The following is a 71864-nucleotide window of genomic DNA, read 5'->3' on the forward strand; positions in this document are numbered from 1 at the left end:
TGATTACAAGGATGATTACATTCTTTTATTTAGTGTCCATTATTTTTTATAAAGAATGTAATTCGTATTATTATAAAATGATAAAAATATCATGCGATCTCTACCAATGGTCGTCGCACATCTGCCGGAGCTTGCGGCAACCAACTGTCGTCGTCGTTGGCCTCCTCCGTCGGCACTCGCCACCGACAACAAGTGACGGCGACGATCGTCGGCGGCGGGCGACGATCGTCGGCGGCGGCCGACGGTGGTCGCCGGCGATGATTGCCGATGGCGGCGGCGGTCGACGGGCAACGACCGGCGGTGGTCGTTGATGGCGGCGGCGGGCGGTTGTCGTCGGCGGTGGTGGTCGGCGGCCGACGATGGCCGCCGCGATGGGCGGTCGGCGACGATCGCTGCCGGCTGCCGACGACGATCGCCGCCGGCTGCCGGCGACGGACAGGTGGGGCCGACGGCGGTGGGCAGCGGCAGCCGACGACAGTGGATGGTGACCACGATAGACTAGGGATATATTCGACATTTAAATTTTGGTTAAACGATGATCTCATAATGTAAACTGATTACATAGTATTTAATTTGTAATCTAGATTAGAAAACTTCATTACCTTTTGTAATTCAGATTACATTATAAGTTTAAAATTAAATTAAATAAAATAATTAACCTTGTAATGTAATCCTGATTATATTATAAGATAGATTACATCCTATCAAATGTAGTTTTATAATAGAAGGTGATTGGATAAAGTTGATTCAATTGTCCTATGTTATGATGTGTTTAATCATAAATTTTGGAATTTAATGGCGACTGAGACGAGAAATTCGGATTCCAAATGACCTTTATATTTCTTTCATTCGGTGATGATGGAAATTGTTTTTGCATTTTGAATCTTCTATTTTTCAAAAAAAGAAAAATGTCACATTTGATCATTAAAATATAGCAATTTTTTCCATCTGTAATTTTTCTCCATCTACATGCAGCAATTACTACTTATTTTACTCTTTTTTTTTTTTTTTTCAATTTTCCAATTTTTTAAAAATCACCAAAAAATTTTGAAGCTTTTATCCCTAACTAATTTTCCATTTATGAATATAATTTTTATATCATTACCTAATAAATTAATCCTACTTTGGACAGATTAAAAAATCTTGTTATTTTTTAAAAATAATATCTTTGTTTTCTTCACTACTTCATCGAATTGTATCCAAAAGATATTTCAGTTCTAACCACTGAGCGTATTCATTAAATAATGAAATTTAATCACTAAGCTTGGTTTTAAGTTTGTCGAAATCATTAGTTAATTTTTTTATCCAAAAAATCTTTTTGATAAAAAATTTAACCATAAAGTTAACATCGATCGTCTCATATTTTAAAAATCAAATTGCAATCAGAAAGTATAAATAAATACGGGTAAAAATTGAAATGATGTTTATCATTTTCATCTATTCATCTCATTTTTAATTAAAATTAAATGTGTATCGAATTGGTCAACATACTATTTTTAATTAACATATTTATATAGACTCCTTTATATCACTCGACTATGTAAAAATTATAATAAATATAGAAGCTAGTTGTTAGTTTTTATATTATATAAAATTAAGTTTATAGATTTTCTCAGTATAAAAATTAGTTGTTAGTTTCTACCGGTATTCATTTGACTTTAATTAAAAATGAAATGTCATACGATTAAAAATGATGGAAGCTCGTATAATTTTTCCTTAATAAATAATATAGTCTTCGATTTGATAAAAAAAATATTAATATTAAAAATTTTAGTTTGTTAATATTCGGTCATTATTAAGTTGGGTTAAATTTAACTCTAAAAAGTTATTTTTAATAAAAAAATTATAGATATTTATATATTTTATTATTTTAAATTATTTGTAATAATATTAAAATAAAAATATATATAATTCAATAAAAAAATTTAAACAGGAGGAAAAAGACCGCTGACTGGTAGAAATCAAGTGAAAGCCACCTTCCTCGTCGTCTCCCCCGCTAAAGTAGAGGCCAGAAACCTCTAATTCTACGTTCAAACCTCGTTCCATCTCGAAGAGACGCCATTGACGACTATTCTCCTCCATGTAAACCCTCCTCCATCTCTTCTCTTCACTCTCCATTTATCCACTACATCTTCGCCTCCTGCCGGTTCTCTTTGATCAATTCCTCTAGAACGCTGTATCCCTTTCTTGTTTGCGAGATTGAGAGAGAGGGAGAGATCCGGAGGCGGTCAACTTCTCCGGTGGTGGAAATATGGTGAGGTTGCCCTACTCGACCGCACTCACGACGCTGTTCAGCTATGGCCTCCTCTTCGCGTTCGGGCAGCTCAGGGATTTGTTCCGGAAGATAATCGATTGGTTCAAATCCAGCTCCGAGGACCTCAAGGTCGCTCCTTTGTGCTTTATTAGTGATTCGTCTGCTTCCATCGATCGTGCTTTTTAGAATTATTTTGGGGATTTTTGGAATCGGATCTTGAGAGGAATTCCTTGATACTGTATGGAACAGGGGTATGCGCCGATCTGCTTAGGGCTGGAAGACTTCTATACCCGGCGCCTCTATCTGCGCATTCAGGTGTTGTTTCTCAAATCCTTATCGATTTCTTCTTGAAAATTCTTTGTAGTTTCTAATTAGTGTTCTCCTTAATTATTCATGCCTTTTACCTTTTCCAATAAATCAAATATCTCCTTGTTGAGGTTAATTACAAAAATGGTCCTACAAAAGTTTGTTCTAGATAATATAGTCGGGGTATGAAATCTTTAAAAAAAAAAACTTTTCATTACTTCTGGTGGAGGATTGTAAGAGGCTTCTCATTCTTGATATATATACGTAGACAGCTTTCTTTTTTTTTTCCTTCTAGACAAACGCTTCCTTGACCATTTCCATTTAATGCATGTTGTCTGAAAGTTTGTCGATCAAATAGAAAATCTGAAATTAACTATTTGATGAAAGTGTTTCCCAAGCCACTTAAGTTTCAAAAACTCAATTCAACCAGTTTCCAATTTTCTATGACTTAATAGCCTTTTCCATCTATGTCCAGATTTCGGTGTTAGCACTTTTACCCATTCCCTCCCAAAGGCTTCTTTCATGGCTTCATTGGTGCAATAGACTGGTGGATAGTTCATCATACTATGCAATAAATGTACCACAAGATAAACAAATTCTTGTAGATGAGTTTTGAAATATGAAAGATTAGTCAGATTTTATCTAAGGACAAAAACTAAGAGGGATAAGAAAGGGGAATAAAGTAAATAAGGAAACACTTGGCATTTGTTCCACTTCGTTATATGTGATATGTCATTTAAAAGTTCTTTCTTATGCTTCATTTTGTCTAGGTAAATACTTCCAAATCCAAAGAGTTTTTTTGCATCTGTAGGTTAAGAATTGTTTATAAAGAGCAAAACATAAAATGAAATAATATTCTTGTTATTGAAGGTTGAAGTACATTGATTGTGTGATATGAACATGTCCTATCGGCTTTTAATAAAACTAAATGATCGTCTTATATCGACTCTGGAATATTTTAATATATCATACAACCGGCCTAACTTAAACTTGGGTTTAAAGTAAGAAGTATGCAATACCCGTTTGAGTTTGTTTCAGAGGATTAACTGATATATATGACATCAGACTAAGTTCGATTCTATCATAATGTGAATGATTCACTAATGATTTAAACTCATCTAAATCATCTTGAGCATAAGCAGTCTGTTCCTTAAATGAATTGGTTATCTTGCAAAAACAATTTACTCGATGTGCAGGATTGCTTTTGTCGACCAATTGCAAGTGCACCAGATGCTTGGTTTGATGTGGTGGAACGGTACTCCGAGGACAGTAACAAGACCTTACAGTAAGTATATTGATTTTCATCAGATACTTGGTAGTTATTTAATATTACCAAAATTTCAACTTTGCCCATGTATTTGAGCTTTATAAGATGTAGTCAAGTCATACGTCTATATGATGTAATCCAATAGTGATATCTATCAAATGATGTGGAGTGCTATTTAAGATTACTGCACTCCTTTAGAACTTCTTGACGATTTTAACTTTTTCTTATGATTGTGCAGTCGGACCTCGAAGACTTCCAAGTGCCTTAATCTGGGATCATACAACTACCTTGGTTTTGCAGCGGCTGATGAATACTGCACACCTCGTGTAATTGAATCTTTAAAGAAGTATTCTCCCAGCACCTGCAGTATCCGTGTTGATGGAGGTATGTCTTCGATCTTTCTAGGTTGCAAACAAGAGTCTTGAATAAATGTGGCATCAATTTAAGTTTTCTTTGAGTGGAGCAGGAACAACTGACTTGCATACTGAGCTGGAGGAGCTAGTTGCAAGGTTTGTTGGAAAACCAGCTGCTGTAACTTTCGGCATGGGTTATGCTACAAACTCTTCCATTATTCCTGCTTTGATTGGGAAGGTTTGTATAATTTTTTTATGGTAACTCTGAGATTAAGGATGGAATTCAGTGTTATTTTGTTCGTTTATCAACAATCTGATGTTATATAGGGAGGACTCATCATTAGTGATTCTTTGAATCATAACTCAATTGTAAATGGTGCTCGAGGATCAGGTGCAGCAATACGTGTTTTCCAACACAATAGTAAGTTCCTAATCTTCCAAGGGCATTTTAAACTAGCTCCAGATTGGCTGTCCTCAATGTTTGTTCTCGTCTATTTGTAGATGTGGCGCACTTGGAAAAGGTCCTGAGAGAACAGATAGCTGAGGGACAACCTCGAACTCACAGGCCATGGAAGAAGATTATCATCATTGTCGAAGGCATATACAGCATGGAAGGAGAACTTTGCCCGCTTGCTGAGGTTATAGCTGTTTGCAAGAAATATAAGGTTTGATCACAATTGCATAATTCTCTGTTGGTATTTTACTGTGATTCCTCTTTTTATGACTATAAAATGAACAATTAGACTTGGTATTTTATGGAAACAGGCATACATCTACTTGGACGAGGCTCATAGCATTGGTGCTGTTGGGAAATCTGGCAAAGGAGTCTGTGAGCTCCTAGGAGTGGATCCAGCTGATGTTGACATCATGATGGGCACATTTACAAAATCATTTGGATCCTGTGGAGGATACATTGCAGCATCCAAGGTTCTCTTGGCAAAAAACAAAGTTAAATTTGCCATTGTTTAGGGTGAATTACTAAATATCTAAAAATTCTTGTTTAGGAAGTTGTCCAATACCTAAAGGACACTTGTCCAGCACATGTTTATGCAACTTCCATGTCTCCACCTGCTGTGCAGCAAGTTATATCATCACTTAAAGTCATTCTCGGAGAAGATGGATCAAGTAGAGGTAAATTAGGATGACCTTGCTTAATCCTCAATCTATACTGTTGCTGAATTCTTGTCTTTCTGCTAGTAGTTGGTATGTCTCTTATTTGGTCAGACTATACCAGGGTCCCAGAAACTTGCACAGATTCGTGAAAATAGTAATTTCTTCCGATGTGAACTTAAGAAGATGGGATTTGAAGTCCTCGGTGACAATGACTCTCCGATTATGCCAATAATGCTTTATAACCCAGCAAAGATTCCAGCCTTTTCTAGGGAATGTCTCAAGCAAAATGTACGTTATAATCCTTCCTGAAACATATGTTGCATGTTTGTGAGTCGAATATTACTTGAGATTTGAGAGCTCTTACTCTCTCTTTACATAAACAATAAGTTACACTCATGGACATGTAGGCTGTTTTCAGTGACATAACTCTGCAGCAGCTCATTCAATCTTAGGCCATTTACAAACTAGTCATTTTAACAGGAAGACTAGATGTTGTAAATGATGGATCTTTCCACTGCATTAACTTATTGCAGGTTGCTGTTGTCATGGTTGCATTTCCTGCCTCACCTCTTCTTCTTGCTAGGACTCGAATTTGTATATCAGCTGCACACTCTAGGGAAGATCTGCTTAAAGGGCTGGAGGTAAGTTCATGCCTTGGAGACTAAACTCGATTAGCTTCATCTCGAATGATCCTGCCTATTTTATGCTTCTCCAGGTTATCAGCAAAGTTGGTGATCTAGTGGGGATCAAGTACTTCCCCACCGAACCACCAAAGCATGAGACCAAGGTATACAAGGTGGAGTAGAAAACCATTTAGTGTGGATTGATCGACCGAAAAATCACCTTACTAGAAGCAAATTCAACCAATCTATCCATATCATAAATTTCCTTTGTACAGTGAACTAAGTTATGATAACCAAAGATGGATTTGTGTTTTTGTATACCCTACCCTCTCAATTCTAGTGTAGAATCAAAGACAGTTTAATTTGGTTTCTTGTTTAATTTCCTCTCAGGCTGTGTAGTATGTATTTCTTGTGTAAGAATGTGTTTTGCTAATGAAACTTGAACATGCTTTTCCTTGTCAACCAAATGTTTCAGTTTTAATTCATGACAGGGTGGTCGGTCAAGTCAATCCATTTACCAACGAGGCAGATGCAAATTAAAGATTTTGACCCCAGACATTGAAGCCGTTTATGATCCATTAACTCAAATTGACAATGTTCAATGTGATTGTGGAATCTCAATTCCACACTAAATCAAATGTATAGTCTCTGCTAAGGAAACAAAGTCATGATGCAACTCACATTCTCATTGATGTATTGAAAAAATTGCGGTAGGAATTAAATTAAATGTTTCGCAAAATTATTTTGCCACTGAAAAGCATCAACGAACCATCAGCCTTTCGGTGTACCTACAAGTCGAGGAGTAGCCTTCGTGGATCTTCAACCACATCTTTAATGCGCCGCACGAAGAAGACAGCTTCTCTTCCGTCAATTAGTCGGTGATCATAGGTCAACGCAATATACATCATTGGCCTCGAGACAATGCTACCGTCAACCACCATCGGTCGGGGCACTATGGAGTGCATGCCTAATATGGCAGACTGAGAAGCATACAATTGGATTAGTTTATCCCACAAGAACTCATGAGTACATATTCAAAGCTTTGAAGACATTAAAGTTCATTACTTGTGGGGGGTTGATGATTGGGGTACTCAGGAGACTTCCATATACACCACCGTTTGAGATGGTGAATGTGCCTCCAGCCATCTCGTCTATTGAAATGGTTCCATTGTTCGCCTTCTTAGCAAGGGTGTTAATCTCCTTCTCTATTTCCGCAAAATTCATTCTATCGGCATTACGGATAACTGGAACCACAAGGCCCTGTGAGATTAGGGACGAATTCAGAATTGAACTCCTGAAATCATTCCAGGGTAGAACACCATCCATAATGTAATATCAAATAAAATGCTTAACATTGGTTGACTTCTACAAACCTTAGGTGTACCAACAGCTATACTGATATCAATATAATCCCGGTATATGATGTCATCGCCGTCAATGACAGCATTGATGACTGGCTGGTTTTGGAGTCCAGAAACAGCAGCCTAACATCCATGAAAAATAACTACGATTAAACAAATCATTCCAGGGTAGAACACCATCCATAATGTAATATCAAATAAAATGCTTAACATTGGTTGACTTCTACAAACCTTAGGTGTACCAACAGCTATACTGATATCAATATAATCCCGGTATATGATGTCATCGCCGTCAATGACAGCATTGATGACTGGCTGGTTTTGGAGTCCAGAAACAGCAGCCTAACATCCATGAAAAATAACTACGATTAAACGGGCAAATAAAAGGAGAACCTGATGTCGTAGTGCAGATTTACCTTTATAAAACCGGACATGAGTCCCAACTTCACACCATGCTTTTCTAGAAAGGCATCTTTGTATTCAGATCGGAGCTTCATCAGATTAGTCCTACAATGTGCAAACACCAAAGGTTTAAACAGGAAGTAAATAAGAAAAAAAAACATTATCTTTTCTTCATATTTCATTAAAAAAAATCCAATAAGAAAAAATTATTTGTGATGGAAAGGCAAGCTACAGATTCCTAAGCACGAAAAATTATTTTGTGTGCACCATCACTCATACACTGTCACAACCTACAGTGCATCATTCCAGTCAATGGAACAATTTCCTACTTTTAAGTTATTTTTTTAGATTATTCAAAAGTCATATTTGTTTAGAATTGAGAATTGATACGTACAACTTGTTAATGTTAATCAATTTTATTCTAGCATTCTACATGGCATCTTTGATTTTAATAATTAGATGCTCTTCATTTGTATTTCATGAATGAACAAATTAAGCATCATCCCTAATGGAAAATGCTTATTTCATGGGAAAAAAACAATTTAACACATACAAAAATTTATAAGGTTGAAAAAAATTGACGATGTAGAATAGATATAATTGATGTTTAAAGAGTTCATCACTTGGAAAAGAAGTGGTTAAGACTTTAACACTTGCACTTAAGTGAAATTGTCATTCACCTTCATTAACCTATGAATCATCCTCTCTATTATTAACATGTGGCAAAAGACGATTCGCTCGCCCCCAGCACCCTGCCAACCCATCCCTAGGCAAACACGGAGAAGGTAAATCACGGGTAGCTACTAACTATTATTAGTGCAAGTGGTCAAGGCATGAGGGTCTCTCTATTATTAACATGACACTAGATGGAGTGAGTATCTCGTAATGCTAGGAAAAATAAATGTAAACAACTACTTCCTTTTGTTTAGGCAACCAAGCTGACTCCATGTAGCATAGGAAAAATAATCATATCTCTGGTGCCTTTTTATAATAATAAATGTGTACTCAATAAGATAAATTGAAGATAAAAAAAGTAGCATGTTAGACAATTGTCTCAAAAGGAGCAGAATGAAATAAGAATGTAGATGCTTACATGTCCACTTCATTAAACGTGGTCAATAATGCAAATGTATTTTGTGAATCCTTCAACCGTGTAGCAACTCTTTTCCTTAGTCTCGGCATAGGAACCTGTAATTGTAATTGATTTTATATTATGGATATCATTTATTCATGCAACAATAGACCTTATGTCAAACGAGACTTACACGTCTTTCCCTTTCCTTGGGAGGAAGTTGAGGTTCTGAAGGTGAGATTTTAGGGGATGGAGGAGAGGGTACTTTTGGCTTCTCTTTAATGGGAGCTTCCACTTTTGGCACTTGTGCATCAATGTTCTTCTCAACAGGAACGGCAGGTGAAGTATCCTTACCAGCTATCTCATCTGATGGAGCTACATGAGTGTCGGTAGGAGCAGACTTAGAGATAACAGCAACTTTGGTCCCAGGAGTCACTGTATCGCCTTCTTTGGCAATGAACTATCAATCATATAAAAACTGAATGGTATTAAGTTCCATGATAAAAATGTGAAAATATAAACAAAGCATAAAGAAAAACACAGAAAAATAGATCCTCTGACCTTCTGAATAACTCCAGCTTCAGGACTAGCAACATCAATAGTTACCTGAAACATATATAAATAGTATTACAAGAGTTGACTAACGGATTATGGATAAAAACTTAATTAAGTAAAAAAAATGTCTTAAATAAGATAGAAATAGCACTTGAAACCTTGTCAGTTTCAATCTGGGCAATAGGTTCATCAACTTCAACTCTATCACCAGGTTCTGTTTCCAATACCAACAAAATAAGACCCAGATTTGACTAAGTTTCACAAAATAATCCGCACTCACTAATTGTGTAGGTATAAATAAGATGAGAATAAATTGGATCAAGTATGAGAAAATAAAATTAACAGTATCTAGTGTCAAATAAATTGGATCAAGTACGATAGTCTTAAGAGGGAAAAGGAGGTAGAGCAAAATTAATGGCAATCAAGCACATCCTAAATATCTTTGTTAATACCAAGAATAAGGCCTTACACAATGTGATTGCATGAAATGATCAATGTTGTTGATCCCAAGTATGGTCATTCTTTTTGCTGAATTAGCTTAACAAAGAGTAGAGATAGAATGAAGCCATGAAGATTTAATTATCTAGCTAATATTAATGTTGCTGCATTCATTGCCATACAAAGTTTAATGGTAAGAAAAGATCAATGTTACTGACACCTTGTTTTAGTCATATCATAATCCAGAATTTGATAGTCAAAAGTGATCTCCAGATTATACAGTGCCCGAAAGCAAAACAAAATATGGCAGTACTTTATCATGATAGAAGGAAAACCTATTCTTGTGTGAGAGTATGCATCATTTGCTATTCAGACAATAACAAAAATATGGTTGAATCTTTATTCCTTGTGACAAACAAACATTCAACTCAAGTTCAAGATGTAACATCTAATTAAAACATAGTTGTACACCGTATACAACAAAGAGCGACACTGTTTCAGTGATTCGATGAATACTAAGGGGGTTTCAAACACTTGTAACCTTGTCCATACAATGAACAAGAGAAGTTTTTGCTCATAATAGCAAATTTCACTGACTCACTATTTATGTCATAAAACTGATGTCCACCTTTTACATTTCTCCATTTAGAATGCTTTTTCTGTTGATCTAGACCAACCAGTAACGACCATTCATGTTATGTTCAAATGCATAGAATGCACACATACATGTGAATACAAGTGTATGTACACATATATACACATACTGAAAAAGAGTTAGAGAAAGATGACTGCATACTCTTTAGAAAAGTTGCTAAAGTCCCATCGGTTATAGATTCACCCATGAATGGGACAACAGCATCAACTAGATCACCTTTAACATAAAAAAAGGTGCAAGTAAGAACTCAATTACAGAAGAAAAAAAAAAATAGAAACCTAACAAAGCTATCAAGAAATGTAAAGGAATCTCACCATTTTCAGAAGAAAAGAACCTACTCCACAGATTGTAGGATGTTGACCTTGGGAAGAACTCCATAACTTCCCTACACACTCAAAGAAAAATGCATAAAACAAATCCAACTTCCAGAAGATCAAATGAAGCTAGTAAGTAAACTGATGTGGATACAAGAATACAAATCAACTACACAAAAGAAATAACAATTATTTGAGGAAAAAAAATATAGGATGCTTACCTCATAGGCTTTGTACAAACAGGGCCACCTGAAAGCAAAACTAATGTGAATACTAGCATTGTATTACCTTTATAAATGAAATTTAGTCAAAGAAAAACTGATCACCAGGGAGAATGTAATGGCTGATCTGTCGGGCATGACCATAACTTCTCATGAGAAATAAGGCCTGAAATAAAATGATGCAGATAAGGATAATTAGTGCTTCAAGGTACCCATTATAAAGTAGATATACATAAGTGAGACAGAGTAAATTAACCATAATCTACTATCAAGTTTACAAGCATTGCAAATCATTGCAAGCCATAATCAGCAAAAACCTAAAAAAAGTTCCAAATCCAAATAATATGCTAACGTATAGAATTTGTATGTTTAAGGAATAATCATATATTGCAATTCAAAAATGCTCATTGAAAGTTAAAAATTGAAATTGAGGCACATTCGCATCTCTGTGAACTTTTTCACTTTGGTAGTGTGTTCACTACAAGATTAAGAAGGCTGCAGGTTCATTTGATGATAATTATAAAAAAAAACATTATTTGTTTTCTATTTCAAGGGAACAACGAGCAAAACACAAACACAAACACACACACACACAAAAATTGTTTTGGAGAAGTTGCCCATAGATTTCAACACCATATAGCGTCAGAGAACAAAACCCTAACAAGGATCTCGACCGTGGGAAATTCAGCAAGTCCTTATTCGGCACTCTTTTTTTTTTTTTTAATTTCTTCTCCCAATTCGGCCTAGCTCGCCTCAATCCAGATCTACATCTCGCCTTGCTGGAAGTCACCACATCCCTCCCCGAAGAAAAAATTCCTCTCGAACAGAAGAAGATTAAAAAAAAAAATACAACTCCTCTTCGCTCGACTTTAAGAACTCGCAAGGTCACAAAAGCCCGATCCAATAAACGATAAGATGATCACAGAAAAACAAGAAAATGTAAAAGCCGCCGTCTTCACCACAGAACACTCTCTACCATCCAATTGCACCATCTTTTTGGCACTTAGCGCGCCCCAGCTAGAGAAAAGACGAAATCAATTTTTTCCAGATCTCAAATTATTGGCGGGCAATTGAAAGGAGAAGAGAACCCTTACTGCAACGGGGCGACGAACCAGACGACGAGCGAGATGGGAAGCCATCGCCGATCGAGCAGCCACCAGCACCTACGAAACCGCGGAACTCTGGAGCAAGCGAGTACTGCAGGTAAAACCTATTCCTTGTTTTGTCGTTGTTGTTGTTTTTATTGATCGATTATTCTTTTCGACCAGGTACGTTTGTTATAATTACGTGTCTGCCACTTTGTGCTTACTTTGCGGGAGAAAGAATTAGAAGGAATTAAAGCCTTGTGTGTTTGGGCAGAAGTGGAGAGAAGTAATTTTCCGCCCTCCATTTATCTAAACTAAGAATAAATATTTCTTGAGAACGATTTATAAATATACATAAGTTAGTTATGTTCCAAATCTATTCGGTAGATGAATCAGATGTTCACATCTACCTATTATAAAGAAAAACATGTTTGAAATTCTATATTAACTCTAAAATATATTAGGGACGCTAGCACAATTCCTTTTTACCAACATATTTTAAATTCTATAAATATTTTAGAAATTAACCTGTATAAATTATCCTGAATTTATCTAATAATAGAATTATAGTTAGTCGGGTTGAACTAAATACCTGAATTATCATTAAAAAAAACTAAAAATTTGATGTAGTAGAGTTATTCTTTGTGAAGCTACAATGAAAGATCGTCATTTTGGTAAAAACCATGGATATACCCTCTTTATGAACTCGTTTCAATTTCTTAATTTACCTTTCTATTGATAATCATAGAATTGATCGTGTGAAATGTCCAAGATCAACATATGACATTTTACCGTAATGAAAGATCATCATTTCATTCTACTGTCTTTGGGAGATCTGTGAGGTCAAAGTAGTTATAGATAGAATGATGAAGAACAGTGTGTGTTTTTTTTTAAATACTAATTCAGGTATTCAATTTTTATGATCCAATTAATTTTAAGAGTGATTATTTGAACTCATAAAAATTTTTCATTATCATCAGAATAAATGAGAAAATGTAAATCAGTCACGACGAACTATTAGCATTATAAACTTTTTAACTCTCCAGATGTAATGTGTTGTTACAGGTGAGGTTTGAATTCGCATTCCTTAGAGAATCTGGCTCACCTTTAATTTTACCTTCGCATTATTACACCAAGGCAGCGGTGTGTACACATATGAACCGAGATGATGTGGATGGCTATTAGTGAGCAAAGGAGATTTGCAATTTCATTAGAATTAGTGAGATCAATGAGATCGACAGACACCATTGTGGATGAGATTTGAATTTGCTTGATCTTTCTTTTCATTTTTGCGATTCAATTTTTTGATTTGATTGGAACTCTATACTCATCCACGTGCATTTTAAAACCTTTTATAACTCTAAAAATAATTAAATTAAATAAGGGGTTTATTCAACTTTAGCCGAATGCTCTTCTTAGACATATGAAATAATCTAAAGTAGTATTTATACTTGTCAAAAATTGAACCATATCTTTTTGATGATAAACCCTGTCCAAGTACTAATTCTGCTAAACTCGCAAGTACAACTAATTTATATCATCGTTCATTAGGTAGTATTTCATCCTACATTTTCAATTGGGATAATTTGCGCCGAAGAAAATAGGGAGAATGTGTTCATTTAACTTCTACAAAAGGTTAGATTACAATAACAATGAAACAACAAAACACAAATACGAAAACAAGATCAAATTACGTGTTCAGAATCCTTGAATCCAACTTTGAAAAAAAAAAGTGTTGTGCCAAAAAACTAACATAATTCATACATTAGGCATAGAAAATTTAAAATATAGTTTAGCAATGAGAGTTTAAGGGTTCGTTAACTTATTAGCATGGTTGGGATTGCAAATGAATTAAAAGTTTATGAACAAACTTGATGTTTAACTAAATAAGAGATACGTGTTGGTAGTGGGGGATGTGGAAGAAATCAAGAAAATCACTCATTGGATTGCTCAGGATCAGACTTCCAGAGCCAATACATAGTTGACTGTTCAATCGACTGAATAATCACCAGTTGACCAGTCCTGCGGATTAGTTGATTGGAGCTCCACAAATCGAGAAAATTTATTTTTCTTAATTAATTATGTGTTCTATGTGTTGATTCTATGCATATTTTGAATTAGAATGAGTCAGTTTTTTTTTACTGATTTTGTCGGTTCTATACTGACTTTATAATTTCAATTCAGATGGCATAAATGATATACACTATGACTCGTGGTAATGTGTTATGAAATAAGCTAAGGGAGGCTATCCAAGAGATAGAGTATGATCTTGCTTATGGAGTCAAAGGACATATTTGGAGACTTGATAGATTATTCTGAAGACTCAAACAACAGGATTTTCTTATCTTGGACAACTATCGAATTTTGGCCATAATATGATCACTATCGACAAGTTTCAGTAAAGTAGCACATCATGTGTGGGGGTGCTATGAATGACACGTCACATATGTAGAGTTGCATATAGAGCTACTTCACCATGTGGATTAGGAAATACCACCTAAGAGGAGGATCCAAAAGCGGTCCTATAAAGAGTTCCTATACCAGGCTATCTCATATCAATGTTGCCCCAATTGAGAATAGAAAGATAGGATTTGGTTGATTACTACCGCATTGATGTCTTCCTAGTGGGAGTAGCAATGACCTATCTACTACAACCCTAGAGTCAACCCTAATAAGAGTAGTGTTATGTTTGAAATGTGTCCTAAGACAATCGTCTTATGGTTTGTACTATTTATTTTGATAAATAAAAATTTACTATTTAAGTGCACATTGTCTATGTGTTTAAATGGTCTCAAACTCACATACTAAATGCCCGCAATATGATTCATATCATAAGAGGATTTGTAATTAAATTACAACTAGTGAGCGTCCTATATATGTAATTATGAAAGTATTGGAATATTTTTTAGTCAATGAATTGATGTATCTGGACATTATCAATTATGTGAAATTAACATGAGTTATATTCTTTGGTCTGACCAAGCAGTTGTTACTCACTAGTTGAAGACATTGAGATGTCGAGAGTAAAACGTGGATGCTAGTTATGGTAGCTAGTTCATTAGAGTGGCATGCAGTAAGACTTCATATGGTTCTCTATATATATGGATATGTCTGTGAAGTTCTTACTGCAATCCGAGTGTAAGTTTCCTTCGACTTGAGGTATTCAAGTCACCTTGATTATGGAGACTCATACTTTGACATCTTAAGTAATGCATCTCCTTAGAGATGTGGACCCGAGATAATTGGGTATAAGTCGAAGTGTCCGAAAGTGTTTAGATAGCCCATAAAAGATTGACTGTTCCCTACAAGGAGATGTAATCCTATGAGCACTTATCAGGGGTTGTTACTGAAAGCCTTTATAAAATATCACATGTTAAAAGTATGAGACTCTTAGACACATGATTGGAGTAATTTGAATTCACAAGACAAGTAAATATTACTTGGATCAACACAGTGGAGACAAACACATAGACAATATCCTGAACTAAGTGTGTATTGTAATAAATTAAGAATTTATTATATTTTTATTTGTTCGTTGCACACGTTTTGTGAAAACGTCTAAAATACACATCCACATCATACTCATAACATCAACAGTGGTATCAAAGTTTGACCGTGCTTCAGTATAATCGTAAAAAATATTTTATAAGTCATAGTTGATCATAATTTTTTTTTAGAATTTTTATTATGAATTTTTATTTTTGGGAAGTTTCCTAATTTATTAGAAAATTCTATCTTTGGAAATTTATTAAAAAATTTTGAAAATTTCTATTTTCAAAATATTCTGTAAAAGTAAACTTAGTCATAATTTATTTTCTAAAATTTTTCTAATTTTTATTATGATTTTTTATTTGTTTTTTTGAAAACTTTCCTAATTTATTAGAAAATTTTATTTTTGAAAATTTTCGTTTCTAGAAATATTCTGTAAAATAAATTTAGAAAATTTAAATTTTGGAAAGATTCTAAATTTATTTTAAAAAACTTCTACTTTTAGAAAGTTAACTAATTATTAGGAAATTTCTAATTTTGAAAAAAAAAATTAAAATAAATTTAGAAAATTTTAAATTTGAAAGTTTTTGAATTAATAAAGGAATTCTAATTATATATTCCCTAATTTTTTAGGAAATTTAAATTTAGGAAATTATTTCCTAATTAATTATATTTTCTTAATAGAGAATTACTTTCTAAATAAAATATGTAGTTAAATTTTAGAAATTTATTTGCTAATTTAATTAAAGAAATCTTGATTTGTGAAATTAGCTTTTAAGACATATTTTAGATGCATATTATCATTTTGTCATTTGTGTGATTTGTCATGTCCTTTATGTTATGCATGTGATGTGTTATATCATTGTAAAATGATATGCTCAAGGAATACGGAGCGAAATGCTCAAGGAATGACTCAGCATTTCCTATGTGAAAAAAAAAAGAAAATAAAAAAGGAGAAATGAAATGAACAACGAAGCTTTTGCCCTAAAATCCCTGCGGCTTCTCCTTCTCCTCCACCCGCAACACGACTTCTCCCTTCTCCTCCACCCACATCCGCAGCTGCGAGCTGGCAGCGGTGGCTCCAACCTGGCAATGGTGGCTCCAGCTTGGCAGTAGTGGCTGCGAGATAGCACCGGCGAAGGGCAACATGGGGTGGACGGTGAGGGCGACGACATAGGGGAGGAGAAGCAGCGGTGGAAATAGGGGGATATGGAATGAGAGAGATGAAGGATGTGGAGAATGAAAATTAGGTATTTCTAAATAGGTTTCCTCAAAGTCATTTATCCCCTTAAATATTTAATACAAATTCGATTTAAATACTGAAAATTTTCTAAATTTCTTTTTAAAAAAAAATCTATAATGTTATTTCTTAATTAACTTTTATTATTTTATTATTATTTAACATGAAATCCACATTGGCATAGTAGGGATGGGTGTAGAACTTCTAGCCTTCTTTAGCCTTTTAAGAGAACCATTTTAATATCTGTATCACATATATGCTTCCATGTAGTACCCTGATGAACACAGTCATATTTAAGATAAATTTCTTAGTGTTTGTTATTTGGAAATAATATTGTGCTAATTAGTAATTGGAATTAAGATAATTTTCTATTTGAAATGGTAATGTGCTATATAATTTCACTATCTTTCTTGTTTTTGATATGGTAAGCTATAATTTCACTTTGAGACATTGCATGTTCTATTTTAAGTGCTTCACTCCTAAAATAGCTAGGTTTCAAATGATTCTATGAGCAACAATTTCTTGGAGAATTTCAAGGGTGCTTTCCCCTCACCTCTCTACCTGTGTTTTCAATGAATTAAGTAGTTCACCATATCATGTTTTGCTCCTGTAGGAAGAGAAGCATAAGGCAATGGTCATTGAAATGGTTGAGAAACTTTCAAGTGAATGTTGGGACAAATGCATCACTGGTAGGCCTGGCAGCGAGTTCAACTCAAGCAAATCGACATGCCTTACAAATTGTGCTCAGTGATATTTGGACATGTGAGCATGCTCACCAGAAGAAATTCTAGTCAATGCAACAATACAAACAGTAACATTTGTTGGACATATGTGAATGGAGAAAAGGTGGAAGAGATAAGAAGCTCCATTATGAATGAGACTTTAGACCCACATTAGAAGTTTCAAGACATGTTTGTTGGTTATATTGATTCACATGCATTAATGATATGAATAAATGCATTGGGAGAGATTTTCTTTCATGCATGAGGGTGCAAATCTAGGGTCTAGCTAGATTGCACAGAACTAAGTTGACTTGTAGTCAAGCACGACTTGCGCGTGCCGAATGTGTCCACTTGCTTGATTGTTCTACCTGGCCGTCTCTTGGTCCGCTTTGTCGTTCACGATGCCTTGCACACTAATTCCCAAATTATTTTGTCCAATAAGATTTTTGTATTGGATGAAATGGATGATGTTGGAGCTGAACCTTTTGTTCTTTCACCACTAGGCCTATTGTTATTCGCGGGGACTAGACCTACATCCTATGCTTGGGATGCCAAGTTGGACATTACAATTATAGGACGGACCACAATGACTAAAAGCCATGAAGTTTGAGATTAGCTTCACCTACTTTTTTGCAGGCTGAACTTTTTAAGCTAGTCAGTCCTTTAAACATTTGCATTCAGTTATCTGTTGCTCTTTGCCGCCCAACTTTCATTTAATCCTTTGACATTGTAAACGAGTTTTTATTTGGAGCCGGAGAAACTGATGAAGTTAATATGGATTAATCCTTTCGTTTAATCCTTTGCCCGTCTCTCGGTCCACTTTGTCGTTCAGGCCACCCTGCACACTAATTCCCAAATTATTTTGTCCAATAATATTTCTAATAAGATTATGTATTGGATGAAATGGATGATGTTGGAGCTGAATCTTTTGTTCTTTCACCACTAGGCCTATTGTTATTCGCGGGGACTAGACCTACATCCTATGCTTGGGATGCCAAGTTGGACATTACAATTATAGGACGGACCACAATGCATTCAGTTATCTGTTGCTCTTTGCCGCCCAACTTTCGTTTAATCCTTTGACATTGTAAACGAGTTTTTATTTGGAGCCGGAGAAACTGATGAAGTTAATATGGATTAATCCTTTCGTTTAATCATTTGCCCGTCTCTCGGTCCACTTTGTCGTTCAGGCCACCCTGCACACTAATTCCCAAATTATTTTGTCCAATAATATTTCTAATAAGATTATGTATTGGATGAAATGGATGATGTTGGAGCTGAACCTTTTGTTCTTTCACCATTGGGCCTATTATTATTAGTGGGGACTAGACCTACATCATATGCTTGGGATGCCAAGTTAGACATTACAATTATAGGACGGACAACAATGGCTAAAAGCCATGTAGTTTGAGATTAGCTTCACCTACTTTTTTGCAGGCTGAACTTTTTAAGTTAGTCAGCTCTTTAAACATTTGCATTCGGTTATCTGTTACTCTTTGCCGTCCAACTTTCATTTAATCCTTTGACATTGTAAATGAGTTTTTATTTAGAGCCGGAGAAACTGATGAAGTTAGTATGGATTAATCCTTTCGTTTAATCCTTTGCCTGTCTCTCGGTCCGCTTTGTCGTTCAGGTCGCCCTGCACACTAATTCCCAAATTATTTTGTCCAATAATATTTCTAATAAGATTATGTATTGGATGAAATTGATGATGTTGGAATTGAACCTTTTGTTCTTTCACCATTGGGCCTATTGTTATTCGCAGGGACTAGACCTGTATCATATGCTTGGGATGCCAAGTTGGACATTACAATTATAGGATGGACCACAATGACTAAAAGCCATGAAGTTTGAGATTAGCTTCACCTACTTTTTTACAAGCTGAACTTTTGAAGTTAGTCAGTCCTTTAAATATTTGCATTTGGCTATCTGTTGTTCTTTGCCACCCAACTTTCGTTTAATCATTTGACATTGTAAACAAGTTTTATTTGGAGCCAAAGAAACTGATGAAGTTAGTATGGATTGTTTTTTTCTCTAATAGAAACTTGGTAAGTTTTTGTTTATCCTTTTGTTATTATTTTGGTCTTGATTCCACAAGTAGTCAAGCATTCCACCCTTCATTGATTTTCTTCCAACATGCTTTATATTTTTTAAAAAATATATATTTTTTAAATTTATTAATTTGTAAAAAATATTTTAAAATAATTAAAAATAGTTATATAACAATTATACTAAAACGGCTAAATAAACCCTTTTCTACTCGTTTAACTTAGTCAACTACTTATAACAATTTTTTATTGAATATGCATGTAGACTATAGTTCCAGATTTACCTAGCCAGCGAACTAAAAAAAACCATCCATCTTCAAGATTAATGAAACACTTATACTATTTTGTACGGTATCCACCAATTCTATCAAACTGTTGCAATTGTCTGATTGTGGTCTATTAGTTTTCTTCATTGTCCTGTGGAAAATTTTATGAAAGAAAATCAAAATATATTGGGACTTTGAGCCACAAAAAGTAGAGCAAAGGGATGATACACATTCCCTTAAGTAATGATATATTGTACTTTTTTCTTAATTTTCTATACCAATATGCATCCAATTATCTACAGCCATTTTTCTCTTCACTTCTCTTTGAATTGTTTTTGCCTTTCCAACAAAGCCATAGAAAATCAGAGAAGGAAACAATACTCAGCTTCAACTCTAGTGAGGGGATTTGAGCAAGTTATCTATCTATCTATCCAATTGCATTTGCAACATCAAAACCTCAATGAGCATTGGCCTTAGCTTGTGTCTTGTCTCGCCAATTCTGCCCCCACATTTTCGCCTCTGCTAATGCTTGTTCTCGGTCGAAGTTACGCCTCAAAGTCGAAGCTGTATTGTTTCGGTTGTCAGAATTGTGATGTTGCATTTGCACAGGCTCTCTATCATCGTTGTTAGTCGGCATTCTTCCACTCTCATTTGAGCTCCTGTCCCTTTCAACACAAGGTATATTGCTACTTGTGGGAGCTGCATCAGGGTAATAATATGTTTGCATCTTCTCCCGCCAGTTTGCGCCCCACTGCTTTGCCTCTGCCAAAGCTCGCTCTCGATCGACATTGTGCCTCAACATCAGCGTTGCCTCCTTCGGAAGGTCTTCATAATTCATTTGCTGCATTTGGCCAGGCTCTCCGTTGTCGATGATGGTCAGTATTGTTCCACCTTCCTCATGTGCATTTCTCCTTTCACCACTAGGCCTTTTGTTATTTGTGGGGGCTGCACCTGGATCATATGCTTGGGATGCCAGGTAGGAAATAGCGGTGACAACATCGGCAATTATAGGACGGGCGGCAGCATCTTCTTGGATACACATGGATGCCACGGCAAGAGCTTGATAAAGGCCACGCATGGGAAACCGACCCCTTAGCTTTGGATCAGCCAGACTTGGAAGTCTTTTTCTATCTTTGAATATAGGACGAACCTGCAACCAGCATTCAATGTTTTGGTACCATCAATGGCCATGAAAAATTCAATCCAACTCTATTCTTGCTTTCAGACGCTTCATATCGTAGGGCATGAAAATCAGTTAAATCATAGAAAAGTAAAGAAAGCTTACCCATGAAATAAGATTTTGCTCAGCATGTGGCCTGGTACCATCAATGGCCTTCCTTCCAGTGATCAGCTCCAAGAGAACAACTCCAAAGCTATACACATCAGATTTGATTGTCAATTGTCCAGTCAAAGCATATTCAGGAGCACAATATCCATAGGTTCCCATTACTCTTGTTGATACATGAGATTTATCGCCAACTGGACCGAGCTTTGCAAGTCCGAAGTCAGAGAGTTTGGGGTGGAAGCCCTTATCTAGTAGTATATTAGGGGTTTTTAGGTCCCTATAGATAACTGGTGGACTAGCTTGGTCATGAAGGTACTCCAATCCCTTAGCTGCACCTGCTGCAATTTTCATCCTTGTAATCCAGTCGAGTGGCTCCTTCTCAGGTGGAAGGTCTGGAAATATAAGCGGTTATTATTAGCAAGAACTATTACCTACATAGAAAATTATATATTTCAAGATTCCATAATATCAAGTGATCACACAACATACTAATAGCCTATCTGATCAACTGACATTGAATAAATTCCTACTTGTTTATGAACCACTGAGCTTGCAAGTTAACGAGTTCCCCAGTGACAGCAGTAAAATTTATAGAAGATGAAATCATATCACATTTCTCAGCACAAAAATAAACAAACGTTGCTTAACTAGTCAGAGATAGATCATTTAATTTCACTATGAGAAGCTCTGACTACTCAAACAAACATGGCAGATGGCAGATAGCGCAGATTTAGAACAAAATGTATGATAATGAAATAAAGATCCATATGCACACAACATCTAGGTTTCTCCATGGAGGAAATAACAGTGAGGCACTTAAGAAACTTGTGCACTTTTCCCATATAATTTCATCATTTGACAATACATTAAATTTTCACAGGTATAATTATTTCCACCAAGACCAACTCATTTTTGTTTCCTAGTTGAATTCTTCTTCATTACGACAAATTACTTTCTGTCATATAAATCAGCACGTAATAGCATTTATGATAAGACATGAGAATAATCTTTTAATTTCAAAAACCACCCAATTTTTCAAATTAACTTAGTTGTCCACTACAAAATATTATTTTCCCATCATGGAAAGTCAGTGAGGAATCCAAACTTAGTACTGGAGAACCTAGAAAAAAGTATGAAAAAAGAACAATATAATTTGTTAGTTGGTAACTAAGTATTGTTCTATGTCCGAATTTTGATCTACAATTGGCAATTTGAAATGGCACAGTTTGGGCATAGTGTCATGCTGACATTTGGCATGCTTAAGTGTGTTGAGATTGACTCAAATGAGCTCTAATCCTAAAGACTCCCTTCCACTTAGCATGTTTGTCTATAATCATATGGCAAAAGGCGATTCGCTCGCCCCCAGTGCCCCCGTCAACCCGTCCTTAAGCTAACATGGAGGAGGTAAATCACGGGTGGCTACTAGCCATTAGTGCAAGTGGCAAGGCATAGGGGTGTCTATGACTATAATCATGAGCTTATAGCAAGTAGAAAATTGATAGAATTACAATTTGACGTTACAAGTTACAAAATATAGCAAGCACATTGACTATTGATTTACTTTATTAATATAAAATGAGTGTTTTACACTAAATGAGAGCATCAATTTTTCTAGCATCAAAATAAGTTCATCCCTTAATTTTCCAAAACTTTAGTATTGGAACTAATTCTCAATGTGTTCATCAATATATTTGCATAACCACTAAGTGTTGGAACTAAACTAAAATACTAGAAGTTGAATGACACAAGTACAAGATCTGGGTATATTTCAACTCTCCAACTTTTGCATCACTCCTCTTTGTTGTTGTTGTTGTTCTAGTTGGTGTTTTTCCTGTCCGAATGTATGCTGCCTCTACTCAATGTTTATCCCAAGGCACAAAGTTGAAACTAAAAGAAGAAACAACATTGTCTAAAGCTACAACTATGAATGTTAAAAATGTGAAAATGTTAGTAGTATTTCCGCATATTGGATACTCGAAAGTCTCATGACCAATAAAAATGTGAATGTTCCAATGCTTAGCTAGGTTGTAGACACATATATGTGCAAATCTAAAGGATTGAATTTCATACTTCTAGTCATAGATTGTATAAGTCCTAATGGTTGAACTCTTCATAAAAGGTAAGCCGGCAAGAAAATAGCTATACAAGAACCAATATACGCCAGTAACATATATATTTTAAATCCCAGCTCAACACCAGGATTTAGACGTGGAATTCAGATAATGCTGAAGAAATCAACAAAGAAAGAACATGGGTGTACTATAAGTACGACGAATTTCTTCCAAACAAAGTAAAGTGCTTGCAACAAACAAAGGAGAGACTGTATCGGGTTCTCTCAAGTCTACTGTGTAAATCATACCATGCAAATGGTCTTCCAATGATCCCAAAGGCATATACTCATACACGAGGAGGCGTTGATCTCCATCAGCACAATAACCAATCAGATTCACAAGGTTGGAATGGTGCAATAAGCTAAGCATGAGTACTTCCACTAGAAACTCCCTGTTTCCTTGCAGCCCATTCCTGTCAAGCTGTTTCACAGCCACTACCTGTAAGCAGAAGAGATTGATACCCATTACATAAAAAAAATAAAAATTAAAGGAAGATAGTAAAAATTAAAGGACAACTGTAGTAAAATCTTTTTTAAAAGTCACTTCTATTCTCTTTTTTCACAAGAATTTCAATTTCTAACTTGGTGAAAGCAGTGTGCCGTTATATAAGTTGATAAGTCCTCAAGCACAGAAGAGACCAAACTCCCATAACCACAAACGAACAATTCCCTTATTCATCATTGAATTACCTGACCAGTACTCTCCAGACGCCCTCGGTAGACCCGTCCAAATCCTCCTTCTCCAAGGAAACAATCGGATCTAAAGTTCCCAGTCGCATTGGCAAGCTCTCGGAGGGTGAAAGTCTGTGCCGGGTTAGCAAATAGCGGCTCCTTTTTTGCATCCAGTGATTCCTTCTCCGTACTCAAATTGCTTCTGATCCTTGTCTTATCATCCCCTGCAAATTCATGAAGCAAGTCCCAGTTAAATCAAAAGATTTTGGGGGTGTCCAGTGGGATCTTACATGCAGACCCTCTGATCCAATGGAACTCAAGTAAGCTCAAAATGGATGAGATATAAATCAGCAAAGATCTACACTTCTTCTATACTCTAGAAGAGCATCTAAGATTTTGATAAGACAGAAAAGGGCGGCTTGGCGAATAATTCCAGTTTAAAAAATCTTAGAGAGATGAAACTAAGTGTCAAATTCCTGTCTTTGTAGCTAAGAACCGAACATGCGTGGTACTTCCAGTGCTTTCTGTAACTTTTAAGCTAATCGATGGCAGAAAAATGTTCACCAGGACAACGACATCAAGGATGACAGAATCAATCAAGCCGCCCTCAAACTCACCGATGGGCAACTTCTCCACCTGAGACGCCACCATGGGCAGCTCCTCCCTCTTACGATCGCTCGCGTTAGCCCTGCTGAGCGGCTCCCGATCCCTCGATTCGAAGCAAGGGAAGCAACCCATCTCGCAGGAGACCCGAAACCCAATCAATTACCACTGCCGAAACATGGAAATCTTCACGGAAATCGACCAGTTACGGCTCCTTCTCGAAGCAATCGCCGCTGCAGCAACTTCCAAGGAATCAAAACGCGCTGGAAAATCTCCGCCGCCGGGATTCGACGGGCGAGATCGGAAGCCAAGAGACGAAGATGACAGGAACAAGCGCGTATTTTAGGCGTGGAACGAGTAGCGGACTCGAGTGGGAAGGTTGACGACTCAACCGAATACTTTAGCTTCGTATATAATATAGATACGTACTTTTTTAAATTTTTTTATAAAATAATAAACTTTTCTAAAATAATTCGAATTTTTCTAATAAAATTTAATAGATTTTTTTTTTAAAAAAAATATTTTATCAAAAAATCAACTAATTATAAAAATTAAAGAATTAAATAACTCTTAATAAATCTAATTATTAATTGTGTTACTTATATTTGTATAATAATTTTGATCAAAATTATCATACTAATCTAAATTATTTAAAATTATTAAATGAAGATGTAAAACCACTTAATAGAGTAAAAAAAAAAAAAAAATCAAGTAGTCTAATATCATTGACATATACAAGCAAGTAAAGACCTTCTAAATCCTCAGTCACCTATTCCACCTTTTGCCAAAGTAAAGACCTTCTAAATGGATAGATATTTTTCTTCATGGAGAATAAATCTCACAAAAATTAATTCCTCGCCCAACGTGACAAACCACCACTCAAGTACCAACTACACTATACCTATGGGGTCAGATGTAAAACCACTCAATATCTTCTATGAAATACAACAAATGTTCATCTATTAAATTTGAATACTTTGATTCATGTAGCACTGATTAAATTGTAAAGAATGATGAAATAAAGGTTTAGAACAATCCAATGAGATCTAAGGAAAACAACAACAACAACAATAACAACAAAAATAGGGATTCATTTGTTATATTTGTATATTTTGAATTTATGTAGGATTTTTATCGAATTATTATACAGACCTTAACTATCTAAAAATTTCAAATGAAGGACTAAAACAACTTAAAAGATCCCAATCAGCGCAATAAATAATTCATTTGTTGAATTTGAGTAGTTTAAGTCAACGTAGTAGTTTTAACTAAAATCGCTACATGAATTTACACCATCTAAAATTGTCAAGTGAAGGTATAAAATGGTTTAACATATAATAAGGAATATAGGGTTCATCAATGAAATTTAGGCAATGCTATAGTTTTGGTCGACTAAAGTCTATCATGGTGCCCATTTACAAGCTAGAATTTAAATTTAGTCACCCAAAGATAGGTGTGGACCGTGTGGTTGTCTACAAATTTCATCTTGGGCCAACTACAAAGAAGAAACCCTAGTTAACCTATCTTAGTGCAAAACCAAATAAAAAGTTAAATTCGAGTGAGTAATCACAAGCCTAATCACACAGAACTTAAAACACCCAACTGGGCATCTCTAAGGCTCCTAACAAATTTAGTCCACTAATGCTTCACAGACTATTTGTTTAAATCCAAATATAACAAATCATTCTTTACAAATCTAGTTCTAACTACATTTGTTGAACGCCCATGTGGCCTTTGGCATAATTATTAGTTCAACTAACAAAAAGAAAGTTTATCATTCTTTGAAAACAAATATAAAAAGTTTAGTAGGTATTTTACCAAATCAATTTTCTTAAACACTATTCTTATCAATTTGCCCTTCCTCTAACTTTAATCTTGCCCATACCTTAATTTCGTTCATCTAAATACTTTATTAAATATTAATTAATTCATAAATTAAAGAGGTGGCGTAAGGTGGAAGTGGTGGTTCATCCACCGACTCCCGGCCGCCGTTGAATTTGTGCAACTATAAAGTAGGACCTAACCAAGCGGCTCGCACGTGCACACGCGTGCCGATATGCGTGTAAAGTTGCACCTTTGACGTGTCTTCAAGGGAAAAATAATCCACCAAAAAAAAGATATTCTTTTCTTTACAAAAGCAAACGTTCTTATTTATTTTGTTCTTCTCTAAAGAGGGATAAATAAATCACATTTAGCTAACACAAATCTATTCTACAGTTTCCTCCCCCCCTTGTCAATGATTCCCCAAAAATTGGATGAGTCAGAGCCTTTGAAGGCTCGATCTGAAAGAATTGGTGTGGTCGTGGTTGACCAGAAAGGGCTTAGCAGTCCTGCAAGAGCTAACTAAACCACGTAAACATCGCATGACTTCAGTACCTGGGATCTTCCGAAATGGCGTCGACAGCCCGCATTGAGATCGAACCATGATCCGTTTCTTTAGAGACATGAGGTTCATAGGAAATACTTCATCCTATCATCTCTCTTCATGGCGTTGTATACGGCTTGCACCTGAGAATTGCAAATTAAAGCACAAATCTTAAACCATGGAGGGAAACAGCAATCAGTGTTCTTCCGGTCGTAACAAAAAAAAATAAAACAAATCAACACAAGATCGATAAGATATGCATTACATTTGGGAAACTGAAGCTTACCTGTTCACTAGAGACGACACGAATAGGTCCGATATTTACCGATACGTATTTGCCCCTTGATGACACTTTCTGACTCACCCTACCCTGTTGAGCAAAAATAATTAACCAAATCTACTATGTTCAGTTGGAAACTGGAAAAAGGAGAGCAAGTCCATTCGATAAGGTCAATTTTTTTTTTAAAAAAAAAAATAGCAGCTATGGAAAAGTAAACGTCAACAATGACAAACGACCTAAAAAGGTCTAAATCTAATGTATGGGCAAATCCCATAATAAAAGGGTCAAATAAATATGCATTTAAACTATAACACGTAAATCTCAGCGTGTCAGAAAGACAAAGGTAGTTTAACTTTTGTGCCAAATTATAAATTGATGAAAGTCGTATTGATCTAAATCAAACACCAAGTCTGGAAAAAGCTTGAAGCAACTACTATAAGCAGCAGGACGATAGTTAAGCAAGTAATGCAATTGTTTATTAGCATTTAAAGTATTGGCTCATACAGCCACCTTTAGGTGCCACACAGATCCTTTAGTAAAGAATCACGCCATATGCAAGAAGCACACTGATTATGTATGCTATTTTGTTCTTCAAAAGCACATACCTAAGGTAAAAACGAGCAAACTCATCTGCTATGTGCAGTCCTCACTTTCGCAGCACATCCATCTACTATAATTTCTGGTAATTCATTGGAGAGCAGGACCAGAAACAAGTTTCAACAGAAAAAATAAATCTGTCTTTGATATTTTCCCAACCTCTAGTTTTTCCCAGCCTATTTGACTCAAAGCTAATGTGATGCAGAAGGAACTCTCTGGATACGACATTCGAATTATAATTCGTAAACAAAGAGGAGCCGCCTCTAGGTTTAAACGAAAATAATTTGTTTATTCAAATCAAAACCAAACTTCAACAATAACCACATTCTTTTTACAAGAGTCCTGACTCTTGTTTAAATAACCTAAAAAATAAGAAAAAGCCGCAACAGAAAAGTGACAACAGAAGAAAAAGAAAAATAAAAAGAAAAGGAAAAAAAATTAATCTTTTAAAAAAAGAAAATTAATCCTAAAAATGGAAAGAGATTAAATCTATATTAATTTTAGCAAATAAAGAAAAAATCAAAAGACCAAATCTAGAGTTTTGATGACCTAATTAATCGATTCCATCTCATCCGGACTCCGAATAGAGTACAACCACGTCAAGAGGCTACGAACTCATCATCTTCCTTGTAAGTAGCGATTGTCCTTCTTCTAAATCCAAAGGGGAGGTTGGTAGTATCATTTTCTTCTCGTAACAGCTCAAAGGGGAACATGACCGCGTTGGATGATATGAGATAATTATGTCATTGGATACTTCTACATCATAATGTAAATCTATGTGTCTGGGCCACGTACAATGGATCCTTCCCTAGAACCCGCATGGTGGGAGCTTCATGCATCGGACTGCCCTAAGGGTGCGTTTGGTTAGGGATTATCCTTGATAATCTTGGTTATCCATCTAAGGTTATCAACAAAAACCCTATTTGACTTAGATAATCGGTGATTTCTAAGTAATATTCCATACCCGACACGTCAACAAAAGGAACATGCAACCTGGAATCGGAAAACCTCGGAAAATTGAGATTTTTCTTGATTCTAAGGTTGACAAATTTTTTTTTACCAAAAATACCCTCCGATAAGAAAAAAAAAGAAAAAATGTAAAGAAAAATATTAAAAAAACTTAAAAGAAAAAGAAAAAAGAATTAAAATGTAAAAAAATTAAAAACGTAAAAATTGTAAAAAAAATAAAAAAAACATAAAAAAATGAAAAAATAAAAGGAAACGTGAAAAAAAAGGTAAAAAAAATTAAAAAAACGTAAAGTTTAAATAATAATAATAATAATATTATTATTATTATTATTATTATGTATGGTTGATTTTATGAGGGTAATACAGTAAAATATTAAATTAAGTTATTCATTAAAACCTTCAAACAAATAAATTTTTATTGCATTACCTAAATTGAACCAAACAATATTTGGTTATGTTTTATTCCCCATAATCTTGGTTATGTGATTACTTGATAATCACATAGCCAAGGTTATACATGATAACTTAACCAAACACACCCTAACTATCATAACTGTAGACCAATTGCGAGGAACTCCCCCCTAAAATCTCTTGTAGTTTGTTTGTGAACAAGCTCAACAAACAAACTAAAGGAGATTGAAGAGAGAAGCTTGCACACAAACATACCTAAAAAGAATTTTGGTTCTGGAAAATTAGGACAAATTTGATGAAATAAATAGGTATAATTACTTCACACAGAAAATATGATCTAACACAGAGAACCACAGGGGGAAAATTTTACTGATTGAAAATTGGCTTAATTCATCTTAAATGCTTTTTATATAATGACAATAAGACTGTTCTTAAAGTAATTACTCAGTTCTCCAAAAAAGAATCTCTATTTGACTTTTCCTAAAATAGTAGGCAACTTTTGGAAATTCTCCAACAAACTTTTTGAGAAATTTTAAGAGCGTCAACATTGGTGTTAATGTGTCGGTGTTATAACACGCAAATGCTATTTCAACCAATGTGAATGGGTGTTATACACACACATCTGGTTCCATTTGGGGACGCAGTTATTGAGCAAAATTAAAAAAAAAAGGTGTGGGACCCACAAAAAAAATATATCAGTAATCCTGTTTGTTTAAGGTTTCATCAATCAAAGCTGAACCATGATAACTTGCCTTGAAACACATAATAAACAGAAATGTAAAATTTCGCATGCACACATATAACTGACTACCTTGACAAACAATATCAGACATTATTCACAAACCTTAGGAATTGATTCCTGGATCACAGATTCAACGGCAACCACCATTGCTTGGACAAATTCATCACCACCAGTTCCAATTGCAGTAAACCGTCTGACTGTGGGATATGAATTAACCTGCAAAACAAATAAATTAGTTGATAACTCATTCTCAACTAAGGAACATAAGGAAGATTGATTTTCCTTTTCATTGTTTTCTAAGACAATTAAAATTTAAGTGAAACAGACAAAAATAAGTTCCAAAAAATAGCATGAATAGTAAGTCCCTAGTAATCCTTGAGTGGTTTATAACTCAGATTATCAGAAATTAACAACTTGCATATGCTGGGGTGAGCGAATCATCTTTTGCCACATGATCTTGATTTCATGGTTCTCTCGGGATGGTGCGGTGATTGAAACATGGGGTGTTGCCACATGAGGTCTTGGGGTCGAAACTCGGCACTTCCAAGTATGTCTTCCCCATGTCTTGGCCACTTGCACTAATGGCTAGTAGTCACCCGTAATTTACCTCCTCCGTATTGGTCTAGGGATGGGTTGGTGGGGCGCTGGGACGAACGAATCGCCTTTTTTGCCCATGATCTTGATTTCATGTCTCCATGGGATGCCCAGTTGGCTAGAGGATGATAAACTTGCTACAATAGAGCAAGGCATCAATTCCCAACGGACACATGCCCTCGGGAAAAAAAAATCCCTCCCACCCCTAGCCAACTTAACGGTCGATTATAAGCTGACCTCGTGATTTACCTCCCTTCACATAACTTGGAGACAGGCTGTGAGGGATGTCTAAGATGAGTATAATCGCCTTTTGCTACAATGATCTTGATTTCACCAACCAACATCACTTTTTCAGTTCTACCTTCAATTTGATAAGACAAAATGGCATAGAGAACAAGCTAAACAAGCAATCCTTTTTGGCCTGTGTGCAAATATGCTAGCAGTTATACAAACAGATCATCAACATTCATAAAGGTATAGAAGGAAAGCTCTAACTACTAAAAAAATTTCCGAAGTCAGAAAGGAATAAGTAAAAAAAATTGAGTTGACGATATGAAAAAGAATACATCACATGACAAAATTGTATCAAAAATGGATGGTTGCAGGTCTCGGTCTGGGCATCCGTGAAAAAACAGAATATCCAATTCTTAATTATAACCGTGTTCTTATCTGGATTGCATAAATGTACACTTTGGCTCAAATGTATTCTGCATCAAGTGTATCAAAACAACAAAGCAAAAACAATTTTTATCCCTAAACGATCTTTACTGTGAGGTAGTGAGACGGATGCCTTCCTCATAGTCTCTTATTGCCCCCCATCAACATAAGCAATACATATTCGCAGATTTATTTTTTCAGTGTTATAAAGAAACATTTTATTTGAAAGGAAGGATAGTTTGTTCTTATGGAGATTTTTCCTTATCTATTACTTACACAGTTCTTACAAATCAAACATTCGAATTGGAATGAGAACAAAGCATCTACTTCATTTGACAAACAACAAAATTTATATAAACCTATTCCATGAATAGTTTTTTCATTTACCAAGAATAACCATTCTATTCTTGATTAAATCCACTACATACACTAAATATGTTTTAAGCCTCTGGAGTTTACAGAAATGTAGCATTTCAGCCCTTTTACTTCATCTTATCAAGCAAACAGCCAACAACATCATCTCTTGCTACATGTGACATTATTTAACTGGCAGTCAACCAGACAGTTTTAGGGAGTAGTTGGTGAAGTGTAAAACATTTTGTGAACACGAGGAGAGGTGGTTTAAAGTGGGTGTCAGAGTTGGAGGGAAATTTGAAAAGTTAAACCATAGGGTCGAAATGATATTTTTCCTGTATAGACATATCTGAAGTGGAAAGGGAAAAAAAGTCAAAATTAGCTGTATGAAGATGTCCTAGAATTGAAAGGCAAAAAAAAGCTTGCACAACTAATTTAGCAAAATTGACTTCATATCCAAATAGAGGGTAGGTTGATGTAGTAGATCAATAACGTACCTTCTTATCTAGAACAAGCCATTCATCGGTAGAATCATTAACCACTGTACCGCCAATAACAACATTGGTTGTCTGTGCAACCCTTCCTTCAGCCTTCGATACTTCTGGAAGCAATGACAACAGAATTTAACAAATTCAAGGATAAAAGAGAAGATAAGAAGAAAACGATAGAAAGCCTCAAAAACATTTGTCAATTATAAAACAAAAATAATTTTAAATTATAGTGTAAAAAGCTATTCATGCTCTGTAATTGTACACACGTGTATAGTGTGTACTATAGGAGTTATCATTTTAACTATTCATATTTTGTAGCAGTACACACGTGTATGGTGTGTACCATAGGAGTTTCATTTTGACTATTCATATGTCGTAGATGTATACACGAGTGTGGTGTGTACTATAGGTGTTTATCTTTGGCTATTCATGTTGTTCAATAGACACCTGTTAGCTTTTATATGCATTGTTTATAATTTATACTTTCGAATGCACTTGTGTTACTATTGCATAGTGATAACTATATATGTGGTTATGATTAGTTACATCTTGCGCAACATTGCATTACATTACATGTTGTCGACTATGTCTCCCTCGTGATATGAGAGAGTCATGAATCATTTTATTTGGCCACTAAGCCACTCAGGGGTAGTGGTAGCTAGAGTTGTGTGCAGCTTGTCATGTCGTGCTCACTCAGCTATTCGAGGTAATGGTAGCGGAGTTGCGTACAGACAATAACCTCCTTATTATGTAGCTAGATAGGTACTTTGCATCCTGTCCGACCGGCCACTCAGATATAGTGGTAGCTAAAGTCATGTACAGTTGTCTCACTCGGTCACACAGATGTCGTGGTAGCTAGAGTGGTGTTTAGGAGTGACACATACATAATATGCATGAGATGTGTGTTGCATATGTTGGAGATACTTATTGTATATGTCTGTGATATGTTACATATGTTTGAGATATGGTGTTGCATTTGCCTGACATTGTCATATATGTTTATGCTATCATATGTTGCTCATGTAGTTACGAGAGTTCCATTGTAGATCCTCAGTTGTTACGGATTATTATACTATACTTGCTAGACCGATTCTAGGATGTGCATTTTAATATATTGTTTACGGTTGTATATAATGATACTACCTGTGAAATTGTATACTTCGATCTCCTTACACTTTGACCCTGCACTATCTCTTTTCTATTACCCGCTAAGTCATTAAGACTCACCACCCATCTATGTTTTTTTTTCCCAAGTAGTAGATAGGGGATAAATGGAGTCACTTGGACATCCAGCTTGCTAATCCCACGTCGCATCGAGAGTTTTTCCCGCTATTGCTTTTACTTGAATTTTGATTTTCTGAACATGTTCATGTAATAATTAACTTGAATGTGAATTGCAGTCTTGTGGTGTACTTTTATTCGGTTATGGTACTTCTTGTATTAAGTTGTACTACACAGTTATTTCAGTTTTTATTGGAATGAGTTTGGTATATCTCTCTATTGTGTAGTTGGTTATCTTTATCTTCCGCTGTTGATTTATTCTTGATTTATGGATTTATATCATGTTATATCTAATATTGTCACAATGGGATACCGTCCGTTTCGTCGGGCAAGTACACCTCTTGAGCGTGACAACTCGAGTCATAGCCTAACATTCAGCTCCCTATAACATAACAGGTCTAACTGCGATTTTGTAGAATTTTTCATTAAGTTTTAGAGGTACTCTACAATCACATAAATACTTGACGCTCTCCTCCATTTCAATTATCTTGCTTGTATTTTATATAAGACATCTCTTTCAATCCCTTCATCGTTTTGCAAAAAAAATTTTAAATATTTAAAGCTCTCAACTCATCATCTCCTATCTTAACAATTGTCTTATTACATCTAATATTGTTAAACTTAAATTTTATATATTTTGTCTTTATTCTATTAAGCTTAAAATCTTTCCCTTCTAGTGTTTCCCGCCAAGATTCTAGTTTTACATTTACTCCTTCACATGTTTCATCTATAAAACAATATCATCTGCAAACAACATGCACTACGGTATTTATTATGTCTTGAATGTGTGGAGTAAGTTCGTCCATAATTAGTGTAAAAAATAGGGACTAGAGTTGATTCTTAATATAACCCTACCTTTATTGGAAATGTTTCAGTTACTCCACATGAAGTTTTCACTTTGGTCATTACATCTTCATGCATATGCTTAATTAGTTTAATAAATGTTACGCTAACTAGGGGTGAGCAAAAATTCGGAAAAACCGAATTAACCGAACCGAATTTAGAAATTCGGTTCGGTTAATTCGGTTTTCGGTTTTTTTTAAAAACAATTCGGTTCGGTTTTCGATTAATTCGGTTCGGTTTCGGTTTTGAATTTTGTAATTCGGTTAAACCGAATAAGAATATTATTTTAATTAATTTTTATTTTAAAATATAATTAATTAAATAAAATCTTTATTTTTAAAGGTAAAACCGAATAGGGTTTTAAAATTCGGTTAATTCGGTCAATTCGGTCGAAAACCGAATTAACCGATATTTTATCGGTTCGGTCGGTTCGGTTTCATAGGGAAATTCGGTCAGTTCGGTTGGTTGAAAAGAAATTCGGTTTATTTGGTTTTCGGTTTATTCGGTTCGGTCGGTTCGGTTTTGACCGAATGCTCACCCCTAACGCTAACACCTCTCTTTTCTATAATTCTCCATATAATTTTTTCTTATACTCTATCATAAGTTTTTTCTAAGTCAATGGATAGTATATGTAGATCTTATTTTTGCTTTCGATATTTTTTTAATTAGTTGTCTAAGAAGATGTATAGCTTCTATTGTCAACCTTTCAAGTATGAACCCAAATTGATTTTCGGTCACCGTGGTCTCCTTCCTTAATTTTTTTTCTATTACTCGTTCCTAAAGTTTTAAGATATAATTCATTAGTTTAATACCCCTATAGTTTGTACAATTTTATACATCCCACTTATTCTTATAAAGGGAACTAGAATACTTACCCTCCATTAATCAGACTTTTTTTCGTTATCAATATCATGTTAAATAATTTTGTAAGTCATTCAATACCTTGTTTCCCTAGGCACTTTCATACCTCTATTGAAATATTATCTGGTCTAACGACTTTTCCATTGTGCATCCCATTTAAAGTTTGTTCTATTTCTGAAGTTTAAATTCTATATTAAAAATTTAAATTTCTATACTTATTTGACCTACTTAAATTATTTAAGTTAAATTGGTCACCTAAACCTTCATTAAAAAGTTAATTAAAATACCTCTTCCACCGCTCTTTTATTTCTCTATCGTTTAATAGTACCGTATTACATTTATCTTTAATACATTTTATTTGGATAAAATCTCTTGTCTTCCTTTCTCTAACTTTAGTTATTCTATAAATGTCTCTTTCCCCTTTTTTATATTCAATTTTTGATATAATAGTTTAAAATTTTCATTCTTTGATTTATTCACCACTTTCTTAATCTGTTTCTTGGCTATTATATATTTTTTTAAAGTTTTCCTTGTTCTTACAAATATATAATTCCTTATAAATTGTTCGTTTTTCTTTCACTTTCTCTTGTACTTTCTCATTCCACCACTAAGATTCTTTACTTGGTGATGCCCCTTTGATTCACCAAGTACACTCTTAGCTAGTATTTTCAACTTTGATATCAATTTATCACATGTCATGTTAGAGTTATATTTCACCTAATGCTTGTACTCCTACATTCTCCTTAAATATATTTTGCTTCTCATCCTTTAACTTCCACCACTTAATTCTATGGACCCTATATATTTTCTATCTATTGATATTATGCTTGAGACGTATATCCAACACTACTAACTTATGTTGAGTAGTTAAGCTTTCTCCAGGGATGACCTTATAATCTTTACAAATCTTTCTATTCCTCTTCTTAACCATAAGAAAGTCAATTTGCGATTTATTATTCCCACTTTTAAACGTAACTAAGTACTATCACAAAATCCAATATAATTTTCTCTTTTTCATTTCTTATTCCAAACTCATAACCCTATGTACCCTCTCATATTCTTTATTTTTCACTCCGACATGCTCATTTAGATCACCTCCTATTAAAATCATTTCATTTGACGGAATGTTTTGTAATACTTCATCTAGGTCGTCCAAAACCTTAATTTGGTAGTTTCATCTAATCATTCTTGCAGTGCATATATACTAATTACGTTTATAGTTTCTTTCATCATTATTATCTTAAGGGTTATAATTCTATCCTCTTTTCTAACTACTCCTACAACTTCATCCTTTAACAAACTATCTACAACAATATCCACTCCATTTCTTGTTTTACTCTGTCTTGTGTATCATAACTTAAAACTCGAGTTCTCTATCATCTTTGCCTTCTCGCCTATCCATTTTGTCTCTTGTACACACAAAATACTAATTCTACTCCTAATCATCGCATCTACTACCTCCATTAATTTACTAGTGAAGGTTTCTATGTTCCATGTTTCAAATTTAAGACTATTAGTTTTCCTATAATATTTATTTTTATCCAACCTATGGTGTGAGAATTGTTGTCTATTTAACACTACACTTAAGTTCTCATGGAAATGTAGCAGTCCTCGCCGATACGTTACAGTCGAACCCTACAACACGAACTCTTACATATTTAGCATTACACATGAGTTATGGGGATGTAGTGGTCCTTATCGAGTAACGCGCTCCTTATAGGAATAACCTAGCATTAGCATAATAGTTTAATGAATCCATTTATTGAAGATTTGTCATAGTTTAATGCTGACAGGCAACCTAACGCAACCCTACTTTATCTGGGCTTGGGACCGGCCATGACTGGCCTAAACCCTAAAACCCAAACCTTAAATCTTAATAGAGGTCAACAGCATTTGTCAGCAATATATGATGACATCTTATTAGTAATTTCCATGGTTTCATTTTCAGATTACCTTCTAATGCATTTTATGTTTTAAGTTTTCTCCAAGGAATCTTCCACCCAATACATATGAGTTCTTTAATCAAGAGACTAAACTAACAAAAACAGCTTTGTAAAGCAAAAAAAAAAAAAATGAGCTAAGTGACCAAAAATGGATACACGTCTTCCTACTATCTAATACATGTGGAGCTCGGTTCTAGGCCAATGAGGCCCAATGAGTAGCGATTCTCATAGTGCTTGGGCCCCTAACAGTAAGATTATCATGATTCAACATGATTTTGGGCAGGTTCTTTACATTGTGATGATCAGAATACCAAAAGAGGTAACCTTAGAGGATATCTTGGGGTGCATGTCGACGTTGTGAAAGACCAAATAACTCACAAAAAAGAGAGTATTACTTCTAGGGAGCAACTTTTGATATTTGAGGAGTGCTCAGGGTGGGATTTTTTATATTTTCTTCATCAGATTGAAAGAGATTTTTGGTACAAGATGTAGACATTGGTTTACATGGTTTGAATGTAATTTTTGGTCTCATACTATATGGATTTTAGATTCTTCACGGAGCAGGCTTACAACAAACAATATAAATTTCTCTTGTTCTTGTTTTTTCATGTAATTGGTATTTTTATCACCAAAGACAAAAAAATCCCAACACACTTATGGCGAAGGTGATTCCACATGCTTTCTTCGGGTGTTGGGTGTTTGCGTTTTTCTACCATGGAAAACAAAGATTCCAACACGTCAGTTTATAGCAGAGGTGATTTGACATTCTATAAGCATCATATTTGGATATTCAAAAGGTGGTTAGAAGAAGCAGATTCTAATAAGCAGCATCAGAATGGTCTCCAACCCCAACAAGTGGTTAAACGAACTTGTTGCCCCAAGAAAATGAGTGCCAATCCATCCAATTTTTTTTACATGGCTCGATTATATATATTTGCATTGTGTTATCTAGAGTTCTAGACCAAACTGTTTTGCATGGACGAAGACCATATATAGACTAAACTCTTTTCTGATGTTATCATCTCCATTATCACCGATTAAATTAGTTTATCTAAATCCCACAAAAAAGAAGGTAACAACACTTAACAAGACTATGAAAACAACGAATTGAACCCAACGTTGCATCAAAACAAAAGGTTCAACAAGAATTGCAGTATCAATAATATAAAACAACGATGCAGTGGAACATCGATAAGCTCCCATGACCTTGAGCCGCACAAAAAAAAAAAAAAAAGGTACGAACAGTTCGTTTGCATTCAACTGAAGATAAAGAACCGTTGGGTTCATTTGCTAACAAAATTCACTCAAACTACCTTCCGCACACCTTCGAACGACCAATCTAACCGATCACCGGAATATAGTAAGTAATAATAATAACGAAAATATGATCAGTAAGTTACAGGAAATGAAGATTAGAAACTAACCTGAGATGGCCTTGAGGACGGCCTCCTGGGGCGGGCCCTGCTCGTCCTGAGGCGAGGTAGGCGACGGCGAGTCGCCGCGAGAGCAACGAATCGGGGAGGCTCCAAACCAAGCCTTACCTCGGCGCCGAAGAATCGGAGAGGAAGAAGCGAGCACTGCGCTCCGGGAGAGGTGCCACGGCTGCTCCGAGAGCAGCATCGACCGCATCGCCACGCTCCTGCACGCCATTCCGGAAATCCCTTTTTCCCTGGTTTCGATCCCCCTCCTGAACTTTAGCCTCTCGTGCCAACGAGTGGCTCAGCGTTCGCGGTCGGGGACGACGGTGGGCCGATCAGCGGTCCGATTCAGTTTCTTGCGAGCCGGAATGACTAAACCGGGTTTGGTTATTTGACATTATGTCGCAAATTTGAAGGGTAATAATGACAAATTTAGTATTAAGAATTGAATCGGGCGGGTCTCGAGGTCTTGATCGAGTTGAGCTTTGATGGACTCGATATGATCAAATTGTAAAGATGGAGATTTGATCGCTGCATCGGAGTGAAAACGAGTTTGATGGACTGAAAAAGCGTGCCAAATTTTAGATTTATCAAAGACGCACTTATGTTTTTATTTTATCCTTTGCATCCATCAGTGGTGCTCTTCAAAGAACAATATTAATTTGGTTGGTGTTAGATTTTAAAAATCGATATTACCGTGGTGATATATTTTAAAAATTAATATCATTGTGATTTTAAGGTTTATTCAATACAGTGTTGATTTTTAAAATATAATATCATAGTAATAAGAGGTCTTTTCTAAAAAAAAAATATTATATATATATATATATATATATATAATTTTAGGATAGGCCGGAATGACCTTTTATAAAAAAAATATAATAAAATTATAATTGTTAGTAGGGATGTAAACGAGCCGAACCGAGCCGAACAGTATCAGGCTTGAGCTCGGCTCGTTTAAGTTATATTCGGGCTCGAGCTCGGCTCGAGCTCGAATCGAGCTTTTATCACAAGGCTCGAGCTCGGCTCGTTTTAGAATTATCAGGCTCGCGAACAGTTTGAGCTCGGCTCGTTATTAGCTCTATTATCAAAGTTAACGAGCCTAACTCGTTAAGCGAGCTCGGACTCGTTTTCGGGCTCGTTTTTGGCTCGTTTTAGAACTCATTTTTTGGCTCATTTTAAGGTTCGTTTTAGAGCTCGTTTTTTTGGCTCGTTTTAGAGTTCGTTTAAGGCTCGTTTTAAGGCTCGATTTAAGGCTCGTTTTAAGGCTCGTTTTAAGGCTCGTTTTTTTGGCTCGCGAGCCTATAAACGAACATGTTCACGAGCTCACGAGCCGAATATCCTTAAGCTCGAGCTCGGCTCGATAAAACTATCGAGCTCGAAATCGAGCTCGAGCTCGGCTCGATAAGATAAACGAACGAACTCGAACGAGCTTTTTACCGAATCGAGCTCCGAATATCTCGCGAACCGTTTGGTTCATTTACATCCCTAATTATTAGGGTCTTGGCAATCTACTTGCTCTCCTAGTCTTTTGCTTTCATTATCTAGAAAAAAAAGTGAGCATATTTTATTGAATGAAGTCTCTCAAATGCATTCAAGTTTGTTAAAAGCTTATGAAGATCCTAAAGCTTGAGTATCTTATCTTTGTCTAAATATATTTACTATATTGTCTCATTTGAAGGGGTAATTTAGTGAAAGAGGAATGATTCTCGCAACGAACTCAGTCAACGAAAACTCATCGTGACTGAGTTGGCTGCTGGCGTGGCAATGCCCACCTCAGTGAATCGGGGATAACACCCGTGCCCTAACTTTTTCTCCTCCCCCTTTCTCTTGCGCGAAGCCCGTCGCATCCTCCCCTGCCCTAACTCAGCTCCTCCTCCTCCTCCTCCTCCTTCCTCTTTCGCGATTCTCCTTCGCGAAGCTCTCGAGCCGTTTTTGAGTTCCCTTTCGAGAAGAGAGAAGCGAAGCCCGTCGCTTCCTCCCCTGCCCTAACTCAGTTCCTCCTCCTCCTTCCTCTTTCGCGAGTGCTTCTGAGTTCCCATTCGAGAAGAGAGAAGCGAAGCCCGTCGCTTCCTCCCCTGCCCTAACTCAGTTCCTCCTCCTCCTTCCTCTTTCGCGAGCCGCTTCTGAGTTCCCCTTCGAGAAGAGAGAAGCGAAGCTCGTCCCCTTCGCGCCCTAACTTCTTCGGTCGCAACCCGCGTTCTCCTTCCTCTTACTCCAGTGAGTTTTCTTTCTTTTTTTTCACCGTTCACATTTTTGCTCCATTTGCATGCCCTAACTCCTTCTTCTTCTTCCCTCTTCCTTAGCACCAGCAGACAAGGAGCAATTTGAGTTTGATCACCAACCAGCAAGTTATAGCACATCAAGTTTTGTGTGAAATCAGGCTTCGCTCTACTTTGTCGGTCGCAACTTCGGTAACCCACTTTTTTCTTTTCATCTCTACACTTCTCCGATTCGATTTCAACAATCAATTTCGTGCTTGATTAAAAATTGACTGAGTTAAAGGGTATTTGATTTATACATCCGTTGATTGCTAGATTTCCAACCAAAATAGTCAACTATATACTCTTTTTTTGTTTATGCTCATAAGTGAGATTTTTTGTTGAATTTTGTTTCTGATTTTAATAAGTTAGTCTACTGTTTGCTTAAATTTTGTTCATGCTCATAGTTGTATGCTTGCAAATTAGTCTACTGTTTGCAAATTATATGAACACCGGCTGAAGAATTGTCTATGTTTTCTATTTATTTTTTGCCCTATATTTTTTAAATAAATGTAGGTGAAGAAAGTATCATGGAAGAAGGAAAAATTGATTCAAATGAGATAACGGATAACAATGACCATATGGATCAAGACCCATCTCCATCTAGTGTAAATGAAGTCAAGCTCCCTGAGATCGGAATGACTTTTTTATCTGAAGAAGAAGTTCATACTTTTTATAATTCCTATACTCAGAATGTTGGTTTCGGTATTTGCAAATTAGGTGGTAGAAATGGAGATGATGGAAAGCAAAAATATTTCTCTATTGGATGTGCCAAAAATGGTAGAAAAATATCTCAAGCAAAAAATATTTTATACCCTCGACCTTCTACTAAGACGAATTGTAAAGCTAAGATTAATGTTGTTATTCGCAATGATGAAAACTTTGTGATAATTAGTGTATGCCTTGATCTTAATCATATCTTGAGTCTTGGAAAATCACGACATTTTAGATGTAATAAAGTATTGAATTCAGCTACAAAGAGAAAATTAGAATTAAATGATCAAGCTGGAATAACTTTAAGTAAAAGTTTTCAATCATTTGTAGTTGAGGCTGGAGGCTATGAGAATTTAGCATTTGATGAGAGAAAGTGTAGAAATTATATTTCAGAAGTTAGAAGGTTGAGGTTAGGGGATGAAGATGCTGAAACTTTGAGTAATTATTTTTGTCGCATGCAAAGTAGGAACTCAAACTTTTTTTATGTGCTTGATTTAGATGGGGAATCTCGAATAAGAAATATTTTTTGGGCAGATACAAGATGTAGGGCTGCATATGAATACTTTTATAATGTCGTGACTTTTGATACAACATATTTGACTAATAGTTATGACATACCATTTGCTCCATTTGTTGGGGTGAATCATCATGGTCAATCTATTTTGCTAGGATGTGGATTATTATCAAGTGAAGACTCAACAACTTTCATATGGTTGTTCAAATCTTGGTTGTCATGTATGCTCGGACGTGCTCCAAAGGCTATAATCACAGACCAATGTCGCGCCATGGCAATTGCAATTGAAGAAGTATTTCCGAATTCGCATCATCGTCTGTGTCTTTGGCATATCATGAAAAAGCTTCCAGCAAAATTATGTGGTCATGCTCAATACAAAACGATAAAGAAACAATTGAAGAACATTGTTTATAACTCACTTACAATTGATGAGTGTGATGAAAATTGATTGAAAATGATTGAGGAGTTTAATTTGGAGAACAATGATTGGTTGAAATTTTTGTATAAAGAACGAAATAGATGGATACATGTATATGTTAAAGATAAATTTTGGGCAGGTATGTCCACATCTCAAAGAAGTGAAAGTATGAATGCATTTTTTGATGACTACATTCATTCTAAAACATCCTTGAAGCAATTTGTTGAGCAGTACGATAGTGCTTTGAAGAAGAAGATTGAGAATGAAAAACATATTGATTTTGTTTCTTTTAATTCTATCATGTCAGTTATTCTTGGTCATCCTATTGAAAGACAATTTCAAAATGCTTACACAAACAACTTATTTAAGTTGTTCCAAGATGAAATTAGGGGGTTGATGTTTTACAATGCCTCTTTGTTGAAAGAAGAAGGGACAACTTTAGTATTTAAAGTAATAGAAACTATGTTGGGAAAGAATGGAGAACCTGTAAGAGAAGTTTCCTTTAGGGTACATTACACGGAGTTACATTGCCAATTGAAGTGTGTGTGCTGTCTATTTGAGTTTCGGGGAATTTTATGTAGGCATGTGATCAATGTGTTGATAAGAATGAAGGTGATTGAGGTTTCTATGAATTATATTATGGACCGATGCCGCAAAGATATTAAGCGTGGGTATCAAAGTATCAGTAACATCTATGATGATTATGGTTGTGATGGAGAAAGACATCGGTATAATATTCTCACTCCATTGATGCAAGAGGTTCAACAACTTGGAGCAAAAAATGACAACAGTTGTTCAGTTTTGGTGGAAATGTTGAAAGACACGAAGGAAAAACTGATTGCTATTGATCTTGAGCATTCAAGGGTTGAACAATTGAAAGAAGTATCTACATCTGGTGCAAAAGCGATACATTCTCCATTAAAAGCAAGTTCTCGAGGTCGTCCACCTACAAAGAGGAAACAATCTAAGGTTGAACAAATTATGAAGAAATCAATTGCAAAGGCCCAAAAGAAGGTAAATGATACATATAATAGATACCTAAAATAATTGTGTAGTCTTATTTTAGCTAGTTTAAAATTTTTTTCTATGATATATGAGGGGTTGAAATCACTGCAGGGAGTTGCTGGTTCTGAAGCTTGTTCTGAAACTACTATATGACCTGCTGTTCTGAAATCACTGCAGGGAGTTGATTGGTGGCTGATTGCTTGTAGTCTAAGTCAATATCAATTTGCATATTTTGGTTTCTGTTTTCCTTTTGCATAATTACTATCTTATTAGCTAACTCTTTCAATTTGCAGCTCGCTGTCCTGAGTGAAATTCTGCTGGAGCTTCTATGATATATGAGGGTTGAACCTGCTGCAGGGAGTTACTGGGTCTGAAGCTTTTTCTGAAGTTGTTGTCTGACCTGCATATGTACCTGGAGCCTAGTTCATTGTTGTTTTTTTTTACATAATTGTTGAGCTCGTATGTATATGTATCTGGAGTCTTTTTAGATTTGGAGTTACTTTGATGGAATTGGCATAGCTTACTTGTAATGTAAAAGTGTTATTCTAGCTTCTATCTGGAGTCTATAAAAGGGTTATTCTAGCTTAATTTAGAGTTATATTAAATAAATCTTTATTCTACTGTTGAAAATTCAGCCCCTGATTTGCATGGATGAGTTGCTACATCACTGATTCATGAGAAAGATTGCTAGAATATTTCTGAGACTCATTCAAAAGTTGTGTAAGCCCTGAAATATCAGGCCCTCGCAAAGGGCCTGATATTTGCAATATCAAGCCCTTCGCGAGGGCCTGAAATATCACATGAAAATATATAACATGATTACATGAGGTTTCCTGTCTGTTTGAACCCAAGCCAGATGGGAGAACTGGAAAGGAAAATATAACATGATTACATGAGGTTAAATACAAATTTAACCATAGCATAATACTAATTCACATAATCACTGCAGAAGCAAAACTCATTGTTTCTTTTTTCCTTCCTTTGTTCTGTCATTGAAATCTTATCTTGGAAACTATTATTTCAGAACAAGCAATGTAGAATTAAGGGGCTAAGTAACTAAAGAAACAAAAACAAGCAGAACTAAGACACCAGTTCTGACAGCAGCAAGGAAAGGAAGTCTGTGGAAATTAGACAGCGTGACATCCATGCTGAGATAAATCATTTGCATTTTGCACATAAGTGGTTCACAAAAGTGATTGGCACAGAAGGTGGATAGTCTTTTGGAAGTCTCAGGTATGAGTATGCACACTACAAGCTATGGAATTCTACTATGGTAAAGGCAATAACTAACTGCTAATAACAATATTGGGTCAAGGAAAAAAAATGGAGAATGGAGATCATAGAAAGGCTCACCTATGGTACGTCATAACCAGGAAATTTTAGTCGCCTAATATTTTAAGGTATGTTGGACAAAGTATTGTACGTAACAAAAATATTGAGAACTGAAAAGCTAAAATTTTAATATTGGCCTTTCTTCAGAGTCAATGAACAACCATATAGAAGCATCCCACCATGCTGATAGAGTTAAGCTAGGTTGGGCAAAACACAATAATTAGAATCAAGAAGCATGAATGGATAGTACAGACATTACTAAATCAATGGCATCACATAAATTATTACCACAATATTAGCATAACCATCACATAAATTATACAAGAGGAATGATTCTCAAATCAATGGCATCACATAGAACACAAACATTACTTAACACAAACATTACTTAACAGCTTGTACATTACAACGCAAATATTACTTAACACTAACTAAACAGATGAACTAACAACCCAATCTGGATTACGGCACAGAGAATCAAGTTCACCATCACTAATATCCAAATGAATTTTGGTATATTGATTATTCTCTGATTATGTCCATGAGAAGCATGGTGTTCACTTTCAATTTTGCAGGATGAAGTAGTATCGATCGTCACCCACTTTTGCCATCCATGTTGCCCACATCTTTAATAGTATCTTCCAGGATTTTTGTTTGATTTAGAAACACACACCATTGCTCTTTCTCCGCATTCCCTACATGTTACATGTTGAAATCTCGTATTGTCGATGTTGCTATTGTTGGAGCAATCTCAATGGTCCGTGGGACCATGTGTTTTGGTGTTTGGGCAAAGGGTTTAAGTTAGGTTCACCCTTGTTATTTGATATGTGCATGTGAGTGTGCAGGTATGCAGGATATACATGTGACTCAGGTTGATGGCTTCAAGTCCGGTGAAGGATGGAGCATCCGAGGGACCGTGGACAAGGCAGTGAGGACAAGGGCCGAGGGAAGCGACTTAGAGGCATACGCGATGGATGGCATTGGAGACGAGCCGCGGGCTTGAATGCATCCAAGGGACGAGAGTCAAAGGAAGTAAGCTTGAAGGCAAGATGTCAAAGCTGCAAAGAAGCGCCAAGTGAGTCATAAGGGTGAAGGTACGAGTGCACGAGAGATTGTACTTGGAGTAAAATCCTAGTTTTAGGGTTTTACTGTAACAGTACTGCAGCGTCACTGTAGCGTCACTGTAGCAGTACTGTAGCAGTCGACTGCATGTTTAGCAGTCGACTGATGCAGTCGACCGCGCAGTCGACTGGGTGCGAACAAAATGCTTCTGTTCGTTCGATCAGTGTGGATCAGTCGACTGTTAGTTTTAGCAGTCGACTGGTATCGAGCCGTTGGGATGTAACGGTCGAATTTCCATAGAGGGCAGTCGACTGCATGTTTTAGCAGTCAACTGATAGGCGGGATTTTCAACCCGCGACCTATATAACCAAGGCTTGGAAGCTTGGTTATCTCTGAAGAAATTAGTGGTGGTAAACCCTAATTAGTAGTCTACTAATCTCAAGAGTCTTGGTTGGTGTTATGATGAGGTTTCTCCACCCACAAGGAGCTACGTGAGCTAGCCGGAGGTCTTCCGGGGAGTAATCCACCGACGGATAGGGATCGTCCATCTCAAGGACACGTCGTGGAGTAGGAGCTTTATCTCCAAACCATGTTAAACGAACGTGTTAGCGGTTTGCTTGTTTTTCTTTCCTTTAGTGTTTGTATTCGTGGTTGTATTCTTTGTTTTCCGCTGTGCACTAACGAATATGTAGGAAGCGAGATTTGGGGGCGCCGTCTATCTAAACCCCCCTTCAAGTCAGCCGTCTGATCCCCAACAAGTGGTATCAGAGCGAGAATGCTCTTCGTTGGACTAACCACCAAGGAAGCACAAGATGACCGGCTTGATTGAACCGCCAAAGTTTGAAGGCGGAGGCTTATGGGACATCACATATTGGATGATGAAGATGGGGGGTCTTCTTCAACACGGATTGGGACACCATGATGGTGGTCAAAGAGCCGTTTGAAGTCCCGAAAGACAAGAAAGGGAAGAGACTCCGACCGCGTCACTGGACGGAGGAGCAAACCTTACAGTCAAAGGCAAATTCAAAGGTAATATCAATTTTAATTGATATTTTACCTAATGACATGATGAGTTGTGTAGGTGAATATGAGAATGCTCATGATTTGTGGAGCAAGATAAAGAAGGTTCCATGGGAAGAACCTTTGTCTACACAAGAGGAGGAAAAATCCGAAGAAACAGATGAAGAAGCTCAAGTAGAGAAGGATCAATTGGATGTGGAGACCAATTCAACATCAAAAGAAAAAGAGGAAGTGAATTTGGTCACATTTGAGGAAAAGGATGAATAAAGGTCATCCACAAGTGTGAATGACAAAGATATAGCATCTACATCCTCAAAGGTTGAAAAGAATCCAAGACAAGTGAAGAAGAAGAAAAAGAAATCTTGGAAGAAGTCAACCTAATGAGCACCTCCATCGAAGCAAAGTCAAAAGATCACATTGTGTGCTTTGGATGCAATGAAAGGGGGCACTACAAAAGTATATGTCCAATGGGTAAGAAGGTAACACCTAAACTCACTCAAATTATTTTAGATACTAATTTGGGTTGTAGGAATGATGGTGCCAAGAAGAAGAAGGAGAAGAAGCATATTAGATGTTTCACTTGTGGTGAAATAGAGCACTACCACACCAAATGCCCAAGAAAGAGAGAGCTCAAAAAGTTGGGGCATTTAAGGATGTGGGAAAATAAGTAGAGGAAGAATGGAGGCTCATGTCAAGGGGGAGCTCCAAAGGTAAAGGGTAAGGGAAACCCTAATTTAAATTTGAAGTCAAATTTAAATTCCTCCATGCATGTTAAGAAAAATAATGTTAATCATTATATGCCCATGCAAAAAATTTGGTTTCAAATGTCATGATAGGAGTAGGGTAATTGTAGATCAAAACCCTAAGAGACCAATTCATAAAAAATCTAGAAATGGTAGACCTAAGGAGACCTAAGGCATTAATCCCAAGAAGGGGAGACATATGTCTAGAAAAATGGGTAGGTCTAGGAATGTCCATGGTGGACATGTTGACTCTAGGTTTAGGAACCTAGAAAGGGAAAATCAAGCCTTAAGGGAAAAGCTTGATAAGTTAGAACAATTCCTTAAGAGATTCAATGTTGGATCTAAGGAATTAAGTATGATGTTGGGTAGCCAAAGACCCAACAATGATAGATCGGGCTTGGGATACCGATCTAATCCCTCCAAGGTCAAAGAGAGATCATATGCTAGGGTGGCAAATGATCATGGCAAGGGAGAGTTCTCCAAGGCTAAGGGAAAGTCATATGCCAGGGTTGCATATGACTATAGCAAGGAGAAGTCAATAAATGGCAAGGTAAAGTCATTTAAAAGTAAGGTTAAATTAACCAAGGACAAGGTGTCCAAGGTTAAGAAGGTTAAGTTTGTTGCTCAAGTGTCATCGGAGATGCACCAATGTAGCTTAGCAATTGTGGATGAGTCACCTAGGGAGGTGGCTAAGGTTAAGAGCTCTAGGGGGAGCTCAAAGAGTCATATTGGGACCCATGGCCAATAGATCTCAAGTGGGTTTTACTTGGGAGTCTAGGTTAGGTCATGAAATGTGCAAGTGGTTTGGAGACGGACTTGAGTCTCAAACCTAGGGAATTGGCACACATGGATTGTGTTTCATGCTTGGAAATATGACATTGGGGTCATATAGCATGATAATTAGTTTTGGATGTATAGATGTCATATAAACCAATGCTAGGGATGCATTGTGGGTTGGTATGGGCAAATACATCAAGAGGAAACCAAAACTAGGACTTTAGGTCAAGGTTCTATTGAACCATTTAAGCTAGTTTTGGATTTTGTGTCAATAATGGGATTGGTGATAGATACATTTTTGAATATATTTTTTCCAAGTAGACATGGGTAAAACAGACCTCTCCACAAAATTTGGGGATTTTTGGAGGTCTGTGGAATTATTGGTGCATTTCTGAAATTGGATCAGAAATACTGAAAAAGGCTGAAAAAGCGTGCCAGTCGACTGCATGTTTTAGCAGTCGACTGGCAGCGAACAAAAACATTCTGTTCGCTCAGCTAGTAGCGACCAGTCAACTAGTACTTTCTGCAGTCGACTGATACCAGCTTGAAACTATTTTTCAGAGATGTTTGTGACCGAGTCAACTCGTACAGGTGTATAAAATCCATGGGAGATTAATATATAAGTTTAGGGTTAATTTGGATGACAAGTATTCAACAATTGGGATATTGTTGGAGAACTTTTTGGATGTTAGGCAAAGGGGGAGAAGTAAGGTTAAGTTGGGAAAACCTTAGTGTCTTTGCGTAGGGGGAGCCTTGTAGGTTCTTAAAAATCCATGTGGTAAAATCCTAGCTCAATTGGGAGCTTAGGTAAAGGGGGAGCCTTGAGATAGGTTCTTAAAAAGCTTGTGGTAAAATCCTAGCTCAATGGGGAGCATAGGTGTAGGGGGAACCTTGGGATAGGTTCCAATGCATGATGCATTGTTTCGGCATTGTAAGTCCAAGTGTGTAGCCTTGGCATCGTAAGTCTATTTGGCGGTGTAAGTCCAAGTGTGTAGCCTTGGCAACGTAAGTCCATTTGTTTTAGCATATTTATTTGCTATTGTTTTCCCTAACTTAAACGTATTGCCAAACACCAAAAGGGGGAGATTGTTGGAGCAATCCCAATGGTCCATGAGACCATGTGTTTTGATATTTGGGCAAAGGGTTTAAGTTAGGTTCACCCTTGTTATTTGATATGTGTATGTGAGTATGCAGGTATGCAGGATACACATGTGACTCAGGTTGATGATTTCGGGTCCGGTGAAGGATGGAGCATCCGAGGGACCGTGGACAAGGCAGCGAGGACAAGGCCCGAGGGAAGCGACTTCAAGGCATACGCGAAGGATGGCATTGGGGACGAGCCGCGGGCTTGAATGCATCCGAGGGACGAGAGCCAAAGGAAGTAAGCTTGAAGGAAAGATGTCAAGGCTGCAAAGAAGCGTCAAGTGAGTCATAAGGGTGAGGGTACGAGTGCACGAGAGATTGTACTCGGAGTAAAATACTAGTTTTAGGGTTTTACTGTAGCAGTACTGTAGTGTCACTGTAGCGTTTCTGTAGCAGTCGACTGCATGTGTTTAGCAGTCGACTACATGTGTTTAGCAGTCGACCGCGCAGTCGACTGGGTGCTAACAGAATGTTTCTGTTCGTTTGATCAGTGTGGATCAGTCGACTGTTAGTTTTAGCAGTTGACTGGTATTGAGCCGTTGGGATGTAACGGTCGAATTTCCACAAAGGGCAGTCGACTGCATGTTTTAATAGTCGACTGGTAGGCGGGGTTTTCAACCCGCGACCTATATAACCAAGGCTTGGAAGCTTGGTTATCTCTGACGAAATTAGTGGTGGTAAACCCTAATTAGTAGTCTACTAGTCTCAAGAGTCTTGGTTGGTGTTGTGATGAGATTTCTCCACCCACAAGGAGCTACGTGAGCTAGCCGGAGGTCTTCCAGGGAGTAATCCACCGACGGATAGGGATCGTCCATCTCAAGGACACGCCGTGGAGTAGGAGCTTTATCTCCAAATCACGTTAAACGAACGTGTTAGCGGTTTGCTTGTTTTTCTTTCCTTTAGTGTTTGTATTCGTGGTTATATTCTTTGTTTTCCGCTGTACACTAACGAATACGTAGGAAGCGAGATTTGGGGGCGCCGTCTATCCAACCCCCCTTCAAGTCGGTCGTCCGATCCCCAACAGCTATAACTTGATTCGGCCATGAAATAGCAACCTAATAAAAGGGCAAATCAATAATACCTTTTGGATATTAGCAATCAAAAGGAGCAGTAAATTCGAAGGTAAATCCACATATTCAAATACTATGGTCAATTCTAAATATGATTATGAGTTTATATTGAAGAAAAAACTTTCATTTCACATTACTACTGCAAATATATTTTCTTTCTTTGTTATTGATAAATCTACAACATTCTTCAAGAACCTAAGCATTTTAAGAACTTGAACTGAACATTTTAAGAACATGACCCTAAACAATTTAAGAACCTGAACATTGTAAGAACTTTAAGAACATGACCCTAAACAATTTAAGAACCTGAACATTGTAAAAACTTTAAGAACATGACCCACCCTAAACAATTTAAGAACCTGAACATTATAAGAACTTTAAGAACATGACCCTAAACAATTTAAGAACCTGAACATTGTAAGAACTTGAACATTGTTGTAACGACCACCCTTCTTACTACTACTACTACTCTCTAAGAGTGACCGTTACTTAACCACTAACTCTACTTAACCGGTACGCTACTTAAGTACGAGAAATCCCTACCGAAAAATTTCGGCAGAGTCTCCCCTGTACCGGTGACCAAATCCATAATACAAACAATCTATACTCAGCCACAGGCGGCTGGAACATATATTTTCACAACCACGCAGCAATAATACACACTATAACTAAAAGAAAGCTATTCTAGCAATAGTAACCAAGCATAACTCCAACAGTAGGACATATCAAGCTACAAATACGAATTAAACTTCATTACAATCTCAACTTCATAATAGCATTTAAGAAGAAAACTAAAAACATAAACTGAAACTCTAAACAGGTAGGTCCTGAAAATTTGCTAGCAAACTCTGGATCTCTCCATAGTCCAGTCATCACACACCTTCATCACCACCACCACCCTGTCGCCTCCCTTTTATATCTTAGCTTTTCCTTTATCTGCAGTAGGAGGAAAGAAAAATAGATCTATAAGCGAAAACGCTTAGTAAGTACTAATCTATCTCACAAAACTCGAAGTGCATAAAAAAATAATGCAATAATACTAAAACTGAAATGCTAAAGCAAATCTGCATGTGCTCATGGTATACAGAAAATGAAACTGAATACTAAACATGCTCACTATCTAACAGGATAATAAGAAATCAACACTGTAAGCTTAGAATTAAAGAAACTGCCTTTTTATTTATCCTAAGCATAAAACTTATTATATTTTCTTATATCCTTGTACCAGAAATTAATCTTTTAATTCCTCGTTTACTTTCTTCTTCTTTCTTTTTACTTTTCTTATACTAGAAATTAATCTTTTAATTTCTCTTTTACTTCCTTCTTCTTTTCTTTTTCTTTCTTAACTTTCTTTTCTTTGGGCCCAGGCTTAGTACCATCTCATGCGCGTTCCCTAATAGGTTGGGGTTGCGAGCCACCAATCCTAAAAGAGCAGACCTCGGTCTACCAGGGCCAAGACCTCGGAAATGGTCACCTGGATTTGTTTAACGACAAGCTCTTGGATGTCGGGTACTAGCCTCTTGCTTGACTTACTTGTTATCTTTCTTATTCTTTTATCTTCCTTATTATCTTTTATTAAAGATGGTGGGAGTCCTTTAAATATACTTAACAAGTATGGGTGTATAATCAACTAACCATGCTATATAACAGAATAAAACAAGTAACTTAAAGCTTACTGATCATGCTATAAGCTAAACTAAAGAAAGCAATTTAAAGCCTTTGAATCATACGGTGAAAACATGGCAAAGGATGCTATTTTAGTGCTTCTAAACATGTTGTAAAATCAAGTATGGAATGATTCTAATCATGCTATAAATAAAGCAAAAGAATACAACTTCAGGCTTCTTTAACGTGCCATAAAATAGGCAAAAAGATAACTAACTCGGACTTACTAAACATGCTGTAAAACTAGGCAAGGAATGCTACTTAGTGCTTCCAATCATGCTGTAAAAACATGGCATAGAATGCTACTTTAGGGCTTCTAAACATGCTGTAAAAATAGGCAAAGAATGCTACTTTAATACTTCTAAACATGCTGTAAAAATAGGCAAAGAATGCTACTTTAATACTTCTAAACATGCTGTAAAAACAGGGCATAGAATGCAACTTTGAGCTCTCTAGGCATGCTATAAAATAGAGCAAAGGATAGCAACTACCAGCTACATTAATCCGAGATAGTGTAAGCCACATAAGCTAAACTAAACCTGCCATACTTCTTCCACTTATATAGGTTATTCCTGCCACTGCATCTCAACCGAAAGCCAGACCTCCTCCTATTCAGCACCACGGTAACAAACATTTAAGAGCTAAACTCCTTCTACACAATTAAACTCGAACAATAAACTGGCATGCTTAACAGTTATGCTACCGACGGTAAGGAATAAAAGGGAAAACCCTAGCTTATAGTCCTGTTCAACAGCAAACCCAAGCAAGAAACTCTTGGCATAGCACTTAGCATAGCAAATTCGGCACAGCAAACACCGAAAGCAAGAAAATCATACACTGAGACATTGTAAACATGTGAGTCATTTCCGTTTATGGCAGCAACCACAGAAACTACACTACCAACTGGAAATCTAACTCATCTCCTACCCGTGGCCTGCCCACAAAAACATAACCTAATCCGACCAATCCCTTCTTCTCTGATTCACGGCAGCAAGCACAAGCAGAGAAATTCTGTACAGCATGCTTTAAATTCCAACATAAAGAATCTAACATCTCTAATAGGCCATTCATACAAATGGAATGGAAGGGAAACCTTAGCAATTCGGCTAGGTCCACAGAGCATGGAGAGAAAAGCCCTAGCATATGATTCCACTCGGCATAGCAAAATCCGAAAGCAAGAAAACGAAATCCAAAGATTCGGAGCAACTCCTACCACAGGTGAGTAGTACTTACCCTTGATTGCTTGGACTTACAACCGAGAAGAAAGATTGCTAGGGTTTCGGGAAAAGCTTGAGATCTCGGTGATCCTTTGGTGCCCGCGTGCTCCCCTCGACAATACGACCTTAAGGAGGTGAAGAAAACCCCTCGGAAAGCTTTGGCCGGCCGCCGGAGGAAGAGCCCTAAGCCGGCTCTCTTCGTTTCCGCCGCGAGAGGGGAAGAACCGCGCCGTCGCGAGGGAGAAGGGGAGAAACAATTTCGGGAGAAATTGTTTTGGGTTTTGGAAAATCAAAACCTAATTACCTTTAATATATAAGGGTTTTATTCCAAACTATACTATATCCTTATTTAACTTTATTTGAGATTAACATAAATCTTTTATCCCAGCTGGTCAAGCCGGTTTGGCTTGGTTTGGTCCGACCCGAGGTCGCGGGTTCGAACCTCTTCTCCAACACTTTTTGCTTAAACTTCTTTGGTTTTGTAGAAATACTAAACGACCTCCAAATATTACGTAAAAATACTCTAAAAATTCCTAAAAATCTCTAGAATATTTTAAAGGCATTTCTAAATATTTTTATGGCCCTTTAGAACTTGAAATGGGAAAAATTGGGTCGTTACAATTGTAAGAACAATTTAAGAACCTGACCAATTTAAGAACCTGAACATTGTAAGAACCATGAAGCGCCGAAAAAGAAGAAGAACAAATGGAATAGAAGTTGATTACCTCAAAGAGTGCTCACTGCTCCTTGTCTGCTGGTGCTATTACTTGACTCCATAGCTAGGTCAGGGAGGGAAGAAGAAGATGGAACTGTGAAAAAAAAAAAAAAACTCACTGGGAGTAAGAGGAAGGAGAACGCGAGGCTGCGACCGAAGAAGTTAGGACGTGAAGGGGACGGGCTTCGCTTCTCTCTTCTCGAAGGGGAACTCAGAAGCGGCTCGCGAAAGAGGAAGGAGGAGGAGGAACTAAGTTAGGGCAGGGGAGGAAGTGACGGGCTTCGCTTCTCTCTTCTCGAATGGGAACTCAGAAGCGCTTGCGAAAGAGGAAGGAGGAGGAGGAACTGAGTTAGGGCAGGGGAGGAAGCGACGGGCTTCGCTTCTCTCTTCTCAAAAGGGAACTCAGAAGCGGCTCGGGAGCTTCGCGAAGGAGAATCACGAAAGAGGAAGGAGGAGGAGGAGGTAGCTGAGTTAGGGCAGGGGAGGATGCGACAGGCTTCGCGCAAGAGAAAGGGGGAGGAGAAAAAGTTAGGGCACGGGTGTTATTCCCGATTCGCTAAGGTGGGCATTGCCACGCCAGCAGCCAACTCAGTCGCGATGAGTTTTCGCTGATTGAGTTCGTTGCGAGAATCATTCCTCTTTAGTGAAATTTATAGAGATGGCGCACTAAATTAGTGTATTAGTAATTATAAGAAAGATGGTAACAATAATATAATGATTAACCTCGAGTGAATCCTATAATGTTTGTGGCTAGATGTTGAAGTTGAATGATCCATAAGGGTTAAGTATAGACATTCTCTCAAAGGGCATACTCAGTTTTCAATTTCTCAAGGGTGCAACATACTTTAGTTTTTATCAAAGGCATACCTACATTCCAGAATATCCTTCCTTCTATTTCAATTTTTAATTAAAATTAAAAAATAATAATTTTTCTTATTTAAATGGAATCAAATTGAATTGAATTGAACATGATCCGAGGGAAACAAAATAAAAACTCAATTATTTCATTAAAGAGTTTTATAAAAAATTGACACTAAAAAATTTATTTTTTAAAAAAATATATCATTAAATTTATAATGATCCTCAAATGTATTTATATTTATATTTTTAATTTTTTTTAAATATAAAAAAGAGATTAATAAAAAATTAAAAATTTATTTTAAAAATTTTAAATAAAGTTGTAATAATAAAAATATTATGGATAAATTTAAAATATTATCGTGAGTTTAATGGCATATATTTTTATTAAATAAAATAAAATTTTAATGTACTTTTATACGAAATTTTTTATAAAATAATTATTTTTAAAACTTTTTTCTTAGGTCTGGTTCAATTTAAATAAAAAATTAGATTTTTAATTTAATTTAAGATTAAAATAGATAGAAAAGATATTTTGAAAATTAAGTACTTGATGAAAATTAAAACTATAGTGTGCACCCTTAGAACAATAAAAAAAAGAAGTAAGATCCTATCGGAAAATGCTAGTTAAGTATTATTCCCGTGCATTAATGCACTCAATTTTAGTAATTAAAGAGTTTCACATGATACTTCCATGTGGTATTATTATAATAAGTAATGGGTCTATTCTCATGTGCAAAATACATAGTCACCTCCTGCTTGAAGATTATCACCTTCTATTGTAATTTTAGTAACGAAAGAAGTGCGGCAATAAGAATGAAAGAGGGCCTCAGTGTTTGACCGAGTTGATTATTACATAGTAAAATTGATAAATTAAATAGGGATCGATTTTGATGACGCTAATATTAGGAGACTCAAGTGGCAGAGTTATTAGGAGACTCAAGGAGTTAGAGTCGGAGGATTAATTGTAATTGTTTCGTTCATAATGATTTATGATGAAAAATTTGAAGCAATATTAATATTTTTAATTTTACTTGATATCTATCTCCTTAAGATGATTAATCCAAGAGTTCATTCTTCTCACAATTTCATTAACTATGAAATCACTCATTTTCGAAAATAAACCAGAGGTAGAGAAACTTTGTACCAGCTCATAATAAGAATTAAAAAAAAAATAAATATATAATATAATAAAACCCTTGTTTTCTTAATATCTTATTGCTAGTAGATGCCTCTTGAAGCTGGGAAAGCAGAGCAGCACTTGCTCAAGAACTGGCTGAGAGTGTGAGTTAAGGATCTAGCTCGAAATGTTCATGAAAATCCTTTTCTAGAGTTCTTCAACGTCTCCCAGTGAATTAGGTGTTGGTTGCTACTCGAAAAGCCTAATGATTTCACTGTACAAAAACTTTGTATAAAGATCTGAACCTTTTCCTAGCTACCATGTGTTCTTTTAAATTAAACTTGGATCGCCTGCGGAACTTAACACGTTTGATCCAAAGTTTAATTTATTTATTTTTTTAGGTTTAGACTTGGATCTCCTGCGGAACTTAACACTTTCGATCCAAATCACCTAGGTTATTAATTCTATTAAATATTAATTTTCAAAATTAGCTTCCAGTACTGACGTGGCGAGGCACATGGCCTTCTTGGATATGAGAGCAACCACCACTGACTAGACAAAGCCTTTTAAAGAAAGCTAATATTTAATTTCCTTAAATAACTTTAGGTCAACTGAAAAAAAAATCAAATCATAAGGAAAAAGAAAAACAAAAGAACACAACATCGAAAATAAATTCGAAATACTAGAATCGCATGCCTCTTGTATTTGATATTTTTACAAAGAAATAAAACTAGCATGATGCGGAAAAACATTACTAGTTATACCTTTCTTTTGAAGATAAAGACCTCTTGATCTTCTATTGTATTCCTCTTCTAACCTCGGACGTTGTGTGGGCAACGATCTTCCGAGATGAGAACTACCTTTCCACCTTCCTTCTTTCTTCTAGATTTCGGCCACAATAAATTTCTTCAAGGATGAAGAATTTCGGCCACCACCAATGCTCCAAGGGATACTAGAGACGAGGCTTGCTTTCTCTTCTTCTTCTCCTTCCTTGATCCGGCCACAAACAAGAGCTCCACCAAGAAGATAGGTTTCGGCCAACAAGAGGAGAGGAGAGAAATAGGGCCAGCCACCAAAACCAAGGAAGAGAGGGAGGAAAAGAATAGAGGTTGTTCTCCCATGAAGGCTCCTCCACCTCCTCTTTTATAATCCTTGGTCTTGGCAAATAAGAAAATTTTAATAAAAATTTCCTTAATTCTTTTGCCATGAAAAGGAAAAAATTATTTAATTAAAAATAATTTTTCTTCTCATTATTATAATGGCCGGCCACACCAAATCTCCCAGCAAATAAAAATTTAAAACACAAATTAAAACTTCCTTATTTGCTTCCGGAAATTTTATAAAAAATTTCTCCAATAATTTTATCCCTTCATGATTGGTTAAAAGGAAATTTTATAAATTAAATCTTTCTTTAAACATGTGGATAATTTCCGGAAAGTTATCTCTAAAATTAAAATCTCCTTTCAATCTACAAATAAGGAAAGATATCAAATCTTTTCTTAATCTTTGGTAGAAATTAATAAAAGAGAATTATTAATTTTTAAAACTTTCTTTTAAATCATGATCATGATTAAAAGGAAAGTTTTTACTAAAATTAAAATCAACCTTTTAATCTACAAATAAGGAAAGAGATTTAGCTCTTCTCTTAATCTTTTGTAGAATCTTATAAAAGGAAAGATTTAAAATTTTAAACTCTCTTTTAAATCATGTTATCCATATAAGAAAAAATTGTAAAATAAAAATCCTTTTATTTTAATTTGGGCCGGCCACATCAAGCTTGAACCCAAGCTAGGGTCGGCCACCTTGAAGCACCCATGAACCAAACTTTGGCCGGCCCTAGCTTGGTCTCCAAGCTAGCTTGGCCGGCCCCTATGGGATGGGTAAGAAGGTGAGTATAGGTGGGTATGGTACTCTATAATTAAGAGGCTACGATAGGGACCGAGAGGAGGAATTGGTTTTGGTCTCCCGATAAAATTAAGCATCCCGTGTTCGCCCCGAACACACAACTTAATCTTATCAATAATAATTCATTCCACTAGAGAACTATTATTGAACTACCGCACCAATCTCAAATTACATTTTGGGCTCCTTCTTATTATGAGTGTGTTAGTCTCCCTGTGTTTAAGATGTCGAATGCCCACTAATTAAGTGAGTTACTGACAACTCATTTAATTAATTTCTTAGTCCAAGAGTAGTACCACTCAACCTTATCGTCATGTCGGACTAAGTCCACCTGCAGGGTTTAACATGACAATCCTTATGAGCTCCTCTTGGGGACATTATCAACATAGATCACTAGGACACAGTTTCCTTCTATAATCAACAACACACACACTATAAGTGATATCATTTCCCAACTTATCGGGCTTATTGATTTATCGAACTAAATCTCACCCATTGATAAATTAAAGAAATAAATATCAAACATATGTGCATGTTATTATATCAGGATTAAGAGCACACACTTCCATAATAACTGAGGTCTTTGTTCCTTTATAAAGTCAGTATAAAAAGAAACGACCTCTAATGGTCCTACTCAATACACTCTAAGTGTACTAGTGTAATTATATAGTTAAGATAAACTAATACCTAATTACACTACGACCTTCCAATGGTTTATTCCTTTCCATCTTGGTCGTGAGCTACTGTTTATAATTTATAAGGTGCTGATAACATGATCCTCTGTATGTGACACCACACACCATGTTATCTACAATATAAATTAATTGAACAATCTATATTTATCATAAATGTAGACATTTGACCAATGTGATTCTTATTTCTAGATAAATGTTTATACCAAAAGCTAAGCTTTTAATATACATTCTAACAATCTCCCACTTATACTAAAAGACTAAGCTGTCATATCTGCTGCCATACATCTGATTCCCAACCCTTCATCATGCCCATCAAAAGCTCTTGCCTTAAGGGCCTTAGTGAAAAAATCTATAGGTCATCATCTGATGCAATCTATGCTGCAACAACTTCTCCTCGTTTATACGATTTCTCGTATTGGGTGGTACTTGCGCTCTATTGTGTTTACTTGCCTTATAGACTTATGGTTTATTCGAGTTTGCTACTGCACCAATATTATTACAATAAATTGTAATAATCTTTGGAAAAACCAGAAATCATATCTAAGTCTATCTTGAGGTTATTGAGTCATTCAGCTTTTATGGCTACCTTAGAGGCTTGCCATATACTAAACTTCTATGGTAGAGTCCAGAAAAACACCTATGCTTATCACTCTTCCGTAGTTATGACTTTACCTCCTAAAGTAAACACAAAACCCCAAGGTTGACTTACTATTGTCCCTATCCGACTGGAAATCAAAACTCGTGCAACCCACAAGGACCAAATTAACTGCCTTGTAAGCTAGCATATAATCTCTAGTGCCTTTAAGGTACTTCAATATATGTTTTACTGCAGTCCAATGTCCTTGTCTAGGGTTACTTTGATATCTGCTAACTATACCCTTGGCAAAACAGATTTCTGATCTCGTGCATAGCATACATTAGGCTTCCAATAGCCGAAGCATAAAGAACTGCCTTCATAACCTCTATCTCCTTTGATGTCGACGGAGACATTTCTTTAGATAAAGTTACTCCATGCTAAAAAGGTAAGAAAGAAAGATTCTCCCAAGTCCTTCATATCGAATTGTTTGGATAATCATACCCTTACTTCTGACAACATTTTGATATTGTTTCCAACTACCAAAAATGTTATCTACGTATAGTTCAAGAAATACCACCACGTGTTCATTACACTTTTTGTATACACAAGACTTATCCGGTTACTAAATAAATCCATAGGTCTGGATTCCTTTGATAAACCAGATGTTCCAAGACCTTGAAGCTTTGTCTCAGTCCATAGACTGATTGAGCTTGCACACAAGATGCTCTTAGCCCTTTGCAATGAACCCTTCTGGTTGTTTTATATGAATGCTTTCTTCAAGACTTCCATTAAGGAATGCTGTCTTGACATCCACTTGCCAAATAGATAAAAGAATCCAGATACACTTAAGCATGGCTACCAGTGAAAAAGTTTCCTTTTTTTATCAAGTCTTGCTTTGAAAGTTTCTACCTTCCTGTCTATCCATCTTTTCCTATTGCAGACCTTTTTACACCCAAAGCCTTTTACACCATTTGGTGGTTCTACAAGCTTCCAGATTTTATTAGAATACATATATTCTAATTCTGTTATTCATTACTCTTTGCCAAGATGCTGCATCTTTATCTTGGAGTGCTTCGTCATATGTCCGGAGATCAAGTTCATGTCCTCCAAGGATCGAGTCCAAAAACTCTCCCAAAACATGAATCTTTTTAAGTTGCCTAAAAACCCTCCCACTACGACGAGGCACTTTCTGCAATTGTGTATCATTTGTGATACGTGTTGCAGTTTCCTTGTGGTATCTCATCTTGTACAGTTGGTACTAGATTAGACATGTCTTTTATTATTTCCTTAAGAACAAATTTTATTATGGGCACGTGGTTTATTACATAGTCCTTTTCTAAAAAAAACTTACTTTCATTTCTCTAGGATAACCCACAAACAAGTGAATTCCTGTCCAACTTATCATTGTCTCTCTTCGGCATATGTGCTGGACTACCTGAATTCGAATATGCTTCAAAATAGGCTTATGCCTATTCAACAATTCTATATGAGTAGAGAGTTCTGACTTTGGAAGGTACTATGTTCACTTCTGTTTCCAGAGTATATCCTTAAAATAAATTTGGTAATAACTCATCATCAATTTACTTATTTCCATAAGAGTCCTATACCTTCCTTTTTCTACACCATTCTGTTGGGGTGTACCAGGTGTAATTAGTTGGGATTGAATCTCTACTTCTGATAAGTGACTCCTAAATTGTCCCAAGAGGTACTTGCCACTACGATCTTACCATCGTGACTTGATACTTTTACTTTAACATTTCTCCGCATAAGTCTTGTACTCTTTGAACTAATCAAAGCACTTAGTCTTGCGGCACATCAAGTAAATGTATTTGTATCTTGACTATTCGATACTATCTCTTGCCTGGATAGTCATAGGATCACACAAATCACAATGAACCAATTCCAACATATCTTTGGCTCCATACCCCTTAGACTTAAAAGCTTCTTGGTTATTTTTCCTTCCAAGTAAGACTCGCAGGTTGGAATGATTTCCACTACTAATGAACCCAAAAGTTCATCAGCTACCAATGAATCCTACTTAAGTTAATATAACCTAGCCTTAGATGCCAAAGATATAACTGGTTCATTTCTGAAGGTTGCTTTCTCTTAAAGTTAGAAGATGTGTTACTAATTTCCATTTGTTGCATCGTGGGAGTTATTGGATTATAAATTGTCAACCAACATACCAGAATAGATAACTTCCCTATTTTTCTTGATAACAACTTTGTTATCAAAATAGACACAATATCTATTCTATAATAGTTTAGAAACTGAAATCAGGTTCTTTCTAAACTTAGTATGTAAAGACAATTTCTAATAATCCAAATTTTATTCCTATTAGAGAATAAACCTCTCCCACTACAACAGCTGCTACTTTTGCAGTAGTGCCCATGTGGACGGTGTTTTTTATTTTCATTTAGTTGACGGGTTTCCTGGAACCCTGCAATGAATTGCAGATATGATTAATGACATCTGTATCTACACTCCAGGTTCTGGTAGATAACACCACTAGACATGTTTCAACTAATGAATTAAATACACCTAAATTATTCTTAGTTCTAAGAAGACAGTCTACCTTAATGTCCAAGTCCTATTTCCAATCATTACAATTGGGACTACTAAGTCTTTTCTATAGTATAACAACTAGGGCATTGACAAACATTTTAAATCCTAAGAATCACAAAAATATTTGGTCAAGATCAATTCTTTAAAATCCCTATGAATTTTGTATGTCACGATCGTGTGGACGTATACAAAATCAAAGAGGAGATTTTATCCATTAATTTTATTATCTCGTCAACTTTTCTTTATGACGAATAAAATTAATAGTTGATCTTTCTTTGATCAAATATTTGGTCAAAACTTTTGAATTTAAAATAACATTGATTCCTCAAACAATATTATTTAAATTCACCAACACCTCAAACACCGTGAATTTTGCATGCCACGATGGTGTGGATGTATACAAAATTTAAACATTTGTAAGAGGAGGGTTTTACCCATTAATTATCTTGTCAATAAATCTTTATGACAAAATAAAATTACCTCAAACACCGTGAATTTTGTATGTCACGATAGTGTTGACGTATACAAAATCAAACATTTGTAGAGGAGTTTTTAATTTTATTATCTTGTCAACCTATTTATTTAACAAATTAATAGTTGGTTTTCTTCGGTCACACAAATAATAGCAGTGACTCCGATGGGGAGGATACTATTAGACGTGTCTAAGTGTATACCATTACTTGACACTAAGTCCATTAATAAGATTGTGCCCTTCCGATGGGGAAGATCACACGCTCTTAATTAACTTCCTATAGTCATCCAAAATGGAAGTTTAATCTAGTGATCTGCAAACAAGCTCATCCGATATGGAGGAAGACACTCAGAGCCAACGCGCAAGCTTGTTGCATCACTTATAAACCAGTAATGGAGACCGTGGAATTTATTTAAAAATAAATCCCTCTCCCACTTAGTTATTTAAAGTGAGGAATTTTGACTATGCTAGCCTACTTAACATGCATACTAACAAGCACACACAGCACAACATAAAAAGCAATAAATAAAAAAACTAATTTTCAACTATTATGGCTTTTATCTATTGTTGTCCTCCGTGTGTCGCCAACCCTAGCTGCTGCCATCTTTGGCCACCGCCATTGGGTCTAGTTGTCACATCCATCTTGCTCCTTGTTCCGCTGCGACTCTGGTCCTCAAAAGGTTCCACGCCTTGCAAGATTCGATCCGCGACATAAATAGAATTTTACATTTTTAGATCCTATATTCCTCGAAGGAATTTACATGTATCTAGATCAAAAAATAAAATCCTAATAAAACTAAATACAGCTCCTGCTGTATTTTATAATACAATCATGTACACACAATAAAATATCCTTGACATGTCCAAGGGTCCAATCACACACATAATAACTATAAGCCATAATAGTTGGATCCTGCATTCACAAAGTTAACACATCCTACTATTAACCTGCCTAAATTATTTATGACATGTGCATAATTAAACTAATACCAAATAAACAGAGGCAAAACCCTAGCTCTGATACCAATTGTTGGTTGCTACTCGAAAAGCCTAATGGTTCCACTGTACAAAAATTTTGTACAAAGATCTGAACCTTTTCCTAGCTACCATATGTTCTTTTAAATTAAGCTTGGATCGCCTGCGAAACTTAACACATTTGATCCAAAGTTTAATTTATTTGTTCTTTTAGGTTTAGACTTGGATCTCCTGCAGAACTTAACACTTTCGATCCAAATCACCTAGGTTATTAATTCTATTAAATATTAATTTCCAAAATTAGCTTCCAGTACTGACGTGGTGAGGCACATGGCCTTCTTGGATATGGGAGCAACCACCACCGACTAGACAAAGCCTTTTAAGGAAAGCTAATATTTAATTTCCTTAAATAACTTTAGATCAACTGAAAAAAATAATCAAATCATAAGGAAAAAGAAAACAAAAGAACACAACATCGAAAATAAATTCGAAATACTAGAATCGCATGCCTCTTGTATTTGATATTTTTACAAAGAAATAAAACTAGCATGATGCGGAAAAACATTACTAGTTATACCTTTCTTTTGAAGATAAAGACCTCTTGATCTTCTATTGTATTCCTCTTCTAACCTCAGACGTTGTGTGGACAACGATCTTCCGAGATGAGAACTACCTTTCCACCTTCCTTCTTTCTTCTAGATTTCGGCCACAATAAATTTCTTCAAGGATGAAGAATTTCGGCCACCACCAATGCTCCAAGGGATACTAGAGACGATGCTTGCTTTCTCTTCTTCTTCTCCTTCCTTGATCCGGACACAAACAAGAGCTCCACCAAGAAGATAGGTTTCGGCCAACAAGAGGAGAGGAGAGAAATAGGGCCAGCCACCAAAACCAAGGAAGAGAGGGAGGAAAAGAATAGAGGTTGTTCTCCCATGAAGGCTCCTCCACCTCCTCTTTTATAATCCTTGGTCTTGGCAAATAAGAAAATTTTAATAAAAATTTCCTTAATTCTTTTGCCATGAAAAGGAAAAAATTATTTAATTAAAAATAATTTTTCTTCTCATTATTATAATGGTCGGCCACACCAAATCTCCAAGCAAATACAAATTTAAAACACAAATTAAAATTTCCTTATTTGCTTCCGGAAATTTTATAAAAAATTTCTCCAATAATTTTATCCCTTCATGATTGGTTAAAAGGAAATTTTATAAATTAAATCTTTCTTTAAACATGTGGATAATTTCCGGAAAGTTATCTCTAAAATTAAAATCTCCTTTCAATCTACAAATAAGGAAATATACCAAATCTTTTCTTAATCTTTTGTAGAAACTAATAAAAGAGAATTATTAATTTTTAAAACTTTCTTTTAAATCATGATTATGATTAAAAGGAAAGTTTTTACCAAAATTAAAATCAACCTTTTAATCTACAAATAAGGAAAGAGATTTAGCTCTTCTCTTAATCTTTTGTAGAATCTTATAAAAGGAAAGATTTAAAATTTTAAACTCTCTTTTAAATCATGTTATCCACATAAGAAAAATTTTTAAAATAAAAATCCTTTTATTTTAATTTGGGCCGGCCACATCAAGCTTGAACCCAAGCTAGGGCCGACCACCTTGAAGCACCCATGAACCAAACTTTGGCCGGCCCTAGCTTGGTCTCCAAGCTAGCTTGGTCGGCCCCTATGGGATGGGTAAGAAGGTGAGTATAGGTGGGTATGGTACTCTATAATTAAGAGACTACGATAGGGACCGAGAGGAGGAATTGGTTTTGGTCTCCCGATAAAATTAAGCATACCATGTTCGCCCCGAACACACAACTTAATCTTATCAATAATAATTCATTCCACTAGAGAACTATTATTGAACTACCGCACCAATCCCAAATTACATTTTGGGCTCCTTCTTATTATGAGTGTGTTAGTCTCCCTGTGTTTAAGATGTCGAATGTGCACTAATTAAGTGAGTTACTGATAACTCATTTAATTAATTTCTTAGTCCAAGAGTAGTACCACTCAACCTTATCGTCATGTCGGACTAAGTCCACCTGCATGGTTTAACATGACAATCCTTATGAGCTCCTCTTGGGGGCATTATCAACCTAGATCACTAGGACACAGTTTCCTTCTATAATCAACAACACACATTATAAGTAATATCATTTCCCAACTTATCGGGCTTATTGATTTATCGAACTAAATCTCACCCATTGATAAATTAAAGAAATAAATATCAAACATATGTGCTTGTTATTATATCAGGATTAAGAGCACACACTTCCATAATAACTGAGGTCTTTGTTCCTTTATAAAGTCAGTATAAAAAAAACGACCTCTAATGGTCCTACTCAATACCCTCTAAGTGTACTGGTGTAATTATATAGTTAAGATAAACTAATACTTAATTACACTACGACCTTCCAATGATTTGTTCCTTTCCATCTTGGTCGTGAGCTACTGTTTATAATTTATAAGGTGCTGATAACATGATCCTCTGTATGTGACACCACACACCATGTTATTTACAATATAAATTAATTGAACAATCTACATTTATCATAAATGTAGATATTTGACCAATGTAATTCTTATTTCTAGATAAATGTTTATACCAAAAGCTAAGCTTTTAGTATACATTCTAACATTAGGCTTACTCCTAATTGATTTTCACATAGGATATGCTTGTTTAACCTGCAAAATGACTTTTTTTTTAATCATAATCGATTGGCGAGTCATCCTAGTCGATCCAGAAAACCTTAATTGATTACCCAATATATTCCACAACTCTATGTTCACTCGCGAGAATACATTAATTGATTGTCGATTCTTCATTCCTGCGACAAAATACTAGCTAATCGATTGACCCAATCAATTGGCAGTAGATGGATCGATTGGGTCAATCTATTCAACCATTGTTTTTGTGATTTCTCTTCGCAAAATTCTCAATAGATTAAGAATTCATCCTAATCGATTAGGGCGACCCTAATCGATTGGGGCGACCCTAATCGATTAGGCTCGACCAATCGATTGCCCTAATCGATTATCTAACCCTAACCTGTTTGATCCAAGTCAATCGTGACCTGTTGGGATTTTTCTCACCAAATGTCCGATCAACCTTTGATCCACTTGGACTTTGCCAACTTCTCGTTAGACCTCCGATTACAAAGTGTGGTTCTCTTTGACCCATTTGAATTTTTTTTCTTACCTAACCGCAATTAGGACTTTCCTCTTGCCAACATGCAATCCTCCCTGACCCACTTCGACTTTCCGTTGCATAACTGCAGTTAAGACTTTTCCCTTTGTCAACGTGCAGTCCTCTTTGACCCACTTGAACTTTTCCTTTGCCTAACCCTTAAGTTAGGACGTGTATTGCCAACGTGCAATCCTCCTTGACCTTGGACTTTACCTTGCCTAACCTCTAGTTAGGACTTTACCCTTGTCTAACCCTCAAGTTAGGACTTTCTTTGCCAATATGCGGTCCTCCTTGATTCACTTGGACTTTATCTTGCCTGACATCTAGCTAGGACTTTACCCTTGCCTAACTCTCGAGTTAGAACTTTGTCTTTCTTAACCTCCAGTTAGGACTTTACGTTGTCTAACCCTTGAGTTAGGACTTTACCTTGTCTAATATCCAGTTAGGACTTTACCAATTAAGTATCTGGTCCTCCATACCTACTTTACTTTCTTTTAAAAAATTATCAAGTATCTAGTTAATCTTAACTTTTTTTAGATACTTTCTAAATATATTGTTCAAATATCAAAATTTAAGCTCAAACACACTTGAGCTTAGTCAAATTGGTCAACCTTACTTAGAATAATTACACCGACAATCTCCCAACAAACAGAAAAAGTACCTTATATGTAATATTTTATATTTATATTATATAATATAAAAATATATACTTATTAATTTTTTTAATATATATATCCTAATAGGTATTGTAATATTCTGTAAGCAATCCCTCCATTAGAAAAATAATTTGTTTTATTATAAATTTAATATTAAGTGTTATTTTTAGGAGTTATTATTTCTTTCAATTTAATTCTGAAAATAAATTTAAATCATATCATATTTTAAAAAGTTTTTAAAATTTAAAAGAAATGTTTGAAGTTGATCATTTGTCAAGTTATGTAATAAATAAAGAAGAATCAATTTAATACTTAAAAAAAATTAGTATAATACTACACATCTAAACTATTTTATGTTCTTTAATATTAAAGAAAAAGGAAGAATTACTGCGGAAAGAAGATCACCAATAAAAAAAAGGAAAAAAAAACAAGAGTCTTTTGAAAATATCATAGGTGAAGAAAAAGGAATAGGTAAGAGAAAAAAAGGGAGTGAAAATACTAATGAGAGAGGAGAAACTAATGAGCGGAAAGAAGAGCACTGGATCATCTATTGTGAAAGTGTACGTTTTTTTTAGAATCAATAAAAAAAAAATAAAAGTTAAATAAATTATATATATATATATATAGTTTTGATTCGCTGTGGACCAAGTCCTATGAAATGTTGCTGACCGCCATCATGGCAAGTCCGCGTCATGCATTTTTTATTTGCTTCTCGCCACGAACACGACTGACTCTCCTCCTCCCTCCCTGTGCCCTAGCTTGTTGTTCTCCTTGTCGCGCCCTCCTATATTGTTGGTTGCTACTCGAAAAACCTATAGGTTCCACTGTACAAAAATTTTGTACAAAGGTCTGAACCTTTTCCTAGCTACCATGTGTTCTTTTAAATTAAATTTTGGATCGCCTGCGGAACTTAACACGTTTGATCCAAAACTTAATCTATTTGTTCTTTTAGGTTTTGACTTGGATCTCCTGCGGAACTTAACACGTTCGACCCAAGTCTCCTTAAATTATTAATTCCATTAAATATTAATTTCCATAAAAGGTTCCCAGTACTGACGTGGCGAGGCACATGACCTTCTTGGATATGGGAGCAACCACCACCGACTAGACAAAACCTTTAATAGAAAGCTAATATTTAATTTCCTAAAATAACTTTAGGTTAACCAAAGAGAACAATCAAATCACAAGAAAAAGAAAGAAACAAAAGAACACAACTTCGAAAAAACATATTCGAAATACTAGAACGTAAGCCTCTTGTATTTGGTATTATTTCCATAAATAACTAGCATGATGCGGAAATAGAAATTACTAGTTATACCTTGTAGAAAACCTCTTGATCTTCTACCGTATTCCTCTTCTAACCTCGGACGTTGTGTGGGCAACGATCTTCCAAGATGAGAAACCACCAACCACCTTCTTCTCCTCCAAGCAAGGTTCGGCCACAAAAGAAAAGCTTTACCAAGGAGAAAACCAAAATACTAACCAAGCTCCAAGAGATGCTAGCTTTTTCTCCTTCTTCTTCTTCTCCGAGTAGTATCCGCCACCACAAGAACTCCAAGGGGAGAGAGAGGTTCGGCCACCACAAGAGGAAGAGAAGGAGATGATGGCCGGCCACACCAAGGAACAAAAGAGGGAGAGGAATAATAGATGTTGTGTCTTGTGAAGGCACCCTCACCCTTCTTTTATATTCCTTGGCCTAGGTAAATTAGGAAATTTAATTACAATAAATTTTCCTTAATTTCCTTGACATGATTTAATTGAGAAAATAAAATAATATTTCCCCAATTAAACAATGATGGTCGGCCAAATCAATAGGAAACAAATTGGACAAGTTTCAATCAACAATTAAAACTTTCCTTATTTGTTTCCGGAAATTTTAAAAAATAAAATTTCTCTTTAAAAATATCTTCATGGTTAATAAAAGGAAATATCTATAATTTTAATTTTATTAACATGTGAATAATTTTAAAGAGAAAATAAAAATCTCTCCAATCTACAAATAAGGAAAGAGATCTAATCTCTTTCTTTAATCTTTGTAAATCTTTTACAAGAGAGATATTTAATTTTAATTCTCTTTAAATTATATCTTCCACATAATAATAAAATCTAAAATTAAATTTCTTTTTTATTTAATTATGGTCGGCCCTACTAGCTTGGGTTCAAGCTAGGGCCGGCCACCTTAAACCCAAGCTTAGGCCGGCCCTAGCTTGGTTCCCAAGCTGGCTTGGCCGGCCCCCTTTAGGTGGGTATAGAAGGTGGGTATAGTACTCCATAAATAAGAGGCTACGATAGGGACCGAGAGGAGGAATTTGTTTTGGTCTCCCGATAAAATTAAGCATCCCATGTTCGCTCCGAACACACAACTTAATTTTATCAATGATAATTCATTCCACTAGAGAACTATCATTGAACTACCGCACCAATCCCAAATTACATTTTTGGGCTCCTTCTTATTATGAGTGTGTTAGTCTCCCTGTGTTTAAGATATCGAATGTCCACTAATTAAGTGAGTTACTGACAACTCATTTAATTAATTTCTTAGTCCAAGAGTAGTACCACTCAACCTTATTATCATGTCGAACTAAGTCCACCTGCAGGGTTTAACATGACAATCCTTATGAGCTCCTCTTGAGGACATTATCAACCTAGTATCTCTAGGACACAGTTTCCTTCTATAATCAACAACACACACTATAAGTGATATCATTTCCCAACTTATCGGGCTTATTGATTCATCGAACTAAATCTCACCCATTGATAAATTAAAGAAATAAATATCAAATATATGTGCTTGTTATTATATTAGGATTAAGAGCACACACTTCCATAATAACCGAGGTCTTTGTTCCTTTATAAAGTCAGTATAAAAGAAACGACCTCAAATGGTCCTACTCAATACACTCTAAGTGTACTAGTGTAATTATATAGTTAAGATAAACTAACACCTAATTACACTACGACCTTCCAATGGTTTGTTCCTTTCCCTCTTAGTCGTGAGCTACTGCTTATAATTTATAAGGTACTGATAACATGATCTTCTGCGTGTGACACCACACACCATGTTATCTACAATATAAATTAATTGAGCAACTACATTTATCATAAATGTAGACATTTGACCAATGTGATTCTTATTTCTAGATAAATGTTTATACCAAAAGCTAGGCTTTTAGTATACACTCTAACAATCTCCCACTTATACTAAAAGACTAAGCTGCTATATCTGCCGCCATACATCTGATTCCTAACCCTTCAACATGTCCATCAAAAGCTCTTGCCTTAAGGACCTCGGTGGAAGGATCTATAGGTCATCACCTGATGCAATCTAGGTTGCAACAACTTCTCCTCGTTTATACGATTTCTCGTATTGGGTGGTACTTGCGCTCTATTGTGCTTACTTGCCTTTATAGACTTATGGTTTCTTCTGCACCAATATTATTACAATAAATTGTAATAATCTTTGGACAAACTAGAAATCATATCTAAGTCTATCTTGAGGTTATTGAGTCATTCACTTTTATGGCTACCTTAGAGGCTTGCCATATACTAAGCTTCTATGGTGGAGTCCAGAAAAACACCTATGCTTATCACTCTTCCATAGTTATGACTTTACCTCCTAAAGTAAACACAAAACCCCAAGGTTGACTTATTATTGTCCCTATCCGATTGGAAGTCAAAATCCATGCAACCCACAAGGACTAAATTAAGCGCCTTGTAAGCTAGCATATAATCTCTAGTGCCTCTAAGGTACTACAATATATGCTTTATTGCAGTCCACCGTCCTTGTCCAGATTACTTTGATATCTGCTAACTATGCCCTTGGCAAAACAGATTTCGATCTCGTGCATAACATACATTAGGCTTCCAACAGCCATAGCATAAAGAACCGCTTTATTTCCTTTATCTCCTTTGATGTCTACAGAGACATATCTTTAGATAAAGTTACTCCATCCGAAAAGGTAAGAAACCTTTCTTGGAGTTTTGTATGCTTAAAACGAACAAGGATTTTTTCGATGTATGAAGCTTGGGATAAGTAAAATATTCTTTTCTTGCGATCCCTTATTACTTTGATCTCAAGAATATATACATTCTCCCAAGTCCTTTATATCGAATTGTTTGACAACCATACCCTTACTTCTGACAACATTTTGATATTGTTTCCAACTACCAAAAATGTTATCTAAGTATAGTACAAAAATACCACCACGCTTCCATCACATCTTTGTATACACAAGACTTATCCGTTACTAAATCCATAGATCTGGATTACTTTGATAAACCTGATATTCCAAGACCTTGAAGCTTTGCCTCACCATAGATCGATTGAGCTTACACACAAGATGCTCTTAGCCCTTTGCAATGACCCTTCTCGTTGCTTTATATGGATGTTTTCTTCAAGACTTCCATTAAGGAATGTCGTCTTGACATCCACTTGCCAAATAGATAAAAGTATCCGGATAGACTTAAGCATGACTACCAGTGAAAAAGTTTCCTTTTTCATCAAGCCTTGCTTTGAAAGTTACTACCTTCCTGTCTATCCCTCTTTTCCTATTATAGACCTTTTTATACCCAACGGCTTTTACACCATTTGGTGATTCTACAAGCTTCCAGATTTTATTAGAATACATATATTCTAATTCTTTTATTCATTACTCTTTGCCAAGATGTTGCATCTTTATCTTGGAGTGCTTCATCATATGAGCGGAGATCAGGTTCATGCCCTCCAGGGATCGAGTCCTAAAACTCTCCCAAAACATGAACCTATTTAGGTTGCATAACAACCCTCCCACTACAATAAGACACTTTCTGTAATTGTGTATCAATTTGTGATACGTGTTGCAGTTTTCTTGTGGTATCTCATCTTGTACAGTTGGTACTAGGTTAGACATGTCCTTTATTAAGAACAAATTTACTTATGAGCACGTGGTTCATTATAT

The 71864-nt window shown here is 36.0% G+C and overlaps 5 protein-coding genes across 8 annotated transcripts; 2 read left to right on the forward strand and 3 right to left on the reverse strand.

Moving 5' to 3' along the window:
• Window positions 1-1992: 1992 nt before the first annotated feature.
• Window positions 1993-6378, forward strand: LOC121971627 (long chain base biosynthesis protein 2a-like). The gene is made up of 12 exons (XM_042522976.1): window positions 1993-2383; window positions 2504-2569; window positions 3757-3845; window positions 4066-4211; window positions 4294-4418; window positions 4508-4601; window positions 4682-4845; window positions 4946-5107; window positions 5185-5311; window positions 5415-5581; window positions 5827-5934; window positions 6009-6378. The coding sequence occupies exons 1-12, from the start codon at window positions 2252-2254 to the stop codon at window positions 6096-6098; spliced, it is 1470 nt and encodes a 489-aa protein (XP_042378910.1). The 5' UTR covers window positions 1993-2251; the 3' UTR covers window positions 6099-6378.
• A 70-nt stretch (window positions 6379-6448) lies between these two features.
• On the reverse strand, window positions 6449-12154 carry LOC121971628 (dihydrolipoyllysine-residue succinyltransferase component of 2-oxoglutarate dehydrogenase complex 2, mitochondrial-like). 4 transcript variants are annotated; one of them, XM_042522980.1, is made up of 13 exons: window positions 12029-12154; window positions 11040-11100; window positions 10935-10962; window positions 10714-10784; window positions 10541-10615; window positions 9465-9520; window positions 9313-9357; window positions 8945-9211; window positions 8773-8867; window positions 7694-7784; window positions 7509-7619; window positions 6982-7176; window positions 6449-6896 (listed from the first exon to the last, which is right to left on the reverse strand). In XM_042522980.1, the coding sequence occupies exons 1-13, from the start codon at window positions 12071-12073 to the stop codon at window positions 6705-6707; spliced, it is 1332 nt and encodes a 443-aa protein (XP_042378914.1). In that variant the 5' UTR covers window positions 12074-12154; the 3' UTR covers window positions 6449-6704. The 4 variants fall into 4 exon arrangements, with proteins under 4 accessions (XP_042378914.1, XP_042378915.1, XP_042378916.1 ...); XM_042522981.1 differs by lacking the exon at window positions 12029-12154 and adding an exon at window positions 11609-11860; XM_042522982.1 differs by lacking the exon at window positions 12029-12154 and adding an exon at window positions 11597-11860.
• Window positions 12155-20020: 7866 nt separating this feature from the next.
• Window positions 20021-24830, reverse strand: LOC121971629 (probable serine/threonine-protein kinase PBL7). The gene is made up of 5 exons (XM_042522983.1): window positions 24469-24830; window positions 23870-24075; window positions 23429-23618; window positions 21070-21461; window positions 20021-20934 (listed from the first exon to the last, which is right to left on the reverse strand). Exons 1-5 carry the CDS (start codon window positions 24587-24589, stop codon window positions 20242-20244), a joined length of 1602 nt encoding a protein of 533 aa, XP_042378917.1. The 5' UTR covers window positions 24590-24830; the 3' UTR covers window positions 20021-20241.
• Window positions 24831-26563: 1733 nt separating this feature from the next.
• On the reverse strand, window positions 26564-38566 carry LOC121971630. The gene is made up of 5 exons (XM_042522984.1): window positions 38267-38566; window positions 31921-32024; window positions 29921-30034; window positions 27106-27189; window positions 26564-26962 (listed from the first exon to the last, which is right to left on the reverse strand). The coding sequence occupies exons 1-5, from the start codon at window positions 38490-38492 to the stop codon at window positions 26906-26908; spliced, it is 585 nt and encodes a 194-aa protein (XP_042378918.1). The 5' UTR covers window positions 38493-38566; the 3' UTR covers window positions 26564-26905.
• A 3742-nt stretch (window positions 38567-42308) lies between these two features.
• Window positions 42309-43325, forward strand: LOC121972916 (protein FAR-RED IMPAIRED RESPONSE 1-like). Its single transcript, XM_042524530.1, has 2 exons — window positions 42309-43181; window positions 43284-43325. Exons 1-2 carry the CDS (start codon window positions 42309-42311, stop codon window positions 43323-43325), a joined length of 915 nt encoding a protein of 304 aa, XP_042380464.1.
• Window positions 43326-71864: the final 28539 nt, after the last annotated feature.

This window comes from Zingiber officinale, chromosome 4A (assembly GCF_018446385.1).
Source record: "Zingiber officinale cultivar Zhangliang chromosome 4A, Zo_v1.1, whole genome shotgun sequence".
Classification (NCBI taxonomy): domain Eukaryota; kingdom Viridiplantae; phylum Streptophyta; class Magnoliopsida; order Zingiberales; family Zingiberaceae; genus Zingiber; species Zingiber officinale.

Bases quoted from the DNA above. Each gene is read 5' to 3' on its own strand.
- LOC121971627 (XM_042522976.1), top strand. From the start codon at position 2,252: ATGGTGAGGTTGCCCTACTCGACCGCACTCACGACGCTGTTCAGCTAT. The intron at 3,846-4,065 runs GTAAGTATATTG...ATGATTGTGCAG, and splicing joins GACAGTAACAAGACCTTACA to TCGGACCTCGAAGACTTCCA. The intron at 5,108-5,184 runs GTTCTCTTGGCA...ATTCTTGTTTAG, and splicing joins GATACATTGCAGCATCCAAG to GAAGTTGTCCAATACCTAAA.
- LOC121971628 (XM_042522977.1), bottom strand. From the start codon at position 11,193: ATGGTTAATTTACTCTGTCTCACTTATGTATATCTACTTTATAATGGG. The intron at 9,358-9,464 runs GTTTCAAGTGCT...TATATGTTTCAG, and splicing joins CCCAGATTGAAACTGACAAG to GTAACTATTGATGTTGCTAG. The intron at 9,212-9,312 runs GTCAGAGGATCT...TATGATTGATAG, and splicing joins AAGCTGGAGTTATTCAGAAG to TTCATTGCCAAAGAAGGCGA.
- LOC121971629 (XM_042522983.1), bottom strand. From the start codon at position 24,589: ATGGGTTGCTTCCCTTGCTTCGAATCGAGGGATCGGGAGCCGCTCAGC. The intron at 23,619-23,869 runs GTAATTCAATGA...TTCTGCTTACAG, and splicing joins GTCTGGAGAGTACTGGTCAG to GTAGTGGCTGTGAAACAGCT. The intron at 20,935-21,069 runs GTAAGCTTTCTT...TGCTGGTTGCAG, and splicing joins AGCAAAATCTTATTTCATGG to GTTCGTCCTATATTCAAAGA.
- LOC121971630 (XM_042522984.1), bottom strand. From the start codon at position 38,492: ATGGCGTGCAGGAGCGTGGCGATGCGGTCGATGCTGCTCTCGGAGCAG. The intron at 32,025-38,266 runs GTTAGTTTCTAA...CATTGCTTCCAG, and splicing joins CGTCCTCAAGGCCATCTCAG to AAGTATCGAAGGCTGAAGGA. The intron at 27,190-29,920 runs GTTTGTGAATAA...TTTGCTCAACAG, and splicing joins TCCAGGAATCAATTCCTAAG to GGTAGGGTGAGTCAGAAAGT.
- LOC121972916 (XM_042524530.1), top strand. From the start codon at position 42,309: ATGTCCACATCTCAAAGAAGTGAAAGTATGAATGCATTTTTTGATGAC. The intron at 43,182-43,283 runs GTAAATGATACA...AAATCACTGCAG, and splicing joins TTGCAAAGGCCCAAAAGAAG to GGAGTTGCTGGTTCTGAAGC.